This window comes from Symphalangus syndactylus, chromosome 20 (genome assembly GCF_028878055.3).
Source record: "Symphalangus syndactylus isolate Jambi chromosome 20, NHGRI_mSymSyn1-v2.1_pri, whole genome shotgun sequence".
NCBI lineage: Eukaryota > Metazoa > Chordata > Mammalia > Primates > Hylobatidae > Symphalangus > Symphalangus syndactylus.
Genome location: NC_072442.2, coordinates 61,657,890 through 61,723,562, shown reverse-complemented (window position 1 = coordinate 61,723,562; position 65,673 = coordinate 61,657,890). Strand labels below are relative to the sequence as shown.

Below are 65,673 nucleotides of genomic sequence, written 5' to 3'. Positions count from 1 at the left end.
CTCAGCAGATCTTCACATTTATTATAAAAATCCCTATGACAAATGACTAATTTCTTAAAATCAAAGAATTCTTACAAATTAATAAGAAAAGGACTTAAAAAAAAAAACTCTTTGGGCTAGTCACGGTGGCTCAAGCCTGTAATCGCAGCATTTTGGGAGGCCGAGGTTGGTGGATCGTTTGAGGTCAGGAGTTCAAGACCAACCTGGCCAACGTAGTGAAACCCCGTCTCTACTATAAATAAATTAGCTGGGAGTGGTGACAGGCGCCTATAATCGCAGCCACTTGGGAGGCTGAGGCAGGAGAATCACTTAAACCCCGGAGGTGGAGTTTGCAGTGAGTCGAGATTGCACCACTGCACTCTATAGCCTGGGCGACAGAGCAAGACTCTGTCTCGAAGAAAAAAAAACTCTTGGAAAAAATAGACAAAAGACAGGGAAGTCATGGAAAAAGATACAAATCAATTATAAACATGAGAAATAATATTCAATGTTACTTGCAATTTAAAGAACTTCAAATAGAAGTCATGAGATGGCATTTTCAGCTATCAGATTAGCAAAGGTTGCCGGGGGTTTGTGAGAGCAAGTCTCACGCGCAGTTCCCAAGAAAGTGTATTGGAACAGCCTCCTGGAGGGCAGGGTAGTATCAGTCCCAGATTTAAATACACATCCCTTGACTGAGTGTGTCATTCTAGGAAATTTTTTTTTTTTTTTTTTGAGTTGGAGTTTTGCTCTGTCGCCCAGGCTGGAGTGCAGTGGCGCCATCTCGGCTCACTGCAACCTCCACCTCCCGAGTTCAAGGGATTCTCCTGCCTCAGTCTCCTGAGTGGCTGGGACTACAGGCACCCACCACCACGCCCGGCTAATTTTTGTATTTTTAGTAGAGATGGGGTTTCATCGTGTTAGCTAGGATGGTCTCGATCTCCTGACCTCGTGATCTACCCGCCTTGGCCTCCCAAAGTGCTGGGATTACAGGTATGAGGCACCGCATCTGCCCAGAAGCTATTCTTACATAGATGCACAAAGACGTATGTACAGATATGTTTATTACAGCATTAGCAATCCACTGGAAACAACCCAATGCCCATCAATAGGGGAATTGATTATTCTGTGACACACACTTACCATAGAAAACCTTGCAGCTTTTCACACCTGTAATCTCAGCACTTTGGGAGGCCAAGGTGGGTGGATCACGAGCTCAGGAGATTCAGACCATCCTGGCTAACTTGGTGAAACCCCGTTTCTACTAAAAATACAAAAAATTAGCCGGGCGTGGTGGCGGGCGCCTGTAGTCCCAGCTACTCGGGAGGCTGAGGTGGGAGAATGGCATGAACCCGGAGGCGGAGCTTGCAGTGAGCCCAGATCATGCCACTGTACTCCAGCCTGGGTGACAGAGTGAGATTCTGTCTCAGAAAAAAAAAAAAGAAAACCTTGCAGCTTTTAAAAAGACTGGGGCTTACTCTTAGGTATGCCTCAGGAGAAGTGAAAACATATGCTCACAAAAGAAACTTGTACAGAGATGTTTATAACGGCTTTATTTATAATAGCCCCAAATTGGAACAGCCCACATGTCCAATGGGAGACAACACAAATTGTGGTATATTCATACAAAGGAACACTATTTAGCAACAATAAAATGAACAGACGTACAACAACAGGAATGAATTTCAGAAGTATTTCGTTAAATCAGATGCAAGAGTACTATTGTATGATTCCATTTATATGAAGTTCAACGGACACAACTCATCTATGGTGACAGAAATCAGAATGTGGACAGAAATTAGAATGTGGTTGCCTGCAGGAAGTGTTACTTGAAGGGGCAGAGAGAACTTTGGGCAGGAGGCTTGTGGAATTTGGATGTTGTTTACAAGACGTAAGCATTTGTCAAAATCATTGGATGGTACGTACACTTAAGATCTGTGCAGTTTTCTAAGTTTAATCTCACCTGAATTTATTTATTTAGAAATGGAGTCTCTGTGCAGTGGCACAATCTCGGCTCACTGCAATCTCTGCCTCCCGGGTTCAAGAGATTCTCCTGCCACAGCCTCCCGAGTAGTTGGGAGTACAGGTGCGTGCCACCACGCCTGGCTAATTTTTTGTATTTTAGTAGAGTCAGGGTTTCACCATGTTGGCCAGGATGGTCTCGATCTTCTGACCTCGTGATCTGCCCACCTTGGCCTCCCAAAGTGCTGGGATTACAGGCATGAGCCACCATGCTCAGCCTAATCTCATCTCAGTTTAAAACTAACGTTAACTATTTAAAAAATTAGCCAAACTTAATATGTCCTGAAATAGAATGATCTCCAAATAAATTCTTACTTGGTGGAGGGGGAGGTGGAATCAAGAACAGAAAATGTGTATAGTATGCTCCCATGTGTAATACAGTTAATGGATATCTATTACATAATCTTTCTAGATTATATAATATTTCCAGAAGGATGTGTAAGAAACTCTTGAAAGCAGTTCCCTTTCGGTGGGGATGGTTTGGGGACTAAAGGTCTGAAGTGAGAGGCAAACATCTCAATACCTTTTGTGCCACTGGAATTTCTTTTACTGTGTTCATATTAATTTTTTACTATAAAAAGTAGTTTAAAAATTTCTTGACCAGATAACAGGGTGTTCCAAGATTGAACTTTAATATTTCTCTGCCCTTGATAGCAGGAAGCAGGGACTCCACTGCTGGCCATGGGTGGCCTGTGGCTCTGCAGCTGGAAGGGGGCATTTGTACAAGCAGGTCAGGGAAGCTGCTGGCAGATGCTCCTGGGGTAGGGAAGAGAGTACACGTGAGTCCTGGCTCAGGAAGCCAAGTGAGATAAACGGAATCTTGATTGCAGAGATTTCAGCCTGAAATGGCAAACTTCCGGTTGAGAAATGTCAAAGCCCATCCCCTGGTATGGAGGATTTATCTTAATAAAACGTGTGTGTGTGTGTGTGTGTGTGTTTGTGAATAGATTTTTAAAAAGTATCTGGTAGGTTGGGACACAAACGCTTTTCAGAGGCTGTGTGACTAGGGGGAGAAAGTACCTGGAAGAAGGGATTGTGGGCTAAGAATAGGGCAGCCAGCTGCAGTTTGTTTGTTGGTTGGTTGGTTTGTTTTCAGACAGAGTCGCACTCTGTCGCCCAGGCTGGGGTGTAGTGGCCTGATCTCGGCTCACTGCAACCTCTGCCTCCTGGGTTCAAGCAATTCTCTACCTCAGCCTCCCGAGTAGCTGGGATTACAGGCACCCACCCCCATGCCCGGCAGATATTTTTGTATTTTTAGTAGAGACGGGGTTGCACCATGTTGGACAGGCTGTTCTTGAAATCCTGACCTCGTGATCCATCTGTCTCAGCCTTCCAAAATGTTGGGATTACGGGCATGAGCCACCGCGCCCAGCCGCCAGCTGTAGTTTCTAACCAGACAATACAGCATTTGGACTTTGTTTCCACAGACAAGAACATGCCATTACAGGTCTCACCCAAGAACATCCTGATTTGTTCATCTCAAGGATTGGGCTTTGTGCTAGTGAGCTGGTATCCTGCTTGGAACCCAGAGCAAAGAATTGTTTTGTTTACGTGCAAGAGATGGTGGGGAGGAGAGAAGACTTCATCTGTCCCAGGTAGATGCTCGATGGGGAGACCCCAGTCCTTCTCCAAGAAAGCTCTCAGCTCATGATGAACAGCGGAGGAGACCTGCTCTCGGGAGCATCTCATTCAGAGATCAGAGGCTAAGGAGCCCAGGGACTTTATTTTGGAACGCAAAGAATCTTTGTGGAGCCATAAGTCCCTGCCAAAAAAAATTAAGAGAGCAATCCTGGTCGACATTGCGTGTTCAGCTAACCTCAAGCCCAGATGTCTGATCCAAGCACTAAGAAGAGAGAACTCAAAGGCCTAGGGTGGAGCCTCTTTACAAAATGTCAGAGGCAAGATATAGATCGGGGAAAGGTCTGAGACGGCCTTTGGCAAAGCCCCATAGGGAAGCAGGCCGTGGGACCTTGGAACAGGCTCCAAGATGAGACAGCGTGGGAGATTGGGATGCGGGGCTTCATCTGGCCCAAGCAGAGGGAGGGTCCACTGGGGTAAGAGGATCCGTGACTCTGGGGAAAGCCCTTAGAGACCCTCTGGTCCAGCACCTTCATGAAGGAAACCGAGACCCAGAGTGCAGCATGACTGATTTGGTGTCTGATGTCAGGACTGAGCTCCGTCCATGGCTCAGACTCTAGCCTCGCAATCCACGGGACCCCCTGCAGAAGGCCTACCTGTTGGGAATTGGAGGCATTGTTGAAGCTCTTGACCAGAAAACCATGTACTCACTTCCTACCTAGCAACATGCTCCTATTGAATTCTGCGGAAAGAGGGCCTCTCAAGACTCATGGAGTGATCATACCAGACACCTATCATCGCCTACCCAACAGCTCCTCCCGCCGTTTTTTCCTGCCAGAGCCCAGATTTTGTAGTGGATGGAAATAACTTAATTTCGGGAAACGTAGGCTAATTCCCCAACCCCGAGAGATGAGTCTTAATTGGTCACAGTATTCCAATGGGACTCCAATCCCCCTTTGTGAATGATGGGTCTAAGGGTGGGCATGTGACCCACTGTGGCCCATAAGACACAAAGGGAAGTCTGCATGGGGCTTCTGAGGAAGCTTTTACTTTCCTAGTAAAAGAGAAAGATGCAGTTGACAGCGTCATGCCCTCACCCCATCCACCTTTCTGCCTTGAAGGAAAGCAGCTGTGTATGTAGCCTGGGGGTCAAGCATGGGGGTAAAAGCGTGATGGCTTTAAGATGACAGAGTGGACTATGGAGCCCTTGGAGGCTGAAATGAGCTGTTGGGCCAATGCCAGCGACAATCCACCTACAGACTTCCTGAGAAGTAAACATTAAACCACCTTCTGGTTTAAGCCACTGTTTGCTGCGCCTTCCCTTATTTGCCATCAAAAGCAAATAAGAGAGCATGTATGGCCAAGTTAAGTGTTCAGAATCACACATCGAGTTAGTGGCAGTTACCGTTCCAACCCAGATCTTCCAACTCCATGCCCACTGCTCCTTCCGCTAGCCATGAAGGGCCTTGGCCTCATAGGGCTTGTAGGGAAAGGTAAATGGCCAAGAGCAAGTCATGCCAAGGGAAGATCTCTGAATATGGGTCCCTCTCTGTTGCCTCCCCTGAGATAGGCTCAGGACAGTGATCAATGAGACAGGGTGGTCCTTGCCCTAAGAAGCAAAGTGTTTGGTTGGGGAGGCCATACACCTTAGTGCAATTCCAGCCAACTCCTAGAGTTGTTTAGGATTGGCCTCTCGTCAGCCTCTTCAGGTGGGAGCTCGGCACTCTGGAAGCCCTCCACCTAGCTTTTTGTCAGCTTTCAACCACTGGTGTCTGGAAGAGTCCTCCACCCACCCACAAGTTCCTCCCCCATTACCCCTGGCCATTCTACTCATCCTTCAATGCTCACCTTGGATGACCTTCACTGACCTTGCCTACTACCAACAGCTTGCACCTAACTGACTGCACTGACCAATCATTTATTTATCCACATACTAACTGTATAGCCTGCTCTGGGCCAGCCATAATGCTGACACTAGACTCGGTGGGCAGTCAGAGCCCTCAGTCTGCTGGGGCAGGCCAGTCAACAGCAGCGGCACGGAGGGCAGTGATAGAGAGCTGGGGAGGAAGGAAGCCAGCAGTTGTACCTTGGTGGGGGGAGGTGGCAGCCTTTTCCCTACTTCCCTCCCAACCAAACACTTTGCTTCTTAGGGCAAGGACCACCCTGTCTCATTGATCACTTGTCCTGTGCCTATCTCAGGGGAGGCAACAGACAGAGACTCATGTTTGGAGATCTTCCCTTGGCATGGACTTGCTCTTGGCCGCTCGCCTTTCCGTACAAGCCCCACAAGGCCAAAGCCCTTCATGGCTAGCAGAAGGAGCAGGGGTTATGGAGTTGGAAGCTCTTGGTTGGAACTGTAACTGCCAGTAACTTGATGTGTGACTTTGGACACTTCCCTTGGCCTCTCTGAGCCTCACTTTTTTTTGAAAGACAAAGGAGGATAATAACACCTTTCTATCTCACAGGGTTGCTGCAAAGATCGAACGAGATAACTGGTGGATGCAACAGGGACAGGAAGGCCCGGCACCCAGTAGGTGGGCAGGGCGTAACTGTTCATTCGTCCGCCTCCCTGGGCTCCCCACACTGCAGAAAACCAGAGACAAGTCAGCAGCACAGGGGAGCTTTCCATGGGAGACAGAGAATTTAATGAGAGCAAGAGCTGGACAGTGTGGTCAGGAATCCTCCCACCCAAGGAACCAGACACATACTCGGTCCTTGATGGGGTTTCCTGAGGCTCTCATACTTTCTCCTGCCCTGGAAAATGCCATCCAGGAGCTCATCTCTTTGCTGCTGCCTCTCTTCCAGAGCAGCACAAGAAGGAAATAAAATGGACTTGTGGGGGAAAGAAGATGCTTGTCTCTTGTGTCTGTCTCTTACAGGGGGGTTCTGAAGATTCCCACAGCCACTCTGGAGTTGTTGCTCCACTTTGGGGTCTTTGTCCAAGTAACTTCAAGTAGATTGGCCCACAGGCAGGGGTTGTTTGCTGAGAGATCACCAAGCACTGCTCATTCTCAACGATCCTCTGTTGTCACCAGCCATGGCTGTGAAGGCCAGTCAACGAAGGGAAGATTTTCCCCAGAGGAGCTCAAACGCTGGCATGAAAGACTCTGAAGTGGCATAGCCAGTGGAAGTTAACAGCTGTGTCCACTCTGAGCCTCAGGCGAGGGAGGACCTAGACGGCCCACTGTGGCCCCCAGAGCGCCATCACCGCCCATACTTGGAGTGTGGAATGTGATCCTAGCTATTTGGGGATGGCAGGGGAAGCATCTCCCAGAAAAGATGACCTGCTTGGGAGAAAAGGGGGACCCCAGAGGGTGCCGGCCAGGGCGTCTTGGTAAATGTTGGCCCAGAAAACAGGGGACCAAGGAGTTAAAGGAGGCTCACTGGAGAGGCGGGACAGGGGGCCAGTCGATTAAAACAGAACTAAGTGATGAAGGGAGTAGATCGGGCTGTGGTGCACTGTGGGTGGGAAGCCAGGTGTCATCCTGGAGTTAGCAACTCAGATTCCTCATCCTTTGGTGATGGCCACAGGAGGAGTTCCCAGAGGCTTCAGGAGGCTCTGATTCCCACTCTCACTCCAGCAGTGGGAGGCTGCTCAAGACCAGGCATTCCGTCCCCAGCTGGGGTGTCCCTTCCAGAGTGACAGAGATGATCTGAGGCTGCTCAAGGTGAGCTGGAAGGGACATGGGCACTGGTAGGTGGTTGTCTTAGCTGTCAGCCAGGGGATCTGATTCCCATTTAAACTACCTAGGACGAGGCGAGTGGAAACCAGAGCCCTGTGTGGGGGATGCCTGGGGCAGAGCGGGTACCGGAGCCTGCATCCCGATCCCTCGGCTACCTGGCCTCGCTCACAGAGATAATGGCAAGGCTTGGGAAAGATGGGTCCAGCAGCCCACTGAGGGGTTCCCTTCATTTCCGAGCCTGCCCTGCAGCTGCCCATGACCATCTCTGCATCTGGGCCTGGAGGAAGAGGTGGCCCATTGGCTGGGTTTTGGGGGTGTGTGGGCATCGTTGGGTCATTCTGGGGTGTGAACCCCAAAACTCTCTACAAGGTGTGCCAGAAGGTTCGGTAGTCCTGAGGAGGGTAAGGGCTGTGTGCGTGGTCTTGTGGCTCTTCTTAAGTCTCAATATGTGTCACATTAGCCCAGTCAGGGAAATGATCCAAGTCAAATATGGCCCGTCCCCAGGTGTTGACAGCCAAAAACACACAGAAGACTCCAATTATGTTCATTATGACTCCTGTTTTCACCTGGAAAAGAGACAGTGTTAGAGTCAGCACCCTGAGGCCTGCTGGGAACTAGCGCTCTCAGAGATGAGGACAAAGGGTTGGCTCACTGGGCCTCGATGTCCCTGTGCCATGCTCTGTCCCTGTGCCATGCTCTGTCCCTGGCTGGGGTGTCCCCAACCCCAGGACAGTGTGATTTCATGTCCCCCAGGTATCCTCAGTGCTCAAGGCATCCCTGGGAAGCAGGCAGAACGGATGGGTTCTCTATGCCCGTGAGCATTTGGAAAATGATCTCAGAGAGGTGACAGGAGGCAACAGCTTAGGCCATTCAGGGAAACGGTGACACAGCCCAGTGTGTGAGCCCAGATTCATTGCTCACCCCAGTGCCTTAACCATCCTACAAGGACGTGCCAGCTTCCCCGTGGACCTCCTCAGGCTCTTTCTGATGCCTGCTCTGCAATCTTCCCTCATGGTCACTAACCATTGCTTCACTAGCCTGTTGTAGATATTTTACTGGGGACTGGAATCAAGTTTGCAGTCCATGGTTTCTGGGACCCACCCTTTTTATGAAAATGCTCCATGGAGTCCCCGAGATACCCAGCAGAGGCTCTGAGATAACGAACACCCGATTGGTCCCAGGTACATTTCTGGCCTCCTGGGCTCACACACTTGCCCCTTTCCCAGCCCAGAGCTGCAAAGCTGCCCTTCTCCCAGCAAAGGTGACGGAGCCAATGAAGAGTTCTTCCTCTGACTACATTTGTTTCCAAGGCATCTTCTACTCCCAGGCAGTGGTCTCCCTCTTCCTCTCCCTGCTTCTACCTCTTCAGACACCCCTACGAATCTCTGTGACTGTCATTAGCATCCCCCTGCTGCCTTAGCCTGCCCTGCCTATCTTCATGGTTCTTGCTAATTTGTCAAGTTCATCCTTGGCCGTGTGAGTCCCTCAGCCCCACCTTCACCCCTTCCAAGGACTCCCCTGGTGCCTGCACAGGCTTCTCCAGGTGGGAGAGTCTATAACCCACCTCAGAGAAAGAACAATGTGTGAGGTTTGAGATCATCCTAAAAAAAGAAGAAAAGCTGCATTATAAATGTCAACAATGGCCGCGGGTCTGGATGTTCCGTGGTATTCCCAAGTCATATGACATCGTTTTGAAACTCTGTGATTCGCAAATGGGGCTCCCTTACGAAAACAGCATTATAGTCCGACGGGAGTAAATAAAAACAGCTGTGTTACCATGTCAGCAACCTTGAGGTGCCCGTAGGTGAACACGATGGCATTCGGAGGGGTGGCCACAGGCAACATGAAGGCAAAGGAGGCACTCAGGGTACAGGGCAGCATGACGTACAGCGGATTGAGGCCGATGGAGCGAGACTGCGGAAAAACAGAGCACTGCAACATCACCATACAGAACACAGAAGCTCTTGGGGACGTGATTCTGAAAAGGATTCTCTGAATGTGCCGGGTACGTTTGAACCCCTGTGCCTCTGTCTTGGTTCCTCTCCCTTTTGCCACGTCTCTGGCAGATAATTCCACCTACGGAACACTGAAGGCTGAGCTCAGAGGCTACCTGCCCTGGAAGGCCTGACCCCCTCAATTCATTCAACATATATTTCCTGGGCACCTACTATGTGCCAGAGACCATGCTGAGTACTCAGACTGTGCTCAACCTCACAGTGCCACGTGCACATGTCTGTCTGTCCTGCCACAGACTGACAGCCTAGAGGCCAGGGACCACATCTTCTCTCCTGCATATAAATCTGTGGATGTGTGTTTTTCTACATGCGTAAGGTCATTTTGCACATGGAATTTGGTAGCCACCTTTTAAATTCTACACTTTAAAATTTAGCCACATCTAACAGCACCTATCAGAGAGTAGGCACTCATTAAATATTTGCTGAGTGCATGAATGAATGATGTAATTCCTAAAATCTATCAAATCAATCATGTATCATGCAGATTTACATGTGCATGAGGGCAGACACATGCAAACATATTTGTTGCAACAATGTAATGGCAAAATACAGGAAGCCAACTCAATGGTCATTAATAGCAGGATGGTTAAATATGATACATACAAATGATGGAATAATACACAGCTGTAAAGAATTAGATTGATTTTTTGTGCTAATAAGGAAAGATCTCCAAGACCTACGGTTGGATTTTTTTAAAATTAAGATGTATGGCCAGGTGCAGTGGCCTACACCTGTAATCCCAGCACTTTGGGAGGCCGAGGCAGGCGGATCACCTGAGGTCAGGAGTTCGAGACCAGCCTGACCAACGTGGTGAAACCCCATCTCTACTAAAACTACAAAAATTAGCTGGGCAAGGTGGCGGTCACCTGTAATCCCAGCTACTCGGGAGGCTGAGGCAGGAGAATCACTTGAACCTGGGAGGTGGAGGCTGCAGTGAGCCGAGATCACACCACTGCACTCCAGCCTGGGTGACAAGAGTGAAACTCTGTCTCAAAAAAAAAAAAATTAAGATGTGTAATGACTATAGAATGATACCCTTTATTTAAAAAGAATGTGTGTGTGTGTGTGTGTGTGTGTGTGTGTGTAAAATATCCAGAAAGATACCTGAGAAATTAATAACAGAGATTTATCTCTAGGGAGGAGGCTAGAGGATTAAGGTCTGTATACATCTTTACATTATTAGACATTTTTAGCCATATACCATCTGCAATTTAAAAAAACTATACTATGAGCATGTTCCCATTTTATTACTCTTTGAAACTGTGATTTTTAATGGCCTGATAGTGTTATATTATACAAATATATGATAATTTATTTCAGCAAACCCCCTGTTAGTATGGATATATTTGTATAATAATTCTGTCATACATCATCATAACATATGTTGGTAGGCATCTCTGATTATTTTCCTAAGATATATTCCCAGACACCAAATTGCTGAGTTAAGGGGTCTGGGCAGGTTTAATGTTATGGTTCCTGTTGGTAAACAGCCCTCTGAAATGACTGCACCAAGTCCCACGCCTCCTGGGAATCACCGAGGGGTCCCAGGCAGGGGCCCAGCTCTTCCCTGGCGCCTCTCCCCCACCAGCCTCATTTTCCTGGCTGTGGGTACCTCAAGGTGTCTGCACCTCACACTCCTCTGCAGCCCAGCTCAATGACCATCACCTTTTCCTTTCGCACAGGTGGGCATGAGACAAGAGTGTGATGGGCCTTGGAGATAACTGGGGGAAATTTTACTTGAGGTTCCTGGTTCTAGAAAAGCTTGTTTTCAAAGACCCAGTTAGGGCTTGCATTTTCCTGGTTGGGACCCTCGGTGCTCCCAATTAGGGCTGGAGATGACAAAGCCAGGGCCTGTGCTAGGAGAGAGGAAACATCACCACCACATGCCCAGTATCAAAAGGTGCTCCTCCTACTGGGCATCTATTTGGACAGTCTACTTATGAGAAGAGGAGACAGGCCACTTTGCTATTTTGAACACTTTTACCTCCTTGCTATTTTTAACACTTTCATCTTCACTTGGAAGAGAAAGAAACCACTTAGGTTTGCTTTTTATACATGAAGATGCCCAGGCAGCCGAATGGAAATTCACCACCTTCAATCCAGTGTTCAGGCCCTCTGTAAATCTGTCTCCCAATTCCAGAATAAGGACAGCCTCTCCCATGCTCATTTTTCAGTCTACAGAGGCTTTTCACAGCCCTCATCTTACTTGGCCATCAGCACAGCTCTCGGAGGAAAGAACTGAAGGGCCGTGATCAGAGATCCCTCATCTTGAACTCGGGTCTTCTGACTGCGAAACCAGGGATCTTTCCATACGACCCTGAAGCTGGTATGTCTTTGCAATGGATGACAGAAGGAAATGCAAACAAACAAACAAACAAACAAAAAACCGTAGCCACTGATTTTCCTATAAGCTCTGCTTTCTTCTCAATCCCATCTCAAAAATATGCTTGTCCATAGAAAAGAATGCTTTAGCCTGGCACTCAGCAGCTTTTCCCACAAACAACAGCTACCTCTCTCAGCTCCCCGGGACCCTTCATCCCTGTGCTCAGCAAGCAAGGCTTCCAGGACTCCTCAGTCATGTGCACAATTGCCTTTACTTGCGCTGCTCCATCTTCCCAGAATTCTCTCTCCCTTCCTACCCACTCCCAAGGCCCCACTCCTCCAAGGCCTCTTCCTGGGGTTTCCAGCCAGTGGTGCTCCTAGCCTGCGGTCCTCCTGCACACCTGTGCTACATGCTCAGCGACCACGGCACTGGCCTGCTCCTCCTTAGCCCAAGTCCTGTCTCACCAGCTTGAAAAATAATCCAATTAGATTTATAAAATACACTTGAGCACTTGGTCCATGGTTGGTGCTTTGGTCAGCATGAGGGGTACAAAGAGGAGTGGCAAAGCAGCGGAGGCCTCAGGGGCAGAGGCATCCAGGGTCCACAAATCCACGTCACAGTCAGACCCGGGTCTCCAAAGCCTGGTCTGACTCTGGCCTGGATATCGCTGCCTCGTCAGGGACCCACAACATGGCCATGTGTTCCTGTGAAATGGAAGGGCCCCTCCCCACCATCAGGTTACTTACCATGGAGGCAAAGATGGGCAGGAACAAGGTGGTGGTGGCCACGTTGCTTGTGCACTCAGTGAATACGGCAACAAGCAAGGACAAGATCAAGGTGATGGCTGCCGGGGGCACTGCGTGCAAGGGCTCCATCTGCTTCCCCATCCACACGGACAGCCCCGAGGCCTGGGAAGCACCAGGAGGGCAGTCATCTCAGGGCTCCCAGCTTGCAGTTCCTTCAGGGCCAGAGCAAGCTTGGCCCATCCTCCCCTCCCGACCCTTTCTCTCTACATCTCATAAGTGACCTCATCCATTCCCACCATTTTCACCCCCGTCCTCATTCTGCTGTCTCCTAAATCTGTATTTCCAGCCAGCTGGCCTGCTGTGTGGATTTACATACCCATACGCCTTCTGGAAATGTCCACCCAGATGTCCCAAGAGCACAATAGACTCAACATGCTCCACCCTGCATTCATCCTCCATAGCCCAGAATCTGCTTCTCTCTCTGGGCCTCCCAGTTTGGTGAATGGACTCACCATCCACCAGCCATCCAGCCCAGTAGGCTGGGAGTCACGCTGCCGGTCTCTGTTCCCCTCCTTCCTTATACCCAGTCAGTCACCAAGTCACCCAAACGTCTCCCATCCATCTCCTCCTGTTCAGTCCTCCACAGTTTTGGAAGCTCAGGAGAATGATTTCGACCAGAAATTGAGGGTTTAGATTTAGGGCTTTGGGCTGAGAAGAGATTGTCCAGGGAGAGAATGAAGTGTAAAAAGAGGAGAGACCAAGGACAGAGGCTGGGCAGACACTCCTGTTTCAGGGAGAACAGAGGAGAAGTCAGCAACAAAGCCTGAGCAGGAATAGTCTGAGTCCGAAGTAAAGCCGGAGACTGTGCTGAGCTGGGGGCCAGAGGAGGAGAGAATGTCCACAGAGTCCAAAGTTCTGAGCCTGAGTGAGATATAGACTGCAGAGTCTCAGCTAGTTCTCCTCCAAGCCCTGCCCAGCCCAGGCCCCCACTCCAGACATCAGAGTGATTTCCTCACGTGCAGATCTGACCAACTCACCCCCTGGCCTCAGTCCTTCAGTGGCTGGCTACTGCCTTCACCATCAAGTCCACACCCCCCTATCTTGGGGCCCTCAGAGAAGTGGCTTCTGGTAGACTCACCAGCCTCATCTTCTACTTCTCCGCAGCTAAATACCTCATATTTTTCCCTTGCTTGTGTGCTACTTCCTGAAATGCCCTTTCATATACGTGCCCCTCCGTAGTCTGTGAAGTCTGTCACGAACAGGGACCGTGTCTCAATCTTCTCTGTAATCTCTGTGCCTGGCCCAACACTAGGGACATAATAGGAATGATGGATGGATGGATGGATGGATGGATGGATGGATGGATGGATGGTTGAATGGATGGATGGATAGATAGATGGGTGGATGGATGGACAGATGGATGGATGGATGGATGGATGGATAGATGGATGGATGGATGGATGGATGGATGGATGGATGGATGGATGGATGGATTGATGGATAGATGGATGGATGGATGGATGGATGGATGGATGGATGGATGGATGGATAGATAAAGACGTGAATAGATGCATGGATGATGGATGAAGAGGTGACTAGTTGGATGGATTTGTTCACCCCCGCAAAAACTTAGCACCCACTAGGCACCAGGCTGTGTCCTAGATATTGAAGAAACAGCAATAACTAGACCAAGTCTGTCTATTACACTCCTGGATAGCTGGGCGGGTAGACAGTTGATTGGAGGACAGCAGCAGTAAGCTAGCTCATCCCTCCCTCTGGCTCATTTCTTCCCCAGGAGGGAAAGAGGGAGGTAAAGAAAGTTATACTTTTTGTGTTTTCCAACATGTTCCTCTCCTCCTACGCTGCTACATACTTAGATAAAGAAAAATTTTGAAGTAGCTACCATGTTAAGTAGCCAGTAGAAGGACCAAAGATAGTAGTAAACAATATTGACTAGGACTGGAAGGAAAGATTTCCCTCAGACAAATCAAAGCAGAGATTATTGTGATCAAGCCCCAGAGGGTACCTGACAGTGTCCTCTGCTTCTCTTGGCTAACTACGGTCACTCATTCACTCATTCCTGCAATCGCTCAAAGGTTACTTTCTGTCTTCCAAGCCCTATGTGTGGTGTAGAGTTCCTAGATGACAAGACAGAGTCCATGTCCTCAAGGAACGTGCGGTTATATGAAGGATGCAGGCACAGAAACACACAAGCCCAGCGATGGAAGGGTGGAGAAACGCCACCCTCTTGACGAAGAAGAGGGCTCTGGGCAGCCTGTGGCTGGAGAAGTTACCTCGGATCCTTTAGCCAGAGCAAATCCGCCCCCTAGTAGCAGCACGATGCCCCAGGGCACTTTCTCCTGGGTTACCTTCCAATCCAGCAGGGGAGGTGGATAAAATGGAGTTTTCCTTTCTGGGAAGAAAAATACACACACACACACACACACACACACACAACACCATAGCAGCATTAGAAGACAAAAGAAATCTAATCAAGGGGGAATGAAGCCAGTAAGGACAATGAGGTACCATCTCCCACCTATAAATTAGCTGAAGTTTACAATAATATATACATTGCTGGCGAGGATATGGTCAAACTATTACACCCACTGCCAATAGCATCATAAATCGGTACAACTTTTTGAAAAGCAATTTGGCCATACATTTTAAGGGCCATTAAGACTTTATATTCTACCACCCCAGCAATATTACTCCTAGAAGTTTATCCTAAAGAAAAAATACCCTCAAAGGAAAAGCTATATGCAAGAAAACATTAATTTCATTAATTTATGGAAATAAAAAATTCAGAAGAGCCAAAATGTTCTACAACAGGAGAATGATTACAACCCCTCAGTGCAATATAATGCCATTATTAGAGAAAATATATTTGAAGACTGTAGCAATAGTGGGAAATGTTTATAGTGTAATATCAATCAAAAGTGGAAGAAGAAACAACAAAGCAATAGGATTCGAACTGTGTGTGTTCTGATTATAATGTAATATATAGGCACATTAGCAAAGACTGGGAGGAAGAGAGAAAACAAAAAATTGCCGAATGGAAGTCAGTGTTATGGAAAATTTGAAACATTTTCTGTTCCTGTTGTAATATAAATAAAATTTCAAATGTTAAATTCACATGTTAAAAAGCAAAAAAGAGATTTTGCACTAAATAATACCACCGGTGGCTTGAAAGCCACTGTTTCCCAGGCTTTTGTAGCCAATCCTCTTGGATGTGATGGGATTTTCTCCCTCTAGGGCCCAGGACATCCCATAGTGACCCTTTGCTTCCAGGGCTCCAGTCCTGATGACTGGGCAATCAGAACAGGAGACTTACCTTCCTCAGTCTGGCTGCGGAAGTTAAACTTGGGCTTCTGTGAAGGCACAATGAATAGCAGCGTGGCCACTAAGATGGCCACGGTGGCATCGGAGACATACCTAGGTGGGCAAAAGCACAGCTCATCTGCTGCAGAGACAGTCACTCAACAAACCCATCCCAACTCCGGCATTTCTGTGTCCAAATGCTCCTGTGCAAAGAAACAGGCTCACATAGCCCTAAAAGTCAAGGTCAAGAGTGGTGGCCAGGTGCGGTGGCTCACTCTTGTAATCCCAGCACTTTGGGAGGCTGAGGCGGGCAGATCACGAGGTCAGGAGTTCAAAACCAGCCTGGCCAACGTGGTGAAACCCCGTCTCTACTAAAAATACAAAAAATTAGCCAGACATGGTGGCAGGCGCCTGTAATCCCAGATACTCGGGAGGCTGAGGCAGGAGAATTGCTGGGAGGCGGAGGTTGCAGTGAGTTGAGATCGTGCCATTGCACTCCAGCCTGGGTGACAGTGTGAGACTCTGTCTCAAAAAAATAAAAAAAAATAGAGTGGTGTGGTAGACTGAATCCTGGCTAGAAATCAAGATGCCCACAGTCTTGACCACCAACTTTGGGTGATCCTAAGCAGCCTACTTCCCCCTCTCAGCGTGCATTCTCCATAGGTGTATTTCAGGACCTCTTCTTGACCAGGTTCTCTAGAATTCTGGGTTCACCAGGGTGACCATGAGGACTTTGGTGCTGACCTAAGCCGACCTTCAAAACGAAATGGCCGTCATAGGCAGCATCTCCCCGCCCGCATCTTCTGCCTTTTCTAGGATGTACACATTTCTCATCCTTTCTTCCATGCTGACAACATCTTAGCCAGGAGAGAAACTACATGTACCCCCTTTGCCAAGTCTCTGTCTATGAAGCTCCCTAGATGTGTGCCTTTGGAGGGATTTGACCAGATGTGAAGATGAGAAAGGGAAGATGGCAGAGCAGAGATTTGGAAACCAGAGCTCTGGGAGCCCTACTCCTAGCCCAGGAAATCTCCCTCATCACAGCTGTGGCCACCCTGCCTGGCCAAGGATTTTCCGCTCAGCCTACTCAGGGAGGAGAAGATACCACAGGAACACATTTAGGGTCTTATTGTGAAGCTTGGTCAGAAAACAAAAATGAGTCATGAAACCAACAGAATGCTCTCTGAAACCAGCTCCCAAAAAAGGAGAAGTCTTGACCAAGCACGAGTGCCTGGCCCACATTCCTCTTGCCACCTGTAGCCGAGAACAGCAGCATTTAGGCACCAGTGCACTAAGCCAGTGGTGTCTTTCTTTCTATTTTTTTTTTTTTTGAGACAGAGTCTCTCTGTGTCACCCAGGCTGGAGTGCAGTGGCACAATCTTGGCTCACTGCAACCTCTGCCTCCTGGGTTCAAGTGATTCTCCTGCCTCAGCCTCCCGAGTAGCTGGGACTACAGGCATGTGCCACCACACCTCACTAATTTTTTGTATTTTTAGTAGAGACAGGGTTTCACCGTGTTGGCCGGGATGGTCTCGATCTCCTGACCTCAGGTGACCCACCCACCTCAGCCTCCCAAAGTGCTGGGATTACAGGTGTGAGACAACGCGCCTGGCCCTAAGCCAGTGATTTCTATTGAATCAAAGACTTACTTTGTCTCACCCTCCACCCAGGCGACAGTCAGCCAGCCGGGCATGAAGCCGGGGTCTCGGGAGAACCACAGGACGATCAACAGGAAGAAGCAGATCAGGACGTTGATCTCCGCAAAGGACAAGGGTCCCAGCTTCCGGTACTCCTCCTGCAGCACCTTGAGGGCAGCCTTCTCGTTTTTCTTGTTCTCTAGCCCACAGCCCCAGTACTTTTTAAAACTGGAGAATGCAAAGATGAGAGAAGGGCAGGGCAGACTGGTTGGCTCAGGTGCTGGTCAGATGGAGCCTAAATGTTCTACAGCAGAATGTAGCAAAAAGACACATAATGCTGTCCTCGCCTGCTATGGGGCCTGAAGAAAGGCCCTTCCTGCCTCTTTCCCCCTCCTGTTCTTCCATCCCAGAATGTAGTAGGGAAAATCTCTGTAGAGAGGCTAGAGGGTCTTAGCAGGTGCCCAGCCACCTGGAGACTGGCTGCTCCAGGGTCACTTGGGGGAAGGCCATAAGAAGTTCCGGAGCCTGCACAAGGTGGGAACAGGGCTCCCTCGCATGCTTCCCAAGTCTTCTTCCTTCCACCCTAGCCTGGAGCTGCCTTCGATGGTGTTGGGATGCCAACCCCCATCACCAAGGTGGCTCAGGGAGATGCAGGGAGTGAGTATGAACCCTGGCAGACAGGGCTAGTCAGGGACAGAATGGGTCCTTGTGTTCCCTGGAGCTGTGGGTGCAGGATTAGGGATCCAGGAGACCCTGGGGTTAGCAGCAGGCATGGCTAGGGCAGGAAGGAAGCCAGCCAGGATGGGCGCCCCCATCCTAGATGGGCCCCTTGGGACCAGTGTCCATTGTCCAGGACGTCCTGCAGGGCCTCCCCTAAGGTGGTGCTGGCATGAGGAGGCAGGGAGGAGAGGAAGTTCTTGGAGGAGGTGTAGAGGGGAGCTCAGCTCTGGAGGGGGGATAACTGGGGCCACTGTGCACAGGACTAAGGCCTCAAGGTATGCTGAAGATTCCATTCACACATTCCAGTTCCAGCCACTGTTGGTTTGAAGGGGTGGGCAAGGCCAAGAGTATTGTCCTGGAGAGCCCTCCCTTGTGAGAGCCCTTCCAGGGGCCGTGAGACATAATCACAGGAGGGCAGGGGTTGACGGAATAGGAGCTCATTCCTGAAGCCAGTGCTGAATGTGAACAGCCTTGGAGAGTGTGAGGGCCAAGTGTTGGTGTGACGGTGGCTTGGCCTGGAACATAGGGACACCAGGACATCAGGTCACAGCTTTCTGGGGCGCTCAGGGGTCAGAAAAGAGGCAACACTGATGGGATCTCAGGTGTGCACAGCTGGCTAGGATCTCCCTGCTGGGCAACGGGGCAAGGCTGTGTGTCCTGAGGGTCACCCGCTAGGGACACTCTCCAGACATCAGGCATGGGGATGGCTCTGCTGGTGTAAGATGGGGCCTCTCTGCTGTCACGCCCTTGGCTTGGTAAAGTTTGTGCTCTACCAAGCATCTATCTGCTGCCACCTGTCGTCCTAGAGACCCTGGGGCTCAGCCAGGGGCTTCAGTTTTCCAGGATAAGGGGTGACCTTGGTATTACTAGTGGCCCAGGAGTCAGAGCCTGCATTTGGTGCTGGCAGCTCATCCCCAACACCACAGTAGCTGCAGACTCTGGGGCTGCGTGGAGTATGCAGTTGTCCAATGCTGGTGCCCCACAGTGGTACCGCCAAGCCTTCAGTCTCTCATGCTGAGCAGCTTTGCTCTCATCTCTGGGTTAGTTTCATCTGGTGATGACCAGGCTGGCATGAGATGCAAGTAAATGGATCCAGTTGGCCTGTGACGGGCCTAGGTCAGGGTCAGGGGTGGGGACCACAGAGTCCTTGTGCAGCAGAACAGCCTTCACCATGATGCACCATGGTGAACTTGGACTGAATATGCTGCAGAGCCAAGGAGAGGGGAGAGATCCTTGAGCTTTGTGTGCTTCTGCCCTGGCAGGGGTCCCAAAGAACCCTCATGGCTATTACAGGAGGTGAGCCTGGTTGGGACAGTTAGGTATAAGCAGTAACAATATCCCATGTAGTTCTTGGTGGTCCTGGGGTGGGGTCTGGCCCCTTTGGCTAGATACAGCCTAGGAGGCCGCACTGGGCTCCTCAGTAAGACGGTTTCTCTGGATTAGGCTAGAGGCCAAGACCTTAACCTCATTCTCCATGATGGTTCAGATGAGGAACTCAAGTGACAGCAAGAGCTGACAGTGGAGCTGCTTCCTGCCGCTGAGACAGGTGCTCCCTGGCCTCAGCTGGGGAGGTCCATGAGGCCACAAAGGCAGGCAGGGACCACCAGGTCCTAGTTTGTGGCAGGACGTGGCCTGGGCCAGAGCGCTGCTCCCACCACTCAAACCGAATGTAAAAGCTGTCCTCTACCTTCCAGATCTGGAACCAAAACAAAGCTCCTGTGAGCTACCCCGGCCAGCCACACTGCATGCGTCCAAACTAGAGTGGCCCGTCGGGAAGGGATGGGTCTGGACTGCAGCCAAACACCCCACCACGAGCATGCTCAGAAGCCCCCTGCTGCAGACACCCTCAGGCTCCCCTGCCAGTCAACAAGAGCGGACGAAGGCCATGCCAGGCTGGGTGGACTCAGCTTAAGGCTCTTGGCTGTGAGTCTTCAGAGGCCTGACATCCGCCTCTGGCCAGACAAGAAGTTGATGGTGCCCTTGTGGCCCCAGCGCCACGCTATCTCCCTCCTCTTTCTCAGTAGGCCTTGGGGTTCTAGGGCAGCCCCGGCCCCAACTAGTGCTTCTGACACCTGGTCATGCTTAGGACTGGAGGCAACTAAGTGTAGCAACCCTCAGCCTCCCCAAGAGGGGATGCCACGCAGTGGGAGCCAAAGTGCCCGGGTTTAAGTCTCAGTCCCCCTACTTCCCCGTTACACACCCCTGTGTTGACCACATAACCTCTTCATGCCTCAGTTGCCTTGTCTGTAAATTGGGAATAATAATAATAGTGCCGACCTCACAGGTTGTTGTGAAAATTAATTAAGTTTAAGAGTGCTTGGGCCAGGCGAGGTGGCTCACGTCTGTAATGCCAGCACTTTGGGAGGCCAAGGAGGGCGGATCACCTGAGGTTAGGAGTTCAAGACCAGCCTGGCCAACATGGCAAAACCCCGTCTCTACTAAAAAATACAAAAATTAGCCAGGCGTGGTGGTGGGTGCCTGTAATTCCAGCTACTTTGGAGGCTGAGGCAGGGAGGAATTGCTTGAACCAGGTGGTGGAGGTTGCAGCGAGCCGAGATCGCACCACTGCACTCCAGCCTGGGTGACAGAGCAAGACTCTGTCTCAAAAAAAAAAAAAAAAAAAAAAAAAAAAAAGAAAAGAAAAGAAAAGAAAAGAAAGAAAGAAAAAGAGCGCTCGAAATCGTGTCTGGCACATGATGAGCACTCAATAAATGTCGGTCATTATTATTTCTGTTGCCTCATGAGGAGACACAGATGCTCACCTGCGGCAGGTTCAAGACCATTTCCTGAGAGACCTGTTTGATGGATGTGAGCAAATGAACAGGATTTTGACCGTGGTGCAGATTCAAGAGGCAGGGCAAAAAGAGCTACTGTCCAAGCCAAGCTGGGTGGCCAGGCAGCCATGCGAACAGATTCCCCTGCCCCATCCACAGGCAGGATAGAGTGGGGTTTGGGCAATGATCATTAATATTGTTATTCTTACTATCATTATTATCATTGTTTTGAATATGTATAGCAACATTTTTTTTTTTTTTTTTTTTTTTTTGAGACAGAGTCTTGCTCTGTCACCCAGGCTGGAGTATAGTGGTGTGATCTTGGCTCACTGCAACCTCCACCTCCCAGCTTCAAGCAATTCTCCTGCCTCAGCCTCCCGAGTAGCTGGGGTTACAGGCATGCACCACCATGCCCGGCTAACTTTTGTATTTTTAGTAGAGATTGGGTTTCACCATGTTGGCCAGGCTGGTCTCGAGCTCCTGACCTCAGGCGATCCGCCCTCCTTGGCCTCCCAAAGTGCTGGGATTACAGGCGTGAGCTACCACGCCCGGCTAATTTTTGTATTTTTAGTAGAGACGGGGTTTCACCATGTTGACCAGGCTAGTTACAAACTCCTGACCTCAGGTGATCTGCCCACCTCGGCCTCCTAAAATGTTGGGATTACAGGTGTGAGCCATCGTGCCCAGCCTGTACAGCAACTTTTTAATGGGAGTTTTGAAAACAGTTCCTCCTTCAGAAGAAAACTTAGGAAAATTCCCTATTTTCCCCACGAAATCACAGGTTTCCATGGGCACTTCTGCCTCTGAGCCCTGCAGTCTCTTCCCTCTGGTCACACATTCCCCTGGTTTGACTTGCCTCGAACTCCCTGTGGATGGAGGCACAGAGCACATGCACTTAACTCAGAGCTGAGCACTTTCTATCCTGGTGTGGCCTGATCACCTTTGCACCACAGATCAATTTGTGTGTTTTAGAAAAACAATAACTTTTTTTAGCTATTTGTCAGCCACAGGTCATGGTTTCTGTCCAAAGTCTGGCTGCCATCAAAGGTGACCCCTGCTGAACTTGCCTGTGTGCTAGGAACAGGAAGGTAAACTTTCTAGGACCTGTACACTGCTGGGAACAGCAGAGGTATTCAGTAAATGTCTGGGTTTGGATGGATTTGGTCGTAATCACTGCTGGTTTTACTGGACTTAAACTCCCCATGCATTGAGGCACAGAGTATATGCGCTCAGCTCAGAGCTAAGTCACAGGTTGGCCGTGACCTGGCCTGATGGACCCACACGGCGAAGAGGAGGCTCCTCCAGCAATGTCAAACTGGCACGTGGGGACCAGCTTATCTTTAATTGCTTTACCCTGCCTGCTCTTCCTCCCTGTGCTGGGAGCTGTGCGGGGTGCCCGGGATCCAAGTGGCTCTAGACGAACTCAGAGTCACTGGAACCTGAATGCAGATACTAAAGGACAGGACTGTGATATGCCCAGGGGCCGCTCAGAGATGGAATCGGGGGCAGGGAAAAAGTCAGGGAAGCAGCATTTGAACTAGCCTTGAAGGCTGAGGAGGTGGGAAGGTAGAGAATGGCATTCCAGGAAGAGGGGACCACGTGTGCACAAAGCTCAGTGAGCAGCCTGGGGTCGAAGGAACAGGAGGGCAGACTAGCAGGAGACAGGGCTGGAGAAAGATCAGGGCCAGACACAAAGGACTTTGTAAACCTGCCTATTGAGTCTGAAGGCTCTTCTGCAGCTTTGAGGCATAATTAGGCATAATTAGGCTGTGAGCAGCTCAAACTTACTTGAATCTCATGTAAACAAACTGGAGCCACAGCCAGGCGAACAGCAGCATTACCAGCATGTTGGGAAAGGCAAATGCAAACCAGGAGGCAAAGTTCACGAGGTCCTTGCTGTCAGGAAACAACCTACAAGAAGACACCCGCCCCCACATCAGATGCTGAGCGGTGGGAGCCAGCCTGGCTCTGTGCATGGGGGCGGAGCAGCAGCTAGGCCCTGAGAGGCAGGCCTGTGTGGGGGCCACATCCTCCTGAGGTCTAGCCACCAAGTCCATTGCCAAGCATTGTCCCCTAATCGAGTGGGAGCCTCAGAACATGGCCACAGCACCAGACAAGGCCGAGAAATGACCCACTGACTCTTCTGTATGTCCAGGCCTTGCTAAGAGTCTCGTGAAAGTTATGGCCCATCCCTTCAGAAAAATACAACTTTGTGGCCAGGCGCAGTGGCTCACGCCTGTAATTCCAGGGCTCTGGGAGGCCGAGGCAGGTGGGTCACAAGGTCGGGAGCTTAAGACCAGCCTGGCCAACATGGTGAAACCGTCTCCACTAAAAATACAAAAAATTAGCCTGGCGTGGTGGCGGGTGCCTGTAATCCCAGCTAACAGGGAGGCTGCAGCAGGAGAATCGCTTGAACCGGGGAGGCAGAGGTTGCAGTGAGCCAAGATCGCGCCACTGCACTCCAGCCTGGGCGATAGAGCGAGACTTGTCTCAAAAAGAAAAAAAAAGAAAAATACACCCTTTATACACATGCATGTAATTTGGCTGATAGCTCTGGGAATCCGCAGAGACCTCAGCAATCTCACCCTGTGGGTTTCTGCATGGTCCTCCCACTTAGCAAAGCAAATCTCAAAAGCTTCCCAGAGTTGAGGCTGGAGGAGGGTCACTTCCGCCGCAGGCCCCGCCTCCCATCCCTGGGACTCCGCTAGCCCCAGGGGCGCCCCCTTTAGCTCAAGAGTGTCAAAGCAGGCGCAGAGCTTTCCCCACTCAGCCCAGACAGGCTGCTCTTCCCAAAGAAAGTTGCCAGAGAACTGGAAGGATATCATTACAGAAAACACTCCCGAAATTAAAACAAACGGGTTGTTGAACCTCAAGTTTCTGCCCATCCAGGCTCCAGACCTGTCCTTTCCACCTCCCAGCTCCTGCGCCCACTGCCCTCCCCACCCCTGTCCAGGCTCCTGTCTGCAAAGGATGGCGCCACCTTAGTTTTGTTCCTGCCCACTGCAATAAGTACATACCTCAATTAGTACATTTATTTACCAGACGTGCCTGGAAGCCCCAGGCATCTTGCCACCCTCAACAGACCATGACTACCCCGCGGCAGGGCCCGGGTTTCTCTCCCTCTTGGGTCCTCATGGCCTGCATCCCTTTGTGGCCAAGGCTGGAAAGTTCCAAACCATCCCATGGTTCACCTGACACCTCACACGGGGGCTATAACGAAGCAGTGAGGCAGTGAATGCCCCAACCCCAGCCCTTCATACCATCCGAGACCTCGGCTATCATGGGACCATCACCATTAGCCACCAAAGGCAGTGAGCCAAGGGAGTGGTGGGGAGTCTTTTAGAGGTGTCTGTTTTCTGCAAGTTTCAACCAAGGACCCAGCGTCTGGAAGTACATTGTCATCTGCCATGCCTTTAACTCAGAGTTCAATCCACACTCCCTCTCTGAGCCAGAGTCCCTGAGCCCAGGGGAGGTGGTGGGTCTTGCGTCACAGCAGAAAGCAGACTTGGATGTTAGCTCCCCTGGCACCAGCTCCCTATCCTCTCTGTGGCTTCTGTGTGAGCACAGCGGTGCCAGGACACAGAGGCTGGATGGGGCCACATCTTTCCACCCCTGCCAGGCTCCCAGGCCAGGTCTGGCTGCCCAGAGCTCCAGGACTCTGCAGAGGAGCAGAGAGAGGTAGGCAGGTCCCTCCAGCCCGGGTACCCACTTTGTTGTCCCCAGAAGGTGTGATCAAGGACTCACTCGTTCATCTGGCCCAGGAGCACCACGTTGGGTCCCGTCCCGGTCAGGGTGGCGGTGCCCCCAATGCTGGCCGCGTAGCAGATGCACAGGGTCATGGCCTTACACAACCTCTTCCGCTCTCGGTCCTCCCGCTGCCCCAGAGTGGGGCCTTCAAAAATCACTTGGCTCCCTGTGGTGGGCACAGCGCTGTTAGCTGAGCCGGTCATGGGGGCTGCCCACCCAGCCCCAGGTCCTGACTCTGCTGCTGACCTGAGGATCGGGAAATCCCAGCTCTGCTGATTTAGCTGCCCCACTGGGCTCCATAAGAGTTGTTGGCAGGGATGTGCCCGATTCCTCTCTGTAAGCCCCAGGACCTTGCCCTGGGTCTGGCAATCAGGCCGTCAGCCACAGACCCTGAGTCTACTGCACTGGGCTGGGGATGGTAAGGGAACATGGCAGACAGCAAGGCAGATGCTGATTTGCCTTCCCTGAGCTTGGCACCTAGCAGGGAAGCAAGCATGGGACACCAAGGCCGAGACCTCTGGAAGCAGAGAGCGGAAGGATTTGAGCTGCTCGAGGAGGTCAGAAAAGGCCTCCTTGAGGATGAGCAGGAGTAGCAAGGAGTGAGGGGCACCCATAAGTGCTCGAAAGATGCCCAAATGAATAATCAGGTGAACACACTGATTTCTGCAACTGATGGGAACCGAGCGTGGGATTTTGTTCAAAGCTCTATTAAAGGATCTAACTTTTATGCAACAATCCCCTTCCTAAAACTTATGACAACAGTATTTTCTATTTTTTTTTCTCTATGCGTGTTTAAAGGAGGGCTCCAGGAAGCAGACAGGGAGAAGGAGGTGGCCAAAGCATTTGCCAGCAGAGGGAGGGGAAGTCTGCTGTTGTGGCCTGGCAGTGCCCTGGCCAGGGGCTCACCTGGCAGCTCATTGGCCTTGCCCTTGTCCACCAGCTCCAGGCCGGCCTCGGTGGCTGCGCTCGTGGCTTCCATCTGCTGCAATATGGCCTCCACAATGGGCACCATCATGGCCGTGGTTGCCGTGTTACTGATCCACATGGACAGGAGGGCTGTGACGCCCATGAAGCCCAGCATCAGCCTGCGGAGGAGGGGCAGGGAGGAAAGCCAGAGAATCCCCACCCCACCCCCGTACTCTCTGGGGAGCAAGTAGGCACCGGGTCCACCCCTGCAGGGATGCACAGGTGTAGAGGCCAATTCAAGATCGGATATTGGAATAGGGATGACAGTTTTAGAGCCTCGCCTCCCTCCCTCCTTCCCTTCTTTGCTTCCTCCATTCCTCTCTCCCTCCTGCCTCTCCCACACACATGACTAATTTCTACTCTGCTTGCTTCTGGGGTTACCAAGAGGCCTCAGATCCAGTCGTGGTTCTAAGGAGCACCCCTGCCCCGCCATCTAGCAGGGGAAGCCCAGGTATCCAGATGGTGCCAACTCAATATGAGCTTGCCCTGGGGTGTGCTGGAATACCCCTGCGTGCAGGCAGCCCCAGCGTCCCACTTCTGGCTAGGAAATTCCCACCCACCCCCAAACTCTGCCGCACCTCTCAGAAGTTCAGAAGGGCTAAGCAGAGTAGGGGTAGGGTGAGCTGGGGAGGGAGCTTGGCGAAGTGTGACTCTTCTCCCGGCTGCCACTCCGCCCCCGCCATCTCCCCTCCGCCCCCGCACATACACTTGGACCCTTCCATGCTGCAGTGGAACTATCACACAAACAGTATTCAGACAAAACCCTCCCTTTGCTTATAGCCCCTGCTCCCTTCTCTGCCGTCTGTCAGGAAGACTCCTCAGGGTCCTTCAGAGTCTGCTCAAACAACATCCTTCCTCTGGGACCACCCTCTCAGCGTGCGCCAGGTGGGGCTGGCCTGACCCTTCTCAATCCTCCCCCTACTCTCATCATCGCTGTGCTGGGTTCAAAGCACCTGTTTCCATGTCTGTTCTCTCCTTAGGCTGTGAGCAGGGCAGGGCCTGACTCTGCTCTGTGGCTCCACACGCACCATCTGTCCAAGACTAGGGACAGAAGGAGCTCGGCTACTCTCAGTGTGTGGGCCCCGCTGCAGCCAGGCTCCTCCTCAGGGCTCCTAGTTCACCTGGGGGCAGGAGCAGGGGCAGGGGTAGGAGCCTGAAGAAGGGACCTAGGAGCTGTTCTGCATCAGGACCCAAGCTGCCGTCCACACAGGCAGACATTATGGACCCATAAAAACAAAGCCTGGGACCCAGGCTAGGAGGAGGGGGAGAGTTTGCACGAATGGAGTTGTCTTAGAAGATCCCCGTGTGTCCATGAGCAAATCACTTTATCCCTCTCTGCCTCCAATTCCTCATCCACAGAATGTGGGCGGTAAGAAGAATACTCAGCTCTCAGAGTTGTGGTGAGAATTAAATGAGGCAATGAATAAGCTCCTGGTATCATGCCTGCAGCCTTGTAGACACTCAATATACCCATTACGATCATGATTGATTCTGGTTATGATCATGATTATATTGACTCCATGGCTTAGCTGGAAGTGGCTAGCTAGATTGGCAGGGGAGATCTTGGAAATGGAGAGAGAAGCTGGGGTAGAGTGATATCGGGGAAGATAAGTTAAGAAGCTTCTTTGCAGTGGGAATAGATGCTCCAGCTTGGAGAGAGGACCTTTCTGTTTCCCCATGAGCTGGGTAGTTGAGCCACTTCTGGCCTGCTTCCCCTACCCCATCAGACACAGCTTGATCCAGCCTCTATCCAACTTGTTCCCTGTGGAAATCTGCAGCTAGCTGCCTCCCCCAGGAAGCCTTCCAAGCCTGCAAGGGCTCTTGCTGACCCACCTCCTCTGGATTCAGAAGACCCTTACTTACTGCTGCTCACCATGTGCCACCACCATGCATGCATCTGGTCTCTCCAGCTAAAGCTATAACACACCCCACCCAGCCAAGTCCAGGTAAGCCCATGGCCAGCCCTCACCAGTGGGTGGCCTGGTCTGTGCCACCCTCCACCCCTTCCAGCCCTGGGGCTCATGCAGAGCCATGTGGCAAGAGAGGGAAGGCGTAATTACTGTGCAGGCTTGGCGCCCACCCAGAGGAGCGTGCGCAGGGCGATCCTCTTGTGCAGGTTCCAGCGCTCCACAGCCACGGCCATGATAAGGCCGCCCAGGAACAGCATGTTGGTGTCCTTCATGTACTGGACACACACCTGGAGCGCGGCACAAAGGCCCCATCAGGACTGTCCCTTGCCACACCCTAGAGCCACCCAAGTCCCCAGATGCTGACTTCAGGGACAGCTTGGAGTGGGGAGGCAGGCTCGAGTGGCGTCTGCCTGCCAGGGAGAATCCACAACTGAGGGTTTTCCGGTCACCCCCAGGCCTGTGTGGCTCACAGTGGGGACTAGAGAAAGAGACAAGGGGAGAACCAGAAAGTCACCAGGATCCCCTGGGTCTGCTCACCTGCTTGGAGTCCAGAATCTGGAAGAGTGGGAAAAGCAAGACAGGCACGAGAGAGGTGACAGCCAGAGGGATGACTTCTGTGCACCAGTAAATGGCCATGAGGATGATGACGTAGGCACACCTGACAAACTGAAGAGACAGTCCTGAGGCCTCGGCGTGTGGCCGCCTCACTCTCCCCACCCCCAGAACACTCCGGACGGCGGCTGGCATGGATTGTCCACACAGTGCTGATCTAAGAGGGATTCCCCTCAGAGTCATCCTGTTCCCCGGCCCTGGTCAGCACAGCTTTCCCGGGTCAGGCCAGGGATCTATCCCCAATGGACTCCTGCCCCATTCCCACCCCTCCTCCCTGCCTCCCTCCTTCCCAGCTGTGTGGTTCTAGGTACGTTCTTTCATCTTCTCAAACCTTGGATCAGCTGCCTCTCAAAAGAAAAGATCAAGAATACGACAAGGAAGAAAAGGAAAAAAGGAGAAGGAGGAGGAAGGGATAGAAGAAAGAGAGGAAGGGGGATGGAGAAGGAAGAAAAGAAAGGAGGAAGAGGAGAAGGAAAAGAAGAATAAAATACCTGTTTTTTTTTGTTATTTTATTATTATTTTATTTTTGAGATGGAGTTTCGCTCTTGCCACCTAGGAGACCATTGTTCTAAGAGAAGTGACTCAGGAATGGAAAGACAAATACTGCATGTTCTCACTTATAAGTGGGAGCTAAGCTATGGGTACCCAAAGGTATATAGCGCGGTAGAATGGATACTGGAGACTTAGAAGCTGGCAGGGTGGGATGGGAGGGAAGGATTAAAAAACTACATATTGGGTACCACATACACTGCTCAGGTGATGGGTGCGCTAAAATCTCAGACTTCACCACTATACAATTCATCCATGTAACCAAAAACTACGTGTACCCCTAAAGCTATTGAAATAAAAATAATAATAATTATGTACTAAAACTAGCCACCTCCCTAGGTTGTTTTATGGTTCATCAGCATATTTTGTGTGTGTGTGTGTGACAGAGTTTTGATCCTGTTGCCCAGGCTGGAGTGCAATGGCACGATCTCAGCTCACTGCAACCTCCGCCTCCCAGCTTCAAGCGATTCTCCTGCCTCAACCTCCGGAGTTGGGATTACAGGCGCCGGCCACCATGCCCTGCTAATTTTTGTATTTTTAGTAGAGACGGAGTTTTGTCACGTTGGCCAGGCTGATCTCAAACTCTTGACCTCATGATCCGCCCACCTCGGCCTCCCAAAGTGCTGGGATTACAGGCGTGAGCCACGGCGCCTAACTTCAGAGTTCCTTCTTAGATGTCTCCCTGCGCCCCCTCCACAGTCTGGTTTGCACCCTTCCTCTGAGTACCCTCCCCAGCCATTAGCATATGGGGTTGTTACTGTTTCCTCAACTGTCCTTCTACCACCACAACTGGTGCGTGACTCGAAAGCACAAACAGTACAGTGAGTCCTCACTTAACATCATTGATTGGTTTTTGGAAATTGCAATGTGTAAGCAAAACAACATAAGCCAATATTCCCATAGGCAAATTGCTAGAAGCAACAGTTAAATTTCTACAGCATATTTCTGGTCACAAAAACATCACGGAGATCTTAAATAAAGACCAAAACACTCCCAATATTAAACACTGAAAGGAATGTGAGCTACACATATACTTAAGAAACATTAATAAAAACAAGTTAGATAATTATTTGCCCAGTTACGGCAGGTCAGGGTCTTGGGTGACCAGAGCCTGTCCCGGCAGCTCAGGGTACAAGGTGGAAACCAGCCCTGGACAGGATGCCATCCCATTGCAGAATGCACACTGACACGCACGCCCATGCTCACTCAGGGACCATACAGACACTCCAATTCACCTAACGTGCACAGGTTTGGGATGTGGAAGGAAACAGTAGTAGCTGAAGAAAACCCATGTGGACACGAGGATAATGTGCAAACTCCACACAGACAGTGGCCCCAGCCGGTAATCATTTTCTTTTCTTTCTCTCTTGCTCTTTTTTTTTTTTTTTTTGAGACAGAGTCTTGCTCTGTTGCCCAGGTGGGAGTGCAGTGGCACAGTCACAGCTCACTGCAGCCTCCATCTCCTGGGCTCAAGGGATCCTTCCTTTTTTTTCCCCTCCCTCATCAACATTATAGTGAAATGATGTTGAATGAATCAACATTATTCAAGAAACTGCTGTATTTGTAGATCACCGTCCTCAGCATCCAGAACAGGCCCAACACTTAGGATATCTTTGCAAATGCTTGCTTGCTTATTTATTTATTTATTTATTTATTTATTTTTGAGATGGAGTCTTGCTCTGTCCCCAGGCTGGAGTGCAGTGGTGCGATCTCGGCTCACTGCAGCCTCTACCTCCCGGGTTCAAGAGATCCTCCTGCCTCAGCCTCCCGAGTAACTGGGACTACAGACAAGTGCCACCACGTCTGGCTAATTTTTGTATTTTTAGTAGAGACAGGATTTCGCCATGTTGGCCAGGATGGTCTTGATCTCCTGGCCTCATGATCTACCTGTCTCAGCCTCCCAAAGTGCTGGGATTACAGGCATGAGCCACTGCGCCCGGCCATCTTTGCAAATGCTTATTAAAGGGATCAATAGCATTCATCTGAGTTTAACTCTGACAATGCTGCTGAAGAACAGGTGCACCTGTACACAATCCCTGCTTCTCATCACCCAGAAGAGCGTGTGTATTACTTGCACAAAACAGTGCAGGAAGACTTGGAAATTCTTTGTCGGGGTTGTGTTATCAGCCACAAAAAATAAATCTTTTTTCAGCATCCCCCGAGCAACCCAGGGAACCTCCCTACTGGGAGGCAGGGTTCCTCAGCCTCGGCACACTGACATTTTGGGCTAAATGATTCTTTGTTGTGGGAGCTGTGCACTGCAGGATGTTTAGAGCATCGCTGGCCTCCACCTACGAGATGCCAGTAAGACTGTCTCCAATTGGGACAGCAAAAAATGTCTCTGTGCTTTGCCAGAGTTCCCCTGTTGTGGGGCAGGGTGAGGGCAGGAGAAATGATCAATGCTGGTTGACAGCCACTGAACTAAAGGCGGAACAGCAGCGTGACTGGAAGCCCAGGCTTTGACACCAGACAGATATGATTGGCGCCCGCTGTCAGCCACTGTCTGGCCTTTGGCAGCCACTAACTTCTGTGGGGCTTGGTGTCAGTGGTGTACCACTGGGCAGGCCATGAGAATGATCCCTCCAGGGGCAGACAATGAGAGGGCGCATTGGAGAGGATTTTAAAACAATAATATTAGCTAAAAATTAGTTTGCTTCTTACTATCATCAAGTGATAGCAATTTTAAACAATGTCGCTCATAAATTACTCCTCCTGCTCCCAATCCTGGTCCCTGTCCCGTCTTGTTTCATGTCTTCATCTGCAAATTGTGGATTTAAGAGTGCTCATTCTTCCCATATGGCGCACAAAGTCCTCGGTAACTTTTGATTCTCTAAACTTAGAAGCAGTAGGTGGCGTGCGTCACCAATGTACACTGTGCGTTCCTGGAGGAATCAAACAGACCCACTAGGAAAGAAGATGAGACACAAGGTTAACTGCCCCCTCACCTCCCTATCACTATTTGGAAGCCCAGGAGGTGCCTCATCCCTGAAGTCAACAGGCTTGACCCCCCAGTCTAGAATGCCTCCACAGTGTCAAGGGAGAGGGCAGGATGGGAAGCGGATGTTAGAAAAGTTCAACATTCACAAGTTAGGGTGTCCTGACACACCACTTAATGAAAAAATGCAGGCAAAACCTACTGTGTGTGTGTGTGTGTGTGTGTGTGTGTGTGTGTGTGTGTTTGGGAGGAGAGAGAGAGAAGAGATTGATCTGGAAAGATGTTCATCAAAATGTGAATAACTTATGGGATTTGAGGGTACTTTTATTTTTACTTTATATCTTACAGATTTGCAAAAAAGAAACCTTTTACATTTTAATAAAATAAATGATACAATAAATCTATCATTTATTTTATTAAATTTTTTTTAATTAAAAAAAGACCCAGAGAAAGGATAGAGAGAGTGGAGCAGAGATGAGGCCAGGAGGGAATCCAGGAGGAAACAGGAAAACTGGAGACAGTCGGTGAGGAGAGGGGCCTGGGTGTTGGCAGAGGGTGGCGTGCCCTGGGAGTCACCTCCTGGCAAGGACTGTGTTGCTCAGGCTGCCAAGATCCTCCCAGCTTCCCAGCTGCCCTGCCCGTGCTGTGTACCCTCTGGGTTTCCTTGCACAATGGGGTGGCCATGGAGGGTGGAGGCAGGGTGACCGAAAAAGGCACAAAGGGAAAAAACAAGAAGACGAGGTCCAGGGTCCTCACCCAACCCCGTCAGAAGGAAAGCTCGTGAAGGCAGCCTTCGGAAGGACTCTCTCTGGGTTCTCCGCCTCCCCTCCCTGGTCCTCACTCACAGGACAGCTTAATCTCTCTCTGTCTTACACACACACACACACACACACACACACACACACTGAGTTGGGATTTCCAGTTCAGGGTGTGTGTGTGTGTGTGTGTGTGTTTGTGTTTTTTATGTGTTTTGTGTGTGTGTTTGTGTGTCTGTGTGTGTTTGTGTGTGTTTTGTGTGTGTGTATTGTGTGTTTGTATGTTTGTGTGTCTGTGTGTTTGTGTGTGTGTCTGTGTGTGTTTGTGTGTGTGTTTTATGTGTGTTTTTGTGTGTGTTTGTGTGTCTGTGTTTGTGTGTGTTTGGGTGTGTGTTTGTATGTGTGTTTTTGTGTGTGTTTGTGTGTCTGTGTTTGTGTGTGTTTGGGTGTGTGTTTGTATGTGTGTTTTTGTGTGTGTTTGTGTGTGTGTGTGTTTTGTGTGTGTTCGTGTGTTTGTGTTTCGTGTGTGTGTTTTGTGTGTGTGTTTGTGAGTGTGTGAGAGTGTGTGTGTGTGTGTGTGTGTGTGAAAGTGGGGTCTCCTGTGGCAGGAAGGTCAGCCAAGCTAGTATAATCATTCCAGGGAATATCACTCCCTACCAGCAGAGCTGAAATCGCAGCTCTCCTGCCTGACTCCTTCCTCTGGACAATAACAGCCCCAAACTTCTTGCTACAGAGGAAGTGTGGCTGCTCACAGGTGGTGTGGCAACTGCAGAGCCTCCACAGTTGGATCTGCTGTCCTTGACCCATCCAGGGCCTGTGCTAGGCCCACCCAAGGGCTCCTCCCAGTCTCCCCCTCCCCCATCCTAGGAACTAACTTTAAACCCTTTTGATTCCCAAAGCCTTAAAGTGTCAGAACCAAACCACCTAGCCCCATTGTACAGATGAGAACACCAAGGCCCAGAGAGCACAGGCACTTGGCTAAAGTCACACAGATGAGAGAATGGTGGAAGTCCAGTTCTCTTGCAGGTTGGCTTCCTGACACCCAAGTGCACTCCCTTCCTCTAGAGCTCCCCGCCAGAGCATCCCCTGAAGAGCTCCTCTGTTTCCCAAACCTGCCTGGGGAGGGGAGCGGGGGGAGCTGGAGGTTTCCTGTCTGGGCTGAGAGTGAAAGGGCTGAAAGAAGGAACGAGGAAGGAGCAGCCAGCAGCCACAAAAGGCTTCAAAGGGCTCGGGCCTCTGCCAAACTGGCTGTGCACAGCCCAGCGGAGCCTGCCCCCACCCTGCGGCCAAGGCCATTCATTCTCTCTCCCTCACAGAAGCATTAGGAGACTAGGGCCTGGGAGGAAGCTTCCCTGCAACTCCAGGTCCTGCCACCCAAGGCGTGAGCTCTGGGAATGTGTCCCGCCTCCTGCTACAGCCCCAGCAGGCAACAGGCAAAGCGGGCCAACCCCGACCTGCCTGCAGCCTGGAGCAGGATTATGAATCAGATGTGGCTCTCCAGGTTGGAAGGAATGTGGATCATAGATAGAGACACGAAGGCCCAAGGAAGGACCAGAGAGTGGCAAAGACAGCGCAGGATCCACGTAGGTGATGATTTTTTTTCCTGTAGGTCCCTCCTGACGGCAGAAGCCACCTACAGCTTAAAGTCTTCTTTGGCGAAGGGAAAAGACAGGAAAGAGAGAGGGAAAGGCAAGCTCCCAGGTTCCCTGTTGGCGCAGGTGGCATTTTGGGGGGGAAACGGGGTTATGCACTGTGGGGAGATTAGATTCGGAGCCAGGGGCTGAGGCTAAGGCTGGGATCTGCGTGGCTGAGATCTGTGCTCACTTCGAGGTTTCCGTGCTTGCCTGGACGGCTCTTGCGCCCTGGGATCTGTAAACCCCGAGTGGTGCGCCCTGGGGTCGCCATGCCCCTTGGATTGTTTACAGGGCACCTCCCATCTGGCACCTGGGGCTCCTGAGTGCACGCGCCCCGGGAGAGCTGTGCCCCCCGCGAAATCCGTGGGCTCCAGCTCAGGGCTCCCGGGTTCGGTGCCCGTTAGTGGGCACCGGACGCCCGGTGTCCGAAGGGCTGCCTGGAGATGCAACTGACCTTGGCGGGCATCAGAATGACGAGTGGCAGCAGCAGGAGCGGGGTGACGAACAAGATCACGAAGGACTTGAACTTGGAGACATAGCTCAGCGCCGAGGCCATCGCGCGGGAGGGACACTGGCGGGCGAGACCAGTGAGGGGCAGCTAGAGGCGCCGCGGGCTTAAGAAGGGGCCGCAGTCCCCGGGAATTGGGGAGGGGGCGTTGACAACTCCGCCCCGCACGGGGGCGCCTCCCCGCGGCCCTGGGGCGGGGCCACCCCTCGGGGTGGGTGAGACGCGCCTGCCCCCAATTCTGCCACCCGGCGGCGGTGGGAGGCGTCTTTGGACTCCAACGCTTCGGGCCAGCCCTCTAGGGGCAGGCTGGGCCCTAGCATCTCGCGCTCTCCGAGCCTCTCCTGCGCTGCCCGGGCAGAGGTGGGTCCCGGAGCTGCCAAGCGGGGCGTGTTTTGGTCACTGGTGCTGCCCGCTTTGGCGTGAGGCGCCCTCCCGCGTCCGCACCTGCTCTTTCCTGGGCTCTGAAGGGTCCCGGATGAAAATCTCCGCAGGCCTCTGGGTCTCTCAGGTCTATCTCCCCGATCTCCCTCTCCTTTCCACCTCCTTACTTCCGCCCCTACCGTGTCTCTCCGAGAGGTGTCCCCCGACGCCCAGCGCCCTCCGCACCGCGGGCCTCACTTCCCGGTCCCCGCTGGTTTCCTCGCCACGTCCGCCCCACTGTAGGTGCAGGACCCTTTTTCCCCGCTCGCACTCTCCCGCCCGGAACTCCTGGGCGATCGCACAGGCAAGCGAGGCCACTGTCCTCCGCGGTCCCAGGGGCTCGCGCGCTCCAGTGGACACTGCGCCCCGCAGACGCCTGGCGGGCAGATGCGGATACGCGTCTTGGAGGGGCCCTACCGAGCCCCAGCAGCCGCAGCTGCCCGCCCGACCCAGGTCAGAGGGAAACGGAGGTCTAGAGAGGAACGGACACAACTAAGGCGACACTGAGACAGTCGCCCATGTATTCATTCAGCCCGCCAGGCAACAGACAGGTACCGAGCACCTCTTCTCCGCGAGGCCCCGTTTTGGGCACTGGAGACACACGGATGCAAAGACATCCCCACGTCTGTGATTTTCTTCTTTCCTCTCTTCTGCCTGCCTCTCATTCTGCAGCTTCCTTTCGGGGAGTCTCATCCATGCTGGTGGCTTAACCACAGCCTGCTCCTTAGTGATTACCGTCCTCTGCCTTCAACCCAGCCACGATGACAGAGTCCCAGATTTCCGAATGTCCAACCTTCCACAGACTGGACCTGTCTTGGGCCCGAAAATTCAACACATCCTGAATCAAGCTCATGAGTTCTTTCCTGTGACCTGCGCCCAAGGGCATGCATTCTCCCAATTCCCCTCCTGCAATTGCCTCCCTCCTGTCCTCTTCCCTTGGTAGCTCTCATTCATGTAGCCCTGGGTTTTCCCGCCTTTCCTCTTGTCCCCAGGGCACTTAGCACAATTTGTACCTCTTATATTTATTGGTGTAATTTTTACTTTTTACTTTTTTATTTTTTAAGTGTCATTTTATTTTTAATTGACAAATTATTGTCTATGTTTATGGGGTACCATGTGATTTTTCAATGTGTGTACAATTGTGCCATGTTCAAATCAGGCTAATGAGCATATTTATCACTCAAATATTTATCATTTCTCTTGTTTTTGTTTTTTGTTTGTTTGTCTGAGACAGAGTTTTGCTCTTGTCGCCCAGGCTGGAGTGCAGTGGCACGAGCTCGGCTCACTGCAACCTCTGCAACCCAGGTTCAAGCGAATCTCCTGCCTCAGCCTCCCAAGTAGCTGGGATTATAGGCGTGCCCCACCACGCCTGGCTAATTTTTTGAATTTTTAGTAGAAACGGGGTTCCACCATGTTAGCCAGGCTGGTCTCGAACCCCTGACCTCAGGTGATCCGCCCACCTTGGTCTCCCAAAGTGCTGGGATTACAGGCGTAAGCCATCGTGTCTGGCCCAAGTATTTGTCATTTCTTTGTGGTGAGAACATTTAAAATATCTTGTAGCTATTTTAAAATATATGATACATTATTATGATGTAATTTCTATTTACTGTTTTATTCATCACCACCTGTCCAGTTAGTGCCTTTCTCAGTGCCTAATCCAGGGTGTGCACTCAAACCTTTTTCTCTGGGCTGCATGAATGAGAGCAAGTAAACAACTTTAGTTCTTTTTTCTTCTCTTTCTTTTTTTTTTTTTTAATTTTACTTTAAGTTCTGGGATACATGTGCAGAATGTGCAGGTTTGTTACATAAGTATACATGTGCCATGGTGGTTTGCTGCACCTATCAACCTGACATCTAGGTTTTAAGCCCCACATGCATTAGGTATTTGTCCTAATGCTCTCCCTCTCCTTGCCCCCCAACCCCCTGACAGGCCCCTGTGTGTGATGTTCCCCTCCCTGTGTCCATGTGTTCTCATTGTTCAACTCCCACTTATGACTGAGAACATGTGGTGTTTGGTTTTCTGTTCCTGTGTTAGTTTGCTGAGAATGATGGCTTCCAGCTTCATCCATGTCCCTGCAAAGGACATGAGCTCATTATTTTTTATGGCTGCATAGTATTCCATGGTATGTATGTGCCACATTTTCTTTATCCAGTCTATCATTGATGGACGTTTGGCTTGGTTTTAAGTCTTTGCTATTGTAAATAGTGTGCATGTGTCTTTATAGTAGCATGATTTATAATCCTTTGGGTATATACCCAGTAATAAGATTGCTGGGTCAAATGATATTTCTGGTTCTAGATCCTTGAGGAATCGCCACAGTGTCTTCCACAATGGTTGAACTAATTTACACTCCCACCAACAATGTAAAAGTACAACTTCCGTTCTTAATACAACTGCTTCCAAAGGGATTCACCAGAGCATGGGCTCTGAGGCTAGAGTGCCTGGGCTTATATCCTGCCCTAGCTCATCCTGGCTGTGTGCCTCAGACAAGTTGCTCTCTCTGAGCTTATCCTGTCATAAATGGAGATAATAGCACCAACTTTGAGTTTAAATGGCTGTTTTGGAGATTATATGAGTTCATGCTCAGAGAGTGCTTAACTCAGTGCGTTGGCATATAGTCAGCTGTTAGTAAACATCTGTTCTTGCAATTGTATGCAAAATACCCTGGTTGGTGAGGCCTTAAGAGAAGGATCCACCAACTCTGCCTAAGTAATGAAGGAAGGTTTCACAGAGGAGGTGGCGGAGCTTGCAGTGAGCCATGATCACGCCACTGCACTCCAGCCTGGGCAACAGAGCCAGACTGCGCCCCAAAAACAAAAAACAAACAAACAAACAAAAAGACTTAATGGCTAAGTAATAATTTGCCAGGCAGCAGTGGAGGATAGTCAAAATTTGCACCAAATGAAAAAGAATATTAAGATTGTTAAGAAAAATTCCAAGGCCAAAGTGCTACAACAACAACAACAACAACAAGCTAAATAAATGGAGAGATTATACCAAGTTCATGGATAGGGAGACCACACATTGTAGGACTATCCATTTCTCTCAAATTAACCTATAAATTCAATTCAATTCCACTTAAAATCCCAACAGGATTTTTAGTTAACAAGCCTAAAATTCAGGTAGAATAGCAGGTAAGCCAAGAATAATTACGACACTTCTGGAAAAACATGGGGGAAATTGCTATTTAGACTTCAAGAATGACTAAGTTGTAATACTTGATAAATTCATTTACTATTGGCACGAGGTTAGAAAAAGAGTAGAATAGAGCCTAGAAATAGACCCATGGTTGCCTGGAAACTTTATTTACAACAGAGATTGCATGATCTATCCAATGTGTACTCTCAGTTGCTGGATCAATTAGTTTTTAGCAATATAGACATTGTTCTTTCACTAAGTATGCTAAATACATGTAGGAGAAGTTTGAGCATAATTTCTAATAATAAGGTTATTTCTGATTTTTTTTTTTTTTTTTTTTTGAGATGGAGTCTCGCTCTGTCACCCAGGCTGGAGTGCAGTGGCACAATCTTGGCTCACTGCAACCTCCACCTCCTGGATTTAAACAGTTCTTCTGCCTCAGCCTCCCGAATAGCTGGGACTACAGGTGCGTGCCACCACGCCTGGCTAAAATTTTTTTGGTATTTTTAGTAGAGATGCTGTTTCACCATATTGGCCAGGCTAATCTCGAATTCCTGACCTCATGATCTGACCACCTCGGCCTCCCAAAGTGCTGGGATTACAGGCGTGAGCCACTGCTCCCAGCCTATTTCCAATTTTTAAATTTATGAGTCTTATTTAATTATTCCCAAGAGCTGAACATAAGAGTTCAATTTATGCACACAAATTTTTTTACCAAAGGAAAGCCCTGCCTCTTGTCACACTCCTACTTCACAGATAACTTAAAATTTTAGCCACATATTACGTTGCACTATAAAAAATAAAGTAATGAAAAAGAAAGTGCACCCGAATTTATATCTTGTGTTGGTAACTTACCATAAAATGCATAAATTATATTAGGTCATGATAATTTTATCTTGATGTAGCTACTTTTAGTAACCTATTAAGGGAGGAGACCACCCCTCATATTGTCTTATGCCCAATTTCTGCCTCCAAAGAAAGAAGAAGTAGAAACTAAAAGGCAGAAATGAAATCCACAGGCAGACAGCCCAGCGCCACACCCTGGGCCTGGTAGTTAAAAATCTGCCCCTGACCTAACTAGCTATGTTATCCATAGATTACAGGCATCGTAAAAATCCCTGTCCTGTTCTGTTTCATTCTGATTACTGGTGCATACAGCCTCCAGTCACATACCCCCTGCTTGCTCAATCGACCACGACCCTCTGACGTGGACCTCCTTAGAGTTGTGAGCCCTTAAAAGGGACAGGAATTGCTCACTCAGGGAGCTCGGCTCTTGAGACAGGAGTCTTGCCGATGCTCCCAGCCAAATAAACCCCTTCCTTCTTTAACTCGGCGTCTGAGGAGTTTTGTCTGTGGTTTGTCCTGCTACACTATCATCAGACTGTGTTCTGAATTTCTCAGGTCTTTCAACAGTGTTTCTCAAAATATAAATCTAAACATTAGAATATACTTCTCGAACACAAAAATACATTATTCCCTAACTTAAGGTATGTTACTGACCTACATAAAACTATTTGGGAATATTTAGTTATAATGGTATATAGTACATAATTGTGTGATGCAACTTTTTTCCCTACTTGAATCATTTAATATAATTTTAATCTTAAAACTGAGATAGTAAAAATCTACTTTTTGGTATAGAAATTCTAAAATGTGGCGTGTTACATCAATTTGACCTCAGGTTCACTTTGCAGTTATTGGGGAAATGGTAGATGGCAACCCTCTGTACTATTTTGTAACACCTGATGAGTCAAACTATTTCAAAATAAAAAGCAGTTTTAATTTGTGGCAAATAAAAATATACCTCAGACTAATGAATCCAATTCCTTCCAGTTTATTTTTTTATTTTTTATTTTTGTTTTATTATTATTTTTATTTTTTTTTTTTTTGAGACAGACTTTTGCTCTTTTGCCCAGGCTGGAGTGCAGTGGTGTGATCTTGGCTCACTGCAATCTCTGCCTTCCAGTTTCAAGCAATTCTCCTGCCTCAGCCTCCCGAGTAGCTGGGATTACAGGCACCTGCCACCACCCCCAGCTAATTTTTGTATTTTTAATAGAGACGGGCTTTCACCACGTTGGCCAGGCTGGTCTCGAACTCCTAATCTCGTGATCCACCAGCCTTGGCCTCCCAAAGTGCTGGGATTGCATGCATGAGCCACCACACCCGGCCCCAGCTCACATTTTATGGTTGATATTGGTAGCTAAGAAAATTGTGATACTAGGCTAGGCACTGTGGCTCGTGCCTGTAATCCCAGCACTTTGGGAGGCCAAGGCAGGTGGGTCGCTTGAGTTCAGGAGTTCGAGACCTGCCTGGGCATCATGATGAGACCCCCCATCTCTACTAAAAATACAAAAACTTAACCGGGTGTGGTGGGAGGGTCCCTTGAGCCCAGTCGGTGGAGGTCGCAGTGAGCCATGATCACTCATTGTGATGAGATTGTGACAGGCAGACAAGCCAAGAAGTGCAGCAAGTGACTAGGATTTTCTTAGATTTTGGATGCTTTCATTTGTATCTTACTTATTTAAACTTACTTAAATAAGTAAGTTTATTTACACTTACTTGGGCATGGTATGTGAGTATTTCTATGGACAGAGCTTCTCCATTGGTCACTAGAGTAGCCTTATCAGTTTTTTTCTCCCACATTTTAACTTGGGAACACTTTTATTTGTAAACAAGCTTTGATTGCTAAAAAGGCAGGTCCTGGATGTTGTCAATAGAAGAGAGTATTGGTCAGTGTTCCCTGGGTTAGACTTACAACTATTATATTTATGGGGGTGCTGCCAGTCAGCTGGGAGTCTATGGTTTGGCAACTCTGCTCCAGGCTGTAGGGAGATGGTGGGCAGCTCCATAGTCTTTTCATTCTGCACTGTGGAGGGGCTTCACCCAGATTGAGAAAGCAGAGGCTCTTGGGGACATGCTCTCATGACAGGAGCCAAGAGTGCTGGTGGGAATTTACAGTACCTCTTAAAGCTTCTGCTCAGGTACAGCACGCTCACCTCTTTCACCTACTAGCCAATGCAAGTATCGTGTCCAAATCCAAAATCAATGGAATGGGGGAAATATACTCTGTCTACAGGGAGGTGTGGCAAAGGTGGGGGGAATTAATAATTGTGAACAAATAATATAATCTACCACCTACAGTAAATATTATTAAGTCCAGGGCAAGACACTTGTGTCTCTCTCTTTAAAGTGTGTGGAAATGGTATCAACTTATGTGAGTTAGAAGAGCTCAGTTCTATGAGTTACATAAATTCAAAGATGGCTGTCACAGGGATGATAATTAACATACATATTCAAATTGGAAAATGAAATCTGACTCTTTTTTGGGGCAGGAATTAAGTCTGATTCGGATGATTAATTTGACAGTAAAGACTAACTTTGCCAATTAGTGTTTACAGAGGATGCTTCCCATAACCAGCTGAGCTAAATTTGTAGCTCCAAGGTTTTGGCGAAAGTATATTTAAAACACATGCTACCAGAAAATCATTTTCTATTATGTTGGCCAAGGTGTGTTGAAGTTAACATTTTTATTACCCAAGATCTTTCTGAGTATACTGGGTCTTAAAAGATGCTTCTCAAGAGGATCAGTTGAACCCAGGAGTTCAAGGGTACAGTGAGCTATGATCACGCCAATGCTCTTCAGCCTGGGAGACAGAGCAAGACCCTGTCTCTAAAAAAAAGAAACAAAAGGAATATAGGGATAAATAAATACCAAATTTAGTTTAGCTTTAATCTGTGGGCAGGGGGGCATGTGATTAAAGAGTGCCACTTCAGCTGTATCTGAACTGTTTTATTAATTGTAACTGGCTATGATAGAGAGATGTTTATCATATTATCCTTTATTCTTTTAAAAATATTTTAAAGATGGCACAATAAATATTTGTAACATTTTAAAAGGGGCCCTCATGCATTTAATACTAGAAATGTATTCATGAGGTGCAAGGTATAAGATAAAGAAAAAAAAGTATTTCCTACAAAATAAAGAGAGCTGATGTCCCGCTAACTGAAAATGTAGTCCCCTCCTGCGCGATCCTTTTTTTTCTGGAAGCAGGGGTTGTTACGTTAGAGAGAGAGAGCAGCCCAGGATGAAAAGGCTGTACTGTGTGTTTTTCACTTAGGCAAATTTCTTTTTATCCCTGTGTATATAAGTGATGTCTGAATTAAAATGCAAACCTTGATCTCTTTCCAAATTGATGCTGAGTCCAAAGTTGTGTGTCACTGTAGTATTAGTAGCCTTGAATCCACAGTTTCCTTTGGGCTGAGTGAGGTTTCACATTTTCCCCTTCACTCTATTCAGTTCTTTTTTTTGCTGAATGGCATGCAAATCTTAAGTCCTTTTTCCCCGCTCCAGATGCATTCAGCAATAGAAAAGATGAAAATATTTGTGTTGGGGGGATATCTTTCCCTCAGTAAAATGTGTACTTTTTTTTTTTTTGAGACCGAGTCTCCCTCTGTCGCCAGGCTGGAGTGCAGTGGCGTGATCTCTGCTCACTGCAACCTCCACCTCCCAGGTTCAAGCAATTCTCCTGCCTCAGCCTCCCGAGTAGCTGGAACTACAGGCGCCCGCCACCACACCCAGCTAATTTTTGTATTTTTACTAGAGACGGGCTTTCACCATATTGGCCAGGATTGTCCCGATCTCTTGACCTCGTGATCCGCCCACCTGGGCCTCCCAAAGTGCTGGGATTATAGGCATGAGCCACCGCCCCTGGACAAATGTGTACATTTTTATGGCACATTGCATATCATTGTTAAAGATGCCATATAAAGTTTACCCTCTGAATTAAATTAGATGATGATTTCTTTTTTAAAGAAAATTGTCAGAATCCCAAATAAGACATCTGTGTTGGGAATGGAAGGAGAGGATTAGTGTGAGATATTTCAGAAAAAGACTCTGTAGGACAAACTTTTTCTCTCTACTGGAAGATTCTCAACAGTGTACACACACTTGGTAACGTCTATCTCAACAAAACCCTCTCTTCCTTACACACCCGTCCCTCACCCATTTTTCTTGTGGCCTTGGTGTCAAAGCTCCTGGGAAGAGTTGTTTATACTCACTGTCTTCACTTTTTCTTCGCCCATTCACCATTGAACCCATTGCAATCAGGATTGTGCAACTCCATTCAGATCAAGTGTCAAGGTCACCAGTCACTTCCAAATCACTGATCTAAAGGCCACTTTTCAGTCTTTATCTCTCTCCCCCTTGGCAGCATCTGTTACTACTGAGCACTCTCTCTTACGACACCTTCTCTACTTGCCTCCAGACGCCACACTCCCTGGTTTTCCTCCCACCATCTCAGTGGCTTCTTCTCAGTCTCTTTTACGAGTCGAGTTCTTCTGAAACTCCAAACATTAGAGCGTCACAGGGCTCAGTTCCTCCTTGATTTCATCCAGTCTCACGGCTTTAAACACCATCACATGTAGACAGCTCCCAAACGTACGTCTCCAGGCCAGCCCCAGCCTCTCTCCTAACTCCACATTTGCATCTCTGACAGCCTACTTGACAACTCTACTTGAATTTGTAATGGGCATCTCACACTTAACATGTCCAAAGTCACTCCAGAATACCATTCCCCAGCCCAAACTGCAATCTTTCCCATCTTAGTAAATAGAAAGTCCTTTTTTTTTTTTTTTCCAATTGCTCAGGCCAAAAGCACTTGGATTGGGCCAGGAGCAGTGGTTCACGCCTGTAATCACAGCACTTTGGGAAGCTGATGCAGGTGAATCACTTGAGGTCAACACCAGCCTGGCCAACATGGCAAAACGCTGACTGTATTAAAAATACAAAAATTAGCCAGGCGTGGTGGCACGTGCCTGTAATCTCAACTACTTGGGAGGCTGAGGCAGGAGAATGGCTTGAACCCGGGAGGCAGAGGTTGCAGTGAGCCAAGATCATGCCACTGCACTCCAGCCTGGGTGACAGAGCGAGACTCTGTCTCAAACAAACAAAAAAAGAAAAACCAAGCAGATTTAACCCACAAAAGACTACCTCTAGCCATTTAATAGTCAAACTCCCAAAGGTCAAGGGTAAAGAAAGGATCCTAAAAACAGCGAGAGAAAAAACACAAATGACATACAATGGAGGTTTTTTTTTTGTATTTTTTTTTTTTATTATACTTTAGGGTTTTAGGGTACATGTGCACAATGTGCAGGTTTGTTACATATGTATCCATATGCCATGTTGATTTCCTGCACCCATTAACTCGTCATTTAGCATTAGGTGTATCTCCTAATGCTGTCCCTCCCCCCTCCCCCCACCCCACAACAGTCCCCGGAGCGTGATGTTCCCCTTCCTGTGTCCATGAGTTCTCATCGTTCAATTCCCACCTATGAGTGAGAACATGCGGTGTTTGGTTTTTTTGTCCTTGCGATAGTTTACTGAGAATGATGTTTTCCAGTTTCATCCATGTCCCTACAAAGGACACGAACTCATCATTTTTTATGGCTGCATAGTATTCCATGGTGTATATATGCATCACTGGCCATCAGAGAAATGCAAATCAAAACCACAGTGAGATACCATCTCACACCAGTTAGAATGGCCATCATTAAAAAATCAGGAAACAACAGGTGCTGGAGAGGATGTGGAGAAATAGGAACACTTTTACACTGTTGGTGGGACTGTAAACTAGTTCAACCATTGTGGAAGTCAGTGTGGCGATTCCTCAGGGATCTAGAACTAGAAATACCATTTGACCCAGCCATCCCATTACTGGGTATATACCCAAAGGACTATAAATCATGCTGCTATAAAGACACATGCACACGTATGTTTATTGCAGCACTATTCACAATAGCAAAGAGTTGGAACCAACCCAAATGTCCAACAACGATAGACTGGATTAAGACAATGGAGGTTTAATACATCTGGCAGCAGACTTTTCAGTGGGAACCTTGCAGGCCAGAAGAGAGTAGCATGGCATATTTAACGTGCTGAAGGAAAAAACTTTTACCCTAGAATAGTATATCCAGTGAAAATATCCTTCAAGCATGAAAGACAAATGAAGATTTTCCCAGACAAATAAAAACAAAGAGATCTCATTAACATCAGAGCTGTCTGAAGGAAATAAATGCAAAAGAGAGTTCTTCAATCTGAAAGAAAAGGACGCTAATGAGCAATAAGAAATCATCTGAAAGTACAGAACTCACTGGTAACATTAAATACACAGAAAAACACAGAATATTATAACACTGTAATTGTGGTGTTGAAACTACTCATATCTTAAGTAGAAAGACTAAAAGATGAACTAATCAAAAATAATAACTACAACTTTTTAAAGACATAGTAGAATAAGATATAAATAGAAGCAACAAAAAGTTAAATAGTGGAGGATGAAGTTAAAGTGTAGAGTTTTTATTAGTTTTCTCTTTGCTTGCTTGTTTGTTTATGCAATCAGTATTAATTTGACATCAGTTTAAAATGATGGGTTATAATGTATTATTTGCAAGCCTCATGGTAACTTCAAACCAAAAACCAACAGATACACAAAAATTAAAAGCGAGAAATTAAAACATACCACCAGAGAAAATGACCTTCACTAAAAAGAACACAGGAAGGAAGAAAAGACCACAAAGCAACCAGAAAACAAATAACAAAATGTCAGGAGTAAGTCCTTACTTATCAATATAACGTTGAATGTAAATGGACTGAACTCTCCAATCAAAAGACATAGAGTGGCTGAATGGGTGAAAAAACAAGACCCAGTAATTTGTTGCCCAGAAGAAACACACTTCACATATAAAGACACACATAGACTGAAAATAAAGGGGTGGAAAAAGATATTCCTTACCAATGGAAACCAAAAAGCAGAAGGAGTAGCTATAATTATATCAAAATTATATTTCAAGACAAAAGCTGCAAAAAGAGACAAAGAAGGCCATTATATAACAATAAAGAAGTTAATTCAGCAAGAAAATATAATGATTATAAAAATATATGCATCCAACACTGGAGCAGCCAGATGTATAAAGAAGATATTATTAGAACTAAAGAGAGAGATAGACTCAATAAAATAACTGCTGGAGACTTCAGTGCCCCACTTCCAGCAGTGGACAGATCATCCAGACAGAAAATCAATAAAAAAAAAATTGGATTTAGTCTGCACTATAGACCAAATGGACCTAATAGATATTTATAGAATATTTCATCCAATGACTACAGAATATGTATTCTTCTCCTTGGCACCATTCTCAAGGAGAGATATGTTAGGCTACAAAAAAAGCTTTAAAACACTCCAAAGGATTGAAATAATATGAAGTATCTTCTCTGACCACAATGAAATATAACTAGAAATCAATAACAAGAGAAAGTTTTGAAATTATAAAAACACATGGAAATTAAACAATATGCTCCTGAATGACCAGTGTGCCAATTAAGATATTAAGAAAAACTTGAAAAATTTCTTGAAAAAATGATAATAGGAACAATATGCCAAAACCTGTGGGATACAGTGAAAGCAGTACTAGGAGGAAAGTGTGTAGCTGTAATAAGTACTGACATCAAAAAAGTAGAAAAACTTCAAATAAACAATCTAATGATGCTTCTTAAAAAACCAGAAAAGCAAGAGCAAACCAAACCCTAAATTTGTAGAAAAAAGAAATAATAAACATCGGAGCAGAAATAAATGAAGTTGAAATGAAGAAAACAATACAGAAGATCAACGAAATGAAAAGTTGGGTTTTTTTGAAAAGATAAACAAAGTTGACAAAGCTTCAGCCACACAAGAAAAAAAATACAGAAGACCCAAATGAATAAAATCAGAGATTAAAAAAGGAGTCATTACAACCAATACTACAGAAATCCAAAGGATCATTAGGACTATAATGAGCAATTGTATGCCAACAAATTGGAAAATCAATTAATAGAAGAAATTGATAAATTCCTAGACACATAAAACCTACTAAGACTGAACCATGAGAAAATCTAAAATCTGAACATACCAATAACAATGAGTAATGAGCTCAAAGCCATCATAAAATGTCTCCCAGCAAAGAAAAACCCAGGACACAGTCATTTCACTGCTGAATTCTACCAAACATTTAAAGAACTAATACCAATCCTACTTAAACTATTCTGAAAGAGGAGAAAGGAAGACTTCCAAACCCATTTTCCCAGACCAGTACTACCCTGATACCAAAACCAAACAAAGGCACATCAAAAAAAGAAACTACAGATGAATATCCCTGAAGAACATTGATGGAAAAATCTTTAACAAAATACTAGCAAACTGAATTCAACAACACATTAAAAAGATCTTTCATCATGACCAGGTGGGTTTTATCCCAGGGATGCAAAAATGGCTTTAACATATGCAAATCAATCAATGTGATACATCATATCAACAGAATGAAGGACAAAAAACATAAGATCATTTCAACTCATGCCGGAAAACCTTTGATAAAATTCAACATGCCTTCATGGTAAAACCCTAAAAACACTGGTGATAGAAGGAACACACGTCAACATAATAAAAGCTATATATAATAGACCCACAACTAGTGCCATATTGTATGGGGAAAAACTGAAAGCCTTTCCTCTAAGATCCGGAACACGACAAGGATGCCCACTTTACAACTGTTATTCAACACGGTACTGGAAGTCCTAACTAGAGCAATCAGACAAGAGAAAGAAATAACATACAAATTGGAAAGGAAGAAGTCAGGTTATCCTTGTTTGTAGATGACGTGATCTTACGTTTGGAAAGAACTAAAGATTCCACCAAAAAACTATCAGAACTAATAAACAAATTCAGTAAGGTGGAGCATGCAAAATCAACATATAAAAATCAATAACATTTCTATTTATTAGTAGTGAACAATCTGAAAAAGATATCAAGAAAGTAATTCTCTTTACAGTAGCTACGAGTAAAATTAAATACCTAGGAATAAACCAAAGTGAAGGATCTCTACCATGAAAACTATAAAACACTGGTGAAAGAAATGGAAAGGACACCAAAAAATGGAAAGTTATTCCATGTTCAAGGATTGGAAGAATCAATATCATTAAACTTTCTGTATTATCCAAAGTGATCTACAGATTCAGTGCAATCCCTATCAAAATACCAATCACATTCTTCTCAGGAATAGAAAAAAATTCTGCACTTTGGGAGGCCGAGACAGGTGGATCATGAGGTCAGGAAATCGAGACCATCCTGGCTAACACGGTGAAACCCCATCTCTACTAAAAATACAAAAAATTAGCCGGGCGTGGTGGCGGGTGCCTGTAGTCCCAGCTACTCGGGAGGCTGAGGCAGGAGAATGGCGTGAACCCAGGAGGTGGAGCTTGCAGTGAGCCAAGATCGCACCACTGCACTCCAGCCTGGGTGACAGAGTGAGGCTCCATCTCAAAAAAAAAAAAAAAACGGGAAAGAGAATAAGAGTAAGTATAGAACAGGGACTTCATCAAGGTGAAAGTATTGGAGGGTACCTTGCCACCGAAGATCTTCTATCCACTTAAAGAGAGACTTAAGGGTGGCAGTCTGAGGTAAAACCAGGAGCCACTAAGTACCAAGAGCCTGAGAAACTGCTTGGGTGATTTGACTAATAAAGGCCAGTCTGTTATCAGACTATATAGAGGTAGGAAGGCCAAACAGAGGAATTATGTCTGACAGAAGGGAATAAATGACTTTGGTGGCCTTCTTAGACCCCATGGGAAAGGCCTCTACCCATCCAGTGAAAGTGTCTACCCCGACCAAGAGGTATTTTAGTTTCCTGACTCGGGGCATGTGAGTAAAGTCAATTTGCCAGTCCTGGGCAGGGGCAAATCCCTGAGCTTGGTGTGTAGGGAAGGGAGGGGGCCTGAACAATCCTTGAGGGGCAGTAGAATAGCAGATGGAACCCTGAGAAGTAATTTCCTTGAGGATAGATTTCCACGATGGAAAGGAAATGAGAGGTTCTAAGAGGTGGGCTAGAGGCTTGTAACCTACATGGAAGAGGTTATGAAATGACGACAGAATAGAATGGGCCTATGAGGCTGGAAGGAGATACCTTCCTTGGTCCAAGAACCATTTGCCTTGTGTGGGAAGAGATAGGTGGAAGTTTCAATGAGGGAGTAGGTGGTAGTGGCCAGATGAGAAGGAGAAAAACTGCCATGAGGGGCAGAAGTTGAAACACTAGCTGCCTTTTTAGCTACTTTATCAGCATAAATGTTGCCCTGAGCGATGGGATCTGATGTCTTTTGATGGCCTTTGCAGTGAATGGCTCCAGCTTTCTTTGGAGGTAAAGCGCCTTCGAGAAGTGTTTTTATTAAAGAGGCATTATTGATGGAGGACCTTTGCATAGTGAGGAAACCTTTCAGCCCATAAAACAGCATGGTGCAGGATATGGGGTCAGTATAAACACTGACGTCTAGTCCCTTTGCAAAAGTGAGGGCCTGAGTTAAAGCAATGAGTTCGGCTTGCTGAGAGGTAGTGGAGGGGGGCAGAGTGGTAGCCTCAATGATAGATGTGGAAGATACTATAGCATAGCCTGCCTTTGCTGCTGAGTGGCAATTAGGCCTGCTGGAACTGCCGTCAATAAACCAAGTGTGATCAGTGTGAGGAACAGGAAAGAAGGAAATATGGGGAAATGAAGTGAATGCCAAGTATATCAGAGAGACACAGTCATGGGGGCCAGGTGTGGTATCAGGAATAATGTGGGAGGCCGGACTGAAGTCCCGGCCAGGAACAATGGTAATTGCGGGAGACTCAACAAAGAGTGACTACAGCTGAAGGAGCCGGGGAGCAGACAGTATATGTGTCAGGTGTGAGGAAGAAAATAGATTTTGGAAGTTATGAGAACTGTAGAGAGTGAGTTGAGCGAAGTTTGTGATTTTGAGGGCCTCTGAAAGTATTAGGGCGGCAGCAGCCACTGCACGCAGACATGAGGGCTAGGTTAAAACAGTAAGGTCAAGTTGTTTGGACAGAAAGGCTACAGGGTGCGGTCCTGGCTTTTGTGTAAGAACTCTGACCACACAGCCCTGCACTTTGGCTGTGTGTAATGAAAAAGAGTTGGGATGAGTTAGGGAGAGCAAGTGTGGGGGCAGCTTCTAGGGCTGTTTTTAAGGAACGGAAAGGAGTGGCGAAGGGATTTAGGATCTATGGGGTCAGCCGGGTTTGGTTTTGTGAGTTTACATAATGGTTTAGTCAGGATGGTAAAACTAGGTATCCAAAGGCGGAAGTACCTAACCATGCATAGGAAGGAGAGGAGTTGTTTTGTAGAAGGGATTGGGGTTTGGGGAATTAGCCGGACATGATCAGCAGGGAGAGCATGTGTGTTTTCGTGAATAATTATGCTGAGACAGGTAACAGATAAGGAAGAAATTTGGGCTTGACTGAAGTAACGGGGGCTGTCCGTGAAGCCTTGCGGCAGTATAGCCCAGGTAATTTGCTGAGCCTGATGGCTGTCAGGGTCAGTCCAAGTGAAAGCGAAGAGAGGCTGGGATGAAGGGTGCAATGGAATCGTAAAGAAAGCACGTTTGAGATCCAGAACAGAATAACGGGTTATGGAGGGGTTGTGGAGGGAGGTGTTGATAGGAGAGTGTATGGGTTTGGCACCACGGGGTGGATGTGCCAGACAATTTGGTTGATAAGGCCAGATCCTGAACTAACCTGTAAGGCTTGTCTGGTTTTTGGACAGGTAAAACAGGGGAATTGTAAGGAGAGTTTACAGGCTTTAAAAGCCCACGCTGTAACAGGCGAGTGATAACAGGCTTTAACCCTTTTAAAGCATGCTGTGGGATGGGATACTGGCGTTGAGTGGGGTAAGGGTGATTAGGTTTTAATGGGATGGTAAGGGGTGCATGATCGGTCGCCAAGGAGGGAGTAGAGGTGTCCTATACTTGTGGATTAGGGTGGGGGGATATGAGAGGAGGATGCGAAAGAGGCTTTGAACTGGGGAAAAAGTGGCAATGAGGTGTGGCTATAGCCCAGGAATAGTCAGGAAAGCAGATAATTTAGTTAAAATGTCTCAACCTAATAAGGGAGCTCTAGGCAGGTGGGGATAACTAAAGAAGAGTGCATAAAAGAATGCCCAAGTTGGCACCAGAGTTGGGGAGTTTTTTAAGAGGTTTAGAAGCCTGGCTGTCAATACCCACAACAGTTATGGAGGCAAGGGAAACACACCCTTGAAAAGAAGGTAATGTGGAGTGGGTAGCCTCCGTATTGCTTAAGAAGGGGACGGACTTACCCTCCACTGTAAGAGTTACCCAAAGCGTCTGCAATGGTCCAGGAGACTTCTGAGGTGATCGGGCAGTGTCAGTCTTCAGCTGCTAAGCCGAGAAGATCTGGGAAGGAGTCAATCAGAGCCTTGGGCCAGTTAGACAGTCCAATTTCCAGTGGGGACCCGCATAGATGGGACATGGCTGAGGAGGAATCCCAGCCTGCGGGCATTCCTTGGCCCAGTGGCCAGATTTCTGGCACTTGTAGCAAGCTCCTGGGGGAGGAGGTTCTGGAGGAACCCCTGGCAGCTGCGGTTCAGGCATTTGGAAGTTCTTGTGTGCTGGATGTGTGGCTGGGGTTTGTCTCACAGTGGAGGCAAGGAATTGCAACTCCAAAATACATTGTTACTTGGCTGCCTCTACTCTATTATTGTACACCTTGAAGGCGAGGTTAATTAAGTCCTGTTGTGGGGTTTGAGGGCTGGAATTTAATTTTTGGAGCTTTATTTAATATCGGGAACAGACTGGGTAATAAAATAAAATGCATATTGAGAATAAGAAGGCCTTCTGACCTTTCAGGATCTGGGGCTGTAAAGAGTCTAAGGGTTGCTTCTAAGCAGGCCATGAACTGGGCTGGGTTTTTGTCTTTACCTTGAGTAGTTTCTTTAAGTTTGTCATAATTAACAGCTTTGTAAGCTGCCTTTTTAAGCCCTTCAACTAGGCAGGAAACCATGTCATCTCGCCTAGCTATACCTGGGGAATAGCCTGATAGTTCCATTGGGGAATCTTCTCGGGGAACTGCTCTAATGCCTTCCTGGAGGTCTGGCTCATGAAGCCGGCAGTTATCAGTGTGAGATTGGGCTACAGAAAAAACTCTTTCCCATTCATCTGGGGAGAGGGTAGAAGTTTGGATGACACTTAAGTCACTCCAAGTTAAATTGTAGGACAGAGTTAGATATTGGAATTCCTGTATATATTTAGTGGGGTCTGATGAGAAAGAGCCTAAATACTGGCTGATTTGGGAAAGGTCTGATCGAGAAAAAGGCACATGTACCCTGACTATGCCTTCAGCTCCAGCCACCTCTCTAAGAGGAAATTGTTGGGCAGGTGGGGAGGGCTAGACACGGGAACAAAACTGTAAGCCAGACCGGGTGTGAGGAGGAGAGGTGATAGAAGGATTATAGGGTGGGGGAGCAGAGGCTGAGGAAGAATTGGGACCTGGCTTGGCCTGGCAAGGAGCAGCCTGGGGAGAAGGGGAGAGGTCAGATGAGTCCATAGAAAAGAAGGATTCGAAGGACTCAGAGCTTGGGGTGGAGACTGAAGGAACAGACAGGAGAGAAAGAAGAAAGATTTGGGATGAGTCGCATTGGGAGCAGAGACTAGGGAGGGACCGATGTGTAAAAGAATGCCTGGACGTCAGGCACCTCACACCCTTTGCCCATTTTCGATGAAAATTATCTAGATCTTGTAAAATGGAGAAATCAAAAGTGCCGATTTCTGGCTATTTAGAACCATTATTGAGTTTGTATTGGGATCAAGCGGTATTGCAGAAGAAAATAAGACGCTTAGATTTTAGGTCAGGCAAGAGTTGAAGAGGTTTAAGTTCTTGAGAACACAGGCTAAGGGAGAAGAAGGAGGAATGGAGGGTGGAAGTTTGCCCATAGTGAAGGAGGTAAGTTTAAAGAGAAGGGTAGAGACATGGAGAAGGGGGATGGGGAGCAGCCCTGGGCTGCAATGTGGGTGAGCAGCCAAAGCAGGCGTCCCTGCAATTGACTTGCCACCAAGGGAATGTGGGCAAATGACCAAGGCAGGCGTCCCCGCAGAGATCAGGCACCAGTGGAACGCGGGTGAATAATCAGAGAGGCGTCCCCGCAATGATTAAACACCAAGGGAAGGCTGCCTTCCCGAGTCTGTGACCAGCGCCGGAGTTTAGGGTCCATGGATAAAATGTGTCTCCTTTGTCTCTACCAGAAAATGAAAGGAATTGAAATTAAGAGAAGGGAGAGATTGAAGGGTGGCACCAAGATTGAACAGAGAAAGAGGTTGAGGGATAGTGAGAGAGGTCGGAGAAGAGAGTAAAAAGTGGCCACTTACCTGATTTAAAATTGGTGAGGTGTTCCTTGGGCTGGTTGATCTGAGGACCTGAGGTTGTAGGTGGATCTCTTCACAGAGTGAGGGTGAGGACAGGGGACTGACTAGTCTCCCGAAGTAGTCCCACTGACCTGGGTCTTCGGCACCAAATGTTTCACGTGTCTGTGAAGAGAGCACCAAATAGGCTTTGTGTGAGCAACAAGGCTGTTTATTTCACCTGGGTGCAGGCAGGCTGAGTCCAAAAAAGGAGTCAGCAAAGGGTAGTGGGATTATCATTACTTCTTAAAGGTTTTGGGATAGGCGGTGGAGTTAAGAGCAATATTTTGGGGGCAGGGGGTGGATCTCACAAAGTACATTCTCAAGGGTGGGGAGAATTACAAAGAACCTTCTTAAGGGTGGGGGGGAGATTATAAAGTATATTGATCAGTTAGGTTGGGGCAGAAATAAATCACAATGGTGGGATATCATCAGTTAAGGCTATTTTCACTTTTTTTGTGGATCTTAAGTTGCTTCAGGCCATCTGGATGTATATGTGCAGGTCACTGGGGATATGACGGCTTAGCTTGGGCTCAGAGGCCTGACATGCACCAACAGTGACCAAGCTGAGAGTCAAATAAAGAACTCAATCCCTTTTACAATAGCTGCAAAAAAATAAAATACTTAGGAATATACCTAACCAAGAAGGGGAAAGATCTCTACAAGGAAAAATATAAAACACTGCTGAAACAAATCACAGACAACACAAATGAATGGAAACACATCTCATGCTCATGGATGAGTAGAATCAATCTTGCAAAAATGACCGTACTGCCAAAAGCAATCTACAAATTCAATGCAATGCTCATCAAAATACCACCATAATTCACAAAACTAGAAAAAACAATTCTAAAATTCATATGGAACCAAAATAGAGCCCACATAGTCAAAGCAAGACTAAATAAAGAGAACAAATCTGGATGCATCACATTACCTGATTTCAAACTACACTATAAGGCCATAATCACCCAAACAGCATGGTACTGGTATAAAAATAGGCACATAAACCAATGGAATAGAATAGAGAACCCAGAAATAAACTCAAATACTCACAGCCAACTGATCTTCAACAAAGCAAACAAAAACATAAAGTGGGGAAAGGACGCCCTATTCAACAAATAGTGCTGGGATAACTGGTGAGCCAGATGTAGGAGAATAAAACTGGATCTTCATCTCACCTTATACAAAAATCAACTGAGGATAGGCTGGGTGTGGTGGCTCATGCCTGTAATCCCAGCACTTTGGGAGGCCGAGGCGGGCAGATCATGAGGTCAGGAGATCAAGACCATCCTGGCTAACATGGTGAAACCCTGTCCCTACTAAATATTCAAAAAATTAGCCAGTCATGGTGGCGGGTGCCTGTAGTCCCAGGTACTTGGGAGGCTGAGGCAGGAGAATGGCGTGAACCCAGGAGGCAGAGCTTGCAGTGAGCCGAGATTGCGCCACTGCACGCCAGCCTGGGACATAGCGAGACTCTGTCTCAAAAAAAAAAAAATCGACCGAGGAGGGATCAAGGACTGAAATTATAAAAATTCCAGAAGATCACATCGGAAAAACCCTTCTAGACATTTGCTTAGGTAAAGATTTCATGACCAAGAATTCAAAAGCAAATGCGACAAAAACAGAGATAAATAGGTGGGACTTCATTAAACTAAAGAGCTTTTGCGTGGCAAAAGGAACAATCAGCAGAGTTAAGAGACTACATACAGAGTGGAAGAAAATCTTCACAATCTATTCATCTGACAAAGGACTAATATACAGAATCTACAAGGAACTCAAACAAATCATCAAGAAAAATACAAACAATCCCAACAAATAATGGGCTAAGGCCATGAATAGACAGTTCTCAGAAGCAGATATACAAATGGCCAACACAGGATAATGAATTAAGAACTTGGGGCACAGTCATACAATTGGACATCTTATAGCAATTAAAATGAATAACCTACAGCTATGTTTGAATAAGCATAAATCTTAAAAACATAAAACTGAGGGAAATAAGTCAGCTGTAGAGAGATATATACATTTAAACTCCATTTGCACAAGGCTTAATGTACAAAAACAATATTATATATTATTTATAGGTCCATACATGTGTAGTAAGTGTTTAAAAATCATGCAAGGGAATAATAAACTTCAAATTCAGGAGAGTAGGGAAGGCAGGGAAGCCAAACTGGAGTACAGAGGAGACTTCAACAGTTATTTCTAATATTTTATTTCTAAAGCTGAGCAACGGTGAACAGATTATTCATTATATTTCTTTGGTTTTGCCATTTAAAAATATTCATAATAATGTTTTTACTTGTAGGACATAGTGAGGGGATTAGTTCAAAAACAAACTCAAGGTTTATAGGAAGATGAAATTTTATTTAAAATAAAAACAGAAAGGGAACTTCAGAAAGTCAGGTCTCTGCTTAGAAAAGTTAGAATATAAATGCAAGGACAACCAAGAAGATATCACCAAAACCCTGGCTGTCATTTACAAGATGTAATTAAATAAAAACCTAATTTGCTTAATTTAAACCCAAAAGGGACAGTGACCTGTGCCCAATCAAGAAGGAATTGCAACAGAAGAGAAATTGTGCAAACAGAAGATAAGATTTCCTAGCACACTAAAATGACTTCCTCTATTATACATAAAAAGAGTGGCCTATATGAACCTAACTTGGAAATTGGTATGTGCGGTACTTGTCTTCTGCCCTGGGGAATGGTACAGATGGCCCTGGAAGTATGAGTGGAGGAAGGAAAGGAAGCAGAGGGGTGGAGCTTTTGATCATACATGATTTGCATGTTCTCAACCATATGCCCTAGAATGTCTTGGTGACTCTGGACATCTGGTGTTTCTTCCCACCAACAAGGCTACTGTCCAGGTAATGTAGCCTGTTCAGACCTTGGGGGACTGAACAAAGTGGGGCCAACGGGGGGATAAAAGACAAGAGACAAAAGAGTATATTTGGAAGAAGGGGTCAGAGCGCACCTTGCCTCTAGTGGAAAACGGCCCTGAGCTTTACACAGCCCTCCGTATTTATTAGGTAAAAGAGATAGCAAGACAGGAGGGGTGATTGTTGGGTAATTGTCAGTCGGCAGTTTGGTTCACAGCAGGCTTCCAAGACTGCATCCTTTGAACAATAGGCGCTAGATTTCTCAGTAGATAACTTCAAGGAGCCCGGTGCCAGGGAGTGAGGCCCTCAGCAAAACTTTTGGTGGCAGGCACAGTGTGAGTTTTCTCACATCCTGCATTAATGATAAACAGTTTGCTGTTTGATCATATAGCCCCTAGTGGAATGCTGAGTTGGTCATAATCCCTTTGGTCTTTTCAGCTCCCAACAAGGTAAATATAGGCCAGTGTGGCCCGATCTGTATTGCCTCACTTGATTTTGCCATCAGCATCCCTACATGTAAGTGTCCCTGTAATGAAAGGTGACAGAATTCATTCTCCTAGTAGCATCCTCTTTTCTTTGTTGTTGTTTTTTCTTTTGAGATGGAGTCTCATTCTGTCACCCAGGCTGGAGTGCAGTGGTGGGATCTGGGTTTGCTGCACCTCCACCTCCCGGGTTCAAATGATTCTCCTGCCTCAGCCTCCCAAGTAGCTGAGACTACAGGCATGTGCCACCATGCCCAGCTAATTTTTGTATTTTTAGTAGAGACGGGGTTTCACCATATTGGCCAGGCTGGTCTCAAAATCCTGACTTCAAATGACCTGCCCAGCTCAGCCTCCCAAAGTGCTGGGATTACAGGCATGAGCCACCGCGCCCACCCCCCAGTAGCATTCTCTATCTGGCTGGCAAGCGTGGTCATTGTGGTAGCCTTAAATTCCTGCTGTCCCTGCCCCCTTCTACCACTTGAGAGGGTTGAGATGGGCCCAAGAGAGCACTAAGGAAAGATGTATAGCAGCACTAAACAGACTATCCAACAATAGAAAATTAATCATTCTACCCATCTCACCTCATCCCACTCATTCCCCAGAGACAAATACTTGCAGTGTAGCAGGACGAGCCACAGACAAAGCTCCTCAGACACCAAGTTAAAGAAGGAAGGAGTTTATTCAGCCGGGAGCATCAGCAAGACTCCTGTCTCAAGAGCCGAGCTCCCTGAGTGAGCAATTCCTGTCCCTTTTAAGGGCTCACAACTCTAAGCGGGTCCGTGCAAGAGGGTCATGATCGATTGGGCGAGCTGGGGGTATGTGACTGGGGGCTGCATGCACCAGTAATCAGAACAAAACAGAACAAGACAGGGATTTTTACAATGCCTGAAATCTATAGATAACATAAACGGTTAGGTTAGGGGTCGATCTTTAACTACCAGGCCTAGGGCGTGGTGCCAGGCTGCCTCCCTGTGGATTTCATTTCTGCCTTTTAGTTTTTATTTCTTCTTTCTTTGGAAGCAGAAATTGGGCATAAGACAATATGAGGGGTGGTCTCCTCCCTTAGCAGCAGTGCTTCCAACATTTATTCCAGTATTAACCTCCATATTTCTAAGTAAAATAAACTCCTACTTATTTTATGCTTTCTCAATTTTAGTAATCGTTTGCTGACTTCATATCATAAAAGCTAAATATTCAGCTCATTATTTCTCCTTTTCTTCATCTCTTCTCAATAGAGACTATAATAATTTTGGTTAAATTGGTATTCAGATTATTAGAACCATGAAATGTTGAACCAAGTACTGTAATTAAGTTTCATTTCTTTTGTACCTTTTTAATTTTTCTGAGAGGTAGTACTTGTTTTCCATTGCTCCATTTGTTAAAGTACTTACCACTTAGTCTTAATCTTCCTGCATTCTCAAATAGTCTCTCAACACAATTTTCCACATAGTCAAACACCTAACATATCAGTTCCCCTTTCTAATTAAAAATAAACAATTCCCTTCATTCTGCTCTAATCTGAACCAATAACTCCCTAGACTTGTTCGCACAGCTCTCATCTGGGATTTTCTTGGCTACATCCTGAAAATTCCCTTTGCATCTCTCCTCTGTTCAATCCCCTAACTTCTGGACCCTCGGCCAGACACCTTCCTGATAGAGTATATCCTGCATCAGCTTCCCAGAAAAAGAGTTTATGAGGCCAGTGTGAGTGGCCTGATAGTTTGGGTAGGTCTATAATTCTAGGTTGAAAATCATTTTTCACTCAGAATTTTGAAGGCATTGCATTGTTATCTTCTAGTGCCAGTATGGCTATTAATACCTCCTGGTCTTTATATGTGATCGGATTTTTCTCTCTGGAAGTTTTGGAAGCTTTTCAAAAATCACTGGTTTTCTGGAATTAGTGCCTTGATATTTGTCTTTGCATGTTCCTTCTGCTGAGAGCTGGGTAGGCCCTTTCAACCTGTAGTTCTTTCAGTTTTGAGAACTTTTCTTGAATTATTTCTACATTTTCCCTCTCCAGCTCGTCCTTTTCCAAAACATCTAAGGATTAGATCTTGGACCTCCTGGACTGGTATTATATCTGTCTTTTCTCTCTTATTACCATCTTTTTGACTTTTTGTTTTGAGTGATTTCCTCAACTTTATTTTCTACCACTCCCACTGGATTTTTTTTTATTTTAGTGATCCTATTTTAATTTCCAAATGTTCTTTCTTGTTGTTTCTTTTGTATAATGTCTTGTTTTCTTTCATTGATGCAATACTTTGTTTCTCTGAGGGTTACTGTATGTGACTATCGGGGTTGAGATTTTTCTCCGTAAGTTTTCTTCTCTATATCTACTTTCTCTGAAATGCTTTTTGGGGGGGGTATTTTTCTGTTTGTTTTTCTAGTTCTGACTAGAGACCCTTCTCAAATGTGCAATGATCTTTGGCTGTTACTGGTTTTTAAGAGCAAGGCACCAAAGAACAGTCCAAGGGTGGGATTTATTAGCTTACTATAGAGGATTGGGTAATTGACTTCCTTCACTCATCTAACTGACTCCCAGATGTCAGTATCTGCAGGTCTATTCTCTTGGGCCACTCAGAGAAAGATCTCACAAATGCTTGCCTGGTTAATATAAACCTGAGAAATGCATGGGGATGAGGAGCTGCAGACCTCACTGTTCAATATGTAGACTTTCACTTAACCTCCATGTTTGCATCCAGCCTTGCACAGTACCCAGTGTTCTGAGTCCAGGGATTTTCTGGTTCAGCTTCTTCAAAAATGAACTCGCTAGTATTGAATAGTGAACCTGAGGTCTAACTAATATATTTGCAGATTTTTCTACCAGTCACGCAGTATTCAGCCCTACTCTCACACCTAGTGTCCATGGAAATCGGTGCCCCCAATTTCTAAGTCTTCCAAAGTTTTGTGGGGCAAAATCCTTTCTAACTGCCAACTTGACATCTCTACTTTGATATCCAATAGGCTAGCTAATTTAACGTATCCAAGGCTGTCTCCTGATATTCCCCAAGTGGGTTCATGGCATATTTTTTTTCCAGTTGCTCAGGCCAAAAACCTTGGAGACATCCTTGCTTCTTCTCTCACATCCCACATCTAGTCTCTCAGCAAATCCTGTTGGCTTGCTTTCAAGATATACTGAGAACCTGATCTTTTGTCATCTCCATTGTTACCACCTTAGTGAAAGCCACCCGTATCTCTCACCTCGATTGTTGTAGTGATCTTCAAACTCTATCCATGCTTCTGTTCTCACTCATAAGTGGAAATTGAACAATAAGAACACATGGACACAGGGAGGGGAATATCACAAACTAGGGCCTGTTGGCGGGTGGGGGGCAAGGGGAAGGAGAGCATTAGGACAAGAACCTAATGCATGTGGGCCTTAAAACCTAGATGACGGGTTGATAGGTGCAGCAAACCACCATGGCACATGTATACCTATGTAATAAACCTGCACGTTCTGCACGTGTATCCCAGAACTTAAAGTAAAATTAAACTATAACAATAATAACAACAAAACTCTAGCTATGCTTCTTTTCTTGCCCCCTAAAGCCTATTCTCAGTACCACAGCCACAGTGATCCACTTAAAATGTAAGTCAGAACATGTCAGGTCTCTGATCAAATCCTCCAGTGGTTTTCCAGTTTACACAGAGTAAAAGCCAAAGCCCTTACTATAATCTGCAGGGTCCTACATAACCTTCTCTCACCTGTTGTCTTTCTCATTCATATCTCATTCCTACCCACCATGCTGACTCCACTGCTGCCACACTGGTCTCCTTGCTCTTTAAGGAACTAGTCGTGCATGCTCCCACTACAGAAGCCAGCTGCATTAGCCGTCCACTGGGAAGTCTCTTACCCAGGAATCCGTGTGAACACAGTTTCTTCACTTCTTTCAGGTCTTTTCTCAAAAGACACCTTCTCAGTAAAGCATTTCCAAAGCAACCAATCTAACATTTCTGCCCAATTCCATTATATTCTGTATTCTGCTTCCATGCTTTAGTTTTTCTTCATAATACTATATATTTGATTTTCTTTTTATCTATTTTTCTCAACTGGAATATAGCTCCATGAAGAAAAACATGTTTGCCTATTTTGTTTACTGCTATATCCCTGGTGAACTATATGCCAACAGCAAACAATCTGAAAAAGAAATCAAGAAAGTAATCCTGTTTACAATAGCTACAAATAAAATTAAATACCTAGGAATTAACCAAAGAAGTGAAAGATGTCTACAATGAAAACTATAAAACATTGATGCAGGAAATCAAAGAGGACCCCAAAAATGGAAAAATATTTCATGTTCATGGATTGAAAGAATCAATATTGTTAAACTGTCCACACTACCCAAAGTATCTACTGATTCAGAGCAATCCTTATCAAAATACCAATGACATTCTTCACAGAATTAGAACTAACAATCTTAAATTTATATATATGGAACTACAAAAGACCCAGAGTAGCCAAAGCTACCTCAGAAGAAAGAATAAAACTGGAAGAATCATATTACCTGACTTCAAATTATACTACAGAGCTATAGTCACAAAAACAGCATGACACTGGCATAGAAACAGACATGTAGACCTGTGGAACAGAATATAGAACCTAGAAACAAATCCACACACCCACAGTGAACTCATTTTCAACAAAGATGCCAAGAACACAATTTGGGAAAAGGACAGTCTCTTCAATAAATGGTCCTGGGAAAACTGGATATCCATATACGGAAGAATGAAACTAGATCACCATCTCTTGCCATATATGAAAATCAAATCAAGATGGACTAAAGATTTCAATCTAAGACCTCAAACTATGAAACTACTACAAGAAAACATTGGGGAAACTCTCCAGGACATTGGACTGGGTAAAGATTTCTTGAGCAATACCCCTCAAGCACAGGCAACCTAAGCAAACACAGACAGATGGGATCACATCAAGTTAAAAAGCTTCTCCACAGCAAAGGAAACAATGAACAAAGTGAAAAGACAACCCACGGAATGAATGGGAGAAAATATTTGAAAATTACCCATCTGACAAGGGATTAATTATCAGAATATTTAAGAAGCTCAAATAACTCTATAGGAAAAAATCTAGTAATCCAATTTCAACGCGGGCAAAAGATCTGAGTAGAAATTTCTCAAAAAGAAGACATACAGATGGCAAACAGGCATATGAAAAGGTGCTCAACATCACTGATCATCAGAGAAATGCAAATCAAAACTATAATGAGATATTATCTCACTTCAGTTAAAATAGCTTTTATCCAAAACACAGGCAGTAACAAATGCTGGCAAGGATGTGGAGAAAAGGGAAACTTCGTACTATTGATCGGAATGTAAATTAGTACAACTACTATTGTACTAATAGTGGAGAACAGTTTGGAGGCTCCTTAGAAAACTAAAAATAGAGTTACCATATGATAGAGCAATCCCACTGCTAGGTATATACCCAAAAGAAAGGCAGTCAGGGAGAAGGCTGGTCAAGATGCCTGACTAGAAGCAGCTAGTATGCGCCACTCTCGCGGAGAGAAATAGAAAGGGCGAGTAAATACAGCACCTTCAACTGAGTCATCCAGGTATAAGCATTGGGATTCGTCAGGAAACCGACTTAACCCACAGAGAATGGAGAAAAGCAAGGCAGGACATTGGCCTGCCCGGGAGTGACATAGAGCTAGGGGAGCCTCCGTGAGTAAGTGAACAACCCCAGAGACCCATGTGTCCCCCATATATTTTTGCAACCCTCAGGTCAGGAGATCCTGTTATGAACCCACTCCAGCATGGTCTGCATTCTGACATGCAGAGCTACGTGGAATTTTGGCAGAGCAGCCACTCAGACATACATGGAGCCCCAGGAGCTTTAGATAACTGGGCTTCCTGGCAAAAGCAGCTGCAACTCTAGCAAAGTGGGAGGTTCTACCCCTAGAAAAGGAGCTGAATCCAGGGAGCTGAGCAGTGACCATTCGTATAGGCCCTGCTTCCATGGCACCTTGCAGGATAAGGCCCACTGGCTTGGAACTCCAGCCAGCCACTGGCAGCAGCATTACACCTCCCTGGAACAGAGCTTCCAGGGGGAAGGACAGGCCACCATCTTTGCTTTTTCACAGCCTTAGGCATTATTGCCTTCAGGATCTAGGGAGTCCGAGATTACTAGGGACTGGAGGCAATCCCATTCACAATTGCCACAAAGAGAATAAAATACCTAGGAATACAGCTAACCAGGGAGGTAAAACATCTCTACAATGAGAATTATAACACACTGCTGAAAGAAACCAGAGATGACACAAATGGAAAGACATTCCATGCTCATGGATAGGAAGAATCAGTATCATTAAAATGGCCATACTGCCAAAGCAATGTACAGATTCCATGCTATTTTTATCAAACTACCAATGATATTCTTCACAGAACTAGAAAAAACTATTTTAAAATTCATATGGAACCACAAAAGAGTCCAAATAGCCAAAACAATTCTAAGCAAAAAGAACAAAGCAGGAGGCACCCCATTACCTGACCTCAAACTATACTACAGGGCTACGTTAACCAAAATAGCATGGTACTGGCACAAAAGCAGACACATAGAACACAGTAGAAAGCCTAGAAATAAATCTGCACACCTACAACCACCTGATCTTTGACAAAACTGACAAAAATAAGCAATGGGGAAACATATCCTATTCAATAAATGGTGCTGGGATAACCAACTAGCCATATGCAGAATATTGAAACTCAACCCCTTCCTTACACCATATGCAAAAATCAACTCAAGATGGATTAAAGACTTAAATATAAAACCCAAAACTGAAAATCCTGGAAGACAACCTAGGCAGTGTCATTCTGGACATAGGAAATGGCAAAGATTCCATGACGAAGATGCCAAAAACAATCACAACAAAAGCAAAAATTGACAAATGGGATCTAATTAAATTAAAGAATGTCTGTTACTCAACGGAGTAAACAACCTACATAACAGGAGAAAATATTTGCAAACTCTGCATCTGGCAAAGGTCTAATATCCAGCATCTATAAGGAATTTAAACAAATTTACCAGAAAAAACAACCCCATTAAAAAGTGGGCAAAGGATATGAACAGACACTTTTCTTTTTTTTTCTTTTTCCTTTTTTTTTTTTTGAGATGGAGTCTCTCTCTGTTGCCCAGGCTGGAGTGCAGTGGCGCGATCTTGGATCACTGCAACCTCTGCCTCCTGCGTTCTAGTGATTCTCCTGACTCACCCTCCCGTGTAGCTGGGATTATGGGCATGTGCCACCACACCCAGCTAATTTTTGTATTTTTAGTAGAGACGGGGTTTCACCATGTTGGCCAGGGTGGTCTCGAACTCCTGACCTCAGGTGATCTGCCCACCTTGGCCTCCCAAAGTGCTGAGATGACAGACGTGAGCCACCACGCCTGGCCAAACAGATACTTTTCAAAAGAAGACCTATATGTGTCCAACAAGCCTACAACAAAAAGCTAAATATCATTGATCATTAGAGAAATGCAAATGAAAACCACAACGAGATACCACCTCACACCAGTCAGAATGGCTATCACTAAAAAGTCAAAAAATAACAGATGCTGGTGAGGTTGCAAAAAAAAGGGAATGCTTATATACTGTTGGTGGAAATGTAAATTTGTTCAGCTACCGTGGAAAGCAGTGTGGCTATTCCTCAAAGAGCTCAAAACAGAACTAGCATTTGAGCCAGCAATCTCATTACTGAGTATATACCCAAACCAATATAAGTTGTTCTACCATAAAAATACATGCAAACTTATGTTCATTGTAGCACTATTCACAATAGCAAAGACATAGAATCAACCTAAATGCCCATCAGTGGCAGATTGGATAAAGCAAATGTGGTACATAAACAACACAGAATACTATGCAGCCATTGAAAAGAACCAGATCACGTCCTTTGCAGGAAAATGCACAGAGCCGGAAGCCATTATCCTTAGCAAACTAACACAAAAATGGAGAACCAAATACCTCATGTTCTCACTTATAAGTGGGAGCTAAATGATGAGAACACATGGACACAAAGAGGGAAACAACAGACACAGGGGCCTACTTAAGGCTGAAAGGTGGGAGGAGGGAGAAGATCAGAAAAAATAACCATTGAGTACTAGGCTTAGTACCTGGGTGATGAAATAATCTGTACCCCAAACCCCTGTGACACAATTTATCTATAAAACAAACCTGCACATGTACCCCTGAACCTAGATACGTTTTTAAAAAAAAGAAAGGAAATCAATATATCAAAGATATATCCACACTCCTGTGTTTATTTTAGCACTATTCACAATAGCCAAGACTTGAAAGCAACCTAAGTGTCCATCAACAGATGAATAGGTAAAGAAAATTTGATAGATATACACAATGGGGTACTATTCAGCCACAAAAAAGAGTTATATCCTGTCATTTGCGACAACGTGGATGGAACTGATGGTCACTGTGTTAAGTGAAATACGCCAAGCACAGAAAGACAAGGTTCACAGGTTATCACTTATTTGTGGGAGCTAAAAATGAAAACAATTATACTTATAGAGATAGAGAGTAGAAGGATGGTTACCAGAGGCTGGGAAGGGTAGTAGTGGGTGGGGAGAAGTTGGAGATGGTTAATGGCTACAAAAATTAGTTAGAAAGAATGAATAAGATCTAGTATTTGACAGTACAAAGGGTAATTATAGTCTATCATAATTTAATTTTACATTTAAAAATAACTAAGAGCAGCCGGGCACAGTGGCTCACGCCTGTAATCCCAGCACTTTGGGAGGCTGAGGTGGGCAGATCACGAGGTCAGGAGATCGAGACCATCCTGGCTAACACGGTGAAGCCCTGTCTCTACCAAAAATACAAAAAGAAATTAGCCGGGCATGGTGGCGGGCACCTGTAGTCCCAGCTACTCGGGAGGCTGAGGCAGGAGAATGGTGTGAACCCGGGAGGCGGAGCTTGCAGTGAGCCAAGATCGCACCACTGCACTCCAGCCTGGGCGACAGAGCGAGACTCCATCTCAAAAAAAAATATAAAAAATAAAAAAAAATAAGTAAGAGTATAATTGGGTTGCTTGTAAAAGAAAGTATAAAT

The 65,673-nt window shown here is 46.8% G+C and overlaps 1 protein-coding gene across 4 annotated transcripts; it reads right to left on the bottom strand.

Moving 5' to 3' along the window:
- Window positions 1-6,197: 6,197 nt before the first annotated feature.
- On the bottom strand, window positions 6,198-35,131 carry SLC13A5 (solute carrier family 13 member 5). 4 transcript variants are annotated; one of them, XM_055257525.2, is made up of 13 exons: window positions 34,859-34,963; window positions 34,361-34,477; window positions 27,959-28,087; window positions 27,572-27,708; window positions 25,452-25,630; window positions 24,543-24,711; window positions 22,587-22,709; window positions 17,317-17,532; window positions 15,681-15,781; window positions 14,641-14,759; window positions 12,347-12,508; window positions 9,039-9,176; window positions 6,198-7,828 (listed from the first exon to the last, which is right to left on the bottom strand). In XM_055257525.2, exons 2-13 carry the CDS (start codon window positions 34,460-34,462, stop codon window positions 7,697-7,699), a joined length of 1,707 nt encoding a protein of 568 aa, XP_055113500.2. In that variant the 5' UTR covers window positions 34,463-34,477; window positions 34,859-34,963; the 3' UTR covers window positions 6,198-7,696. The 4 variants fall into 4 exon arrangements, with proteins under 4 accessions (XP_055113500.2, XP_063485665.1, XP_055113503.2 ...); XM_063629595.1 differs by lacking the exons at window positions 34,361-34,477; window positions 34,859-34,963 and adding an exon at window positions 34,975-35,131; XM_055257528.2 differs by lacking the exons at window positions 9,039-9,176; window positions 34,859-34,963 and having other exon boundaries at window positions 34,361-34,782.
- Between the last annotated feature and the right edge of the window lie 30,542 nt (window positions 35,132-65,673).

Coding starts and splice junctions, on each gene's coding strand:
- SLC13A5 (XM_055257525.2), bottom strand. CDS start 34,462: ATGGCCTCGGCGCTGAGCTATGTCTCCAAGTTCAAGTCCTTCGTGATC. Junction 28,088..34,360: donor TCATTCTGATGCCCGCCAAG/GTCAGTTGCATC, acceptor CTGTCTCTTCAG/TTTGTCAGGTGTGCCTACGT. Junction 17,533..22,586: donor TTTGTTTACATGAGATTCAA/GTAAGTTTGAGC, acceptor TGCATTCTCCAG/TTTTAAAAAGTACTGGGGCT.